The following is a 72,089-nucleotide window of genomic DNA, read 5'->3' as shown; positions in this document are numbered from 1 at the left end:
AAATGCAAAACAGGGAGAGTTTGGAAAAATCCGAAATGGTCTTGGATTTGGATAAGTAGTGTACAGCTAGTTACTGTATGCACTACAAAAACACAAGTCCTATCCTCACAGCTGTTCACCAAGGCTAAAATTGGGTTTCTGCTTGACAGAGGTATGCACCCTGTCCAAGCAAGAACCACAATCCTAGTCACTGTAAGTTACAGCACACCCTAAATTAACCTGTGCTCACGCTCTGGTAGCTTGGCACACACCAGTCAGGTTTAACTTAAGAGGCAACGCATAAAGTATTTGTGCAAACAGTAATACAGTAAAAACACCACAAAAAGGCTCTTGACCAGTTTAGTAAAATAGAGAATACTTTTATAAATAAAAGCAGACCAAAACAACAAAAAATCAAACAAGTCAAAATATGAATTTACAAAGAATAAACTGTAAAACTGTACTTAGAAGCAATAGTCACTTAAATGAGATATCTGGTCGATCTGGACCTGGCACAGTCAAAAGTCCAGACAGATCGCATTGGAGCAGGGGCCTGCTTAAGCCAGCTGAACAACAGTACCTACATCCGGGCTTGCATCAAAGTTGAAGAGGATGCGAAGTGCAGACAGAGTGATGCGTCAGTGTCGGGCCATGCAGTAGGCGAGATGCATTAAGGTTCTTTACACAATGGCGATGATGCATTAGTTCCGAGTGTGATGGACTGGTTCAGAAGGCGATGAGCAGCTACTGCTCCTATAGCAGGCAATGCGTCGATTCTGAAGGCGATGCGCTGGTTCCAGGTGTGATATGCCAGCTCTGTTCCATGCTTCGACGAGGATGCACCAGTTCTGACTCACCCCAGTGCGAAGTTGAGTTAGTCCCGATGAGGATGCATGGGTTGGCTTGAGAAAGCACCTTAAGCCACAATTCCAAGGGTACAGGACTGGGGTGGGACTACTTGGCAGAGCAGACTCACAGCTTGCAGAATCCAGATGCAGATACCGGTAGCTGGAAATCTTTTGTATCCTTGAGACTTAAATCAGGAGAAAATCCAGCAAGCCCTTGGATTCAAGTTCAAGTGATACAGGTCCAGTCCTTCTCACCCAGGCAGGATAACAGCAGGCAGCAGGGCAGCCCAGCAAGCCAAGAGCACTGCAAAGAAGCAGTTCAGCAGAGAGGGAGTCCTTCCAGCAGTATAGCAGTTCTGCTTCCTGGCAGAGTGGTTACAGGTCCAGACGTTTACTACAGTCAGGATGTCAGTGGTCCAGTACTTATACCCAGTGGTGCCTTTGAAGTGGGGGAGGCTTCAAAAAAAAGCTTTGAAGTGCACAGAGGTCCTCCCTTCCTGCACTGGCTCCAGACTCACTACAGGGTATCCTGCCCTTTGTGTGTGGACAGGACACATCCTATTCAGGTGTAAGTGTGAGGCTGTGCCCAGCTCTTCCCTCCCATTCCCCAGGAAAACCCATCAAGACGCATCTAAGCTCCCTTTATGTGTGGCAGTGTAGAGGGAATACGCAAAGCCCAGCTGTCACCAAACCAGGCTAAACATAGACAGGCAGCAGGCACCAACTGGATAAAGTTAAGTGAATGCCAATTTTCTAAAAGTGGCATTTTCCAAACTGCAATTTAAAATCCGACTTCAGCATAAACTGCAATTCTAAATTGTGAGTCCAGAGACACCAGACATGGGAATTACACTAAAAATATGTAATTAGGTAATCCCAATGTTATCCTATGGGAGAGATAGGTCTTGCAGTAGTAAAAAACAAATTTGGGAATTTTTCACTACCAAGACATGTAAACCTAAAAGTGCATGTCCTGCCTTTTAACTATATTGCACCCATCCCTGTGGGTTACACAGGGCCTACCTTAGAGGAGTCTTATAAATATACGGAGGGAAGGTTTATGCCTAGCAAGCGGTTTATCTTGCCAGGTGGAAGTGGCAGTGTGGACTGTGCATACAGGCACTGCAATGGAAGGTGTCACCATGGGATTCATAGTGTGTGAGGGGTATTTTAAAAAACACTTAGTGCCTTCCAATGACATCTCATGGAGCACTTTCTTTCACTAAAAAACTACAAATTAAAAATAAGTTTCACTGCTACAGGGTAGAATCATATTGTTTATGAAAAGCTTGACAGGAGGAAGATTCTACCTAAATTCCTCTTAACTCCCTCTCTTTGTTATTGTACCTTGTCACATGACCAGCCCACATTTTCCCGAAATCTCACAAGATTAAACCTGGTCAAATGTACAAGGCAAACAGAGAGGTCAGAGACCAATCAAAGACCAGGCGGGTCCCATATTTGTGTTAGGAGGTGTGTTTTTGGGTGCAAACAGTGTTTTTGGCCAATTAAGGTTCCAGTGAGCTACTGCTGTTTCCTGGACACCAATAGAGGGGGGGCAATACTGGGTTTGGGTCCTTCTTAGGAGTGAGTGGAAGGGGATTGGTCAGGAAGAACAGATGGGTAGATTGAAGGTGAACATCTCTTGGAGGCTGCGACTAAACCGTCTACTCTGTTACATGAGCGAAGCATTAGTTGGATCTTTGTTGGTGGAGAAACCTCTCCTTCATACAGAGTATGACAATGAACTTTGACTCAATTAGGTGACCTGTGTACTCGTACACCTAACATCTGAATGAATTATTGGGAAAAGAAAAAGAAAACAGGACTAAGCATGGGACATAAGTGCCTTAATTGTATTGATTTGCATCTAACGGTTAATCTGTATCTGTTCTAACAGTTTAATTTAGTCACTGTCTCTTCAGCGATTTTGCAGGATGGCAAGCCAATAAAATAGGGAGAGGGATTCCTCTTAATCTTGCTCTCACTACTTCTAAGCTCCCTCTCACACAGCTCCATTACAATGCTAATCCTGTTCAAAACTACCAGGTTTAGAGGACGTCACCTGGGAGCACACATCTGCATTCTTTGATGCACTTTACTTGATGATATCAGTGTTTCAGTCTCAGGGAGGTCTCTAGATCCCTAGTTCCAGTTGTCATGGTTGCATTGTCTGCAATAGCAGGTAGATTAATCAATGCCAGTGATTCCAAGCTAGGGTCCTGATGCTGTGCCCTCTGCTTACTGGACACACTGCAGTATGTTGTGAGTGATATTTCATCCATGATCTACTTGTCTCACCCTGAGTCTACGGTTAAGTAACATCCTATTTGTCTTGTTGGCATGTGCTCTGTGTGTGCTACCGTATTGGTGGTGTAATTCTTGAGTCCATTCCCATGTCACTTCTGCCAATTCAAAGAAATAGGGTTCAGTTTGGCCAGAAAGAACAAACATTTACAAACCCGCAAAGGATTTCCTTTGCTTATCCATATTTCTGGTATAGTATGGGAACATCAAAATACACTGCAAGTCATTTTCTCCATGTTCTTTCAAGATAGCATTCTGTCTTTATAGTTTAAAACCCTGGCTATCAGTGGGTAAAGTGGTCCTTCAGAAGGCAGTTTCTGCATGGGGGATGGTGCATGAGTTCTACAATGAAAAACTGATAGAGATTGTCTCCTGGTATGAGGTTTTGTATCCACTGTTCCAGGAAGTCCTAAGGATGGAGCACTTCTATCCATTCTGAAAATCCTGTTACGAGTCAGGTGTTCCACCTAGCTCTACCCTCTGCATTTTCCATCTGTAGGTTCCTTTGAGTTTGATGATGATGGTCTGCAGTTCTTTTACAGAGCCTCCCAGCTCCAAAATAATCATGTGCACCTGCGTCACTCTGTCCATTGCAGCTGGTTCACATTCAATTCAATTTTTGTTTCACATACTTTTATTCCTGATTGAATAATCATTAGACTATTTCAATACTGCAGATGCAAAGTTGATTTTTCTTGGAGTATCAGGAGTAGAAGTTGTCCTCAATGGTCCAGTTGATGAAGAAACTCAAGATCGTATTTATCAAGCATTCACTGTTTAGTGGTGTGCACCACTTCACCTTCTGCCATAAATGGGTAAGTTTCATCAGTCTTCTGTGTGTTTTGCACTACTGCCAATTTTATGTAACTGTGTGTCAAACCCCGGTGTAAGAAATGGGGTTACTGGTTGAGGGGGGTGAAACCCTTCTCAAGCAGAAACCACAATTCATCTCGGGGTGAAGGCACACTCAATCCCCAAATTAATCCGTGCTCATCCCTTGGGTAGCTTAGCACAGAGCTGTAAGACGTAACTCAGAGTCAATGTGTAGAGTATTTGTGCAACACTTCATACAGTAGTACAATGAAAGCACATCACAAAGGATCCCACACTGTTTAAAAAAATAAAGTATTACTTAATAAATAAAACAAGACCAAAATAACAAAAAACAATCAGTAGCACCAAAGATATTGAATTCGAAAGATTTTAATAAAAATATCACAAAAAGGCATAAAGTGCAAACTGTGTATATCTGGTCGCACCAGACCGGGACAAAGTCACAAGTTCAGGCTGACCACGATGGGGCATGGGCCAGATACAGAAACTGAGTTAAGCCCAATGAACAGAGTACCTTAAATTCTGTTTGTGGAACATTGCAAGGATCCGCATCGAAGCTGTAACACATAACTAAAGCAATGCATCTTTTCCGGGATGCAGTGAGGCTGTGGTGCAAGGTCGTGCGTCATCATTGAGGATCCAATTTTCCAGGGCTTGAGATACGAAGTCCGGAGTCAAGGATGCACCATGCAGTCAGGGCTCTGCGTCAGTTCTAAGGAGCCATGAGGCAGCAATGTGACATCTGGTGGTGTTGAGGCTGCCGTCTACAATGGATGCTGGGGCCTGTGCTGAGGATACATCGCGCAGCAGTGGTTATAATTTAGTGGCGGGCTGCTATGTGATGTGGGTCTTTGCTGTGGTTCCGATCCACAAAGTAATGGCGTTGTGTCAGTTTTGTTCAGAGTTGCACCGTGCAGCAGATGAGATGCATCGGTTGTGCTGGACTTACAGAGGCTGGCAGAGCACCTTTGGTCCACTTCCAAGGGCCCAAGACTGGAATGGTACCACTTTTCAAGGTAGACTCACAGATGGCAGAGTCCAGGTGCAGGTGCAAGATTGTTGGAAGCCAGTTGTGTCCCCGAGGCTTCAGATCAGAGGGTCAGCCTACTAACCCCTGGAGTCATTCTGGTGGTTCTGAGTTAAAGAGATGCAGATAAAATCCTTCTCACCCAGCCAGGCAAAAGGGAAGCAGGGAGCAAAGCAGCACAACAAGGCAGTAGACCAGCAGGACAGCAGTTCAGCAGTTCAGCAGAGTGACAGTCCTTTAGCAGCACAACAGTCCTTCTTCCTTGCAGAATATCCACAGATCCAGAAGTGGACTGAAGAGTTGGTGTCTGAAGTCCAGTATTTATACCCAGCTGTGTCTCTGGAGTGAGGGGGGAATGTCTAGAGGTTTCCCATGAAAGTCCTCAGGCATCCTGCCTTCCTTGTTCTGGCTCCAGACTAATTATAGGGGTTATCCAGCCCTTTGAGTGGATGCAGGACACAGGTATTCAGAATGAAGTGGGTCTGTGCCCAGCTCCTGCCTCCCATTCTGCCAGTGATGGCCCATACACGCAAACCAAAGCTCTTGCTGTGTGTGACTGTCTAGGGGAAATTCACAAAGCCCACTGTTAACTACACCCAATAATGTGACCCAGGGACAGGCTACTGGCACCAAATGGCTAAGGCAGGAAAATGCCAACTTTCTAAAAGTTGCATTTTCAAAATGGTGATTTAAAGTCTGAATTCACCATTAGTGAGGATTTTTCCTTAAAATTCTAGAAACACCAAACATGAACTGTTTGAATGTTTCAATTTGGAAATTAGAGGTTATTAAATGTAATAAAGTAACTCCAACATAGTCTATGGGAGAAGTAGTGAAAAGCGAATTTAGGAGTTTTTCACTACCAGAACATGTAAAAATGGCATGTCCTACTTCTTAAATACACTGCACCTTGCCCTCTGGGCTTTCTAGGGCCTACCCTAGGAGTGAATTATATGCATTACAACTGAGGTTTTGGGCCTGGAAAAAGATTTATTTTGCCTGGTTAAAATGGCAGTTTGAAACTGCTCACACAGGCTGCAATGGCAGGCCTGAGACATGTTTAGAGGACTACTTAAGTGAGTGACATAATTAGTGCTGCAAGCCCATTGGTAGCATTTAATTTACAGACCCTGGGCACTACAGACTTATAGGCAAATTAAATATGCCAATGTTACCATGTTTTAAGGAGTAAGCACATGTGCTTTAGCCCTGTGTGCAGGGTCCTAAGGCTAGACTAAACGAGATCAGCAAAAATGGAGGAGTAAAGCAAAAGGTTTTGGGGAAGATCACCCTAAGCCTAACAGGTCTAATACCTGGTTGATGGCAGCACGGCCAAATCCAGGATCGCATGCAGTCTTGAGAGGGCTCCCCACAATTATCTTTAACTCAAAGTGATTTTTTCTTGTGTTCTCAGTCTCCAACGTGCCTGTCAGAGGCAACGTTCCAATCCAGTGCTAACCAGCTCAGTCAGCGGGTGGGGGGCTATCAGTTCAAATGACTACCCATTCAATCAAATGGCAAGAAACTTCTGTCACCATTCTACAGTATCTCATTGTTGTGTCATTATCACAACTGTCAATGGTGTCTATTTTCTATTGCCCTTTAGCCTCTGCCATTGTAGATTCTGCCTGGTTGCTAGACAGCATCTCAAAACAGTCTAAGTGCGCTCTGTGTCTGCACCATGGTTTGAAACTTTCACTTAGAACTCCTTACAAGGCAGGCACTGGCATGCTCTCCTCCCACGGCCAATTCGCTGTTGAGTCTCGCTGTAACGGAAAATGAGCACACTGGATTCAGCTGTAGTGTTCCGAAAACTATCATCCGTACTAATCATAGATGGGGCTGCTGGAGCAGGAATCCGTTCACAAATTTAGAATTCTCATGGTTTACCATCAAACAGGCTAATTCCTGTTTTGTGGATTTTTCTGCTTCTGTTCAGTAAGATCTTTGCCTTTGTTTTAGAGGAGAAGGAAGCAATTCATCTATAAATTATCATCACAATCAATCAGTATTCTAATTTTAGACAATAGAGACAGTTGATGTAAGTTCAAGGGGTTTTATTTATCAAATGTTTAGTAGATCATCTTTATTGCAATTCACAAGTTAATTTGTATTAATCTCAATAGTCAATGAATTACAGAAATATAAAATCAATACTGGTTCCTCAAACAATATATTAAACGCATTAAAAACACATTTCATGAAGGAAAGAATCTCTATTCTTAGAATCAAGGAAAATGGAGCTAGTCAGAAGCCATAAAGAGTTCTAGTCCGATAGAGTGAAAGAAAAGCATAATACTTCATTATTCAAAATCAGCTCAAATAGATCAGAAATATCAAAGCAAAGAAGTTTCCATAAAGAGAGGTTCAAGAAACTCAGTGAGTTTCAAAGCAATGTGAGATAAATTCTAGGTCAGAAAGTGGGCAAAAGGAGCGGTAACCTGCTCTAGGAAGCCAAACTATTATAGAAATCACATTACGCGAAGCTTTTGCAATATGCTGATCGTCTCCTCTCACTTTAGCCAGTCAGTCAGAAATACAATGGTCCTAAAACAGCAATGCTATCTTTGCAACTATTTTATAAAAATGGATTTGCGTGGGGTGTGCCTTGCTTAGGCTTACTTTCCCACATATATTATACGGGCCACACGTACAAAAGGATTTAGCAGTTACAAACAGAGAATCGCATAATAGGGTTTGCGAGTCGATGTTAGGGAGGGGAATGTCAAGGTGTCCCTTGCTAATAGCAAGTTGCAGAGGGTTGTATGAATGTTCCCCGACCAGAATGCTGTCGCAAAATATTTGCAGTTTACTGCCTGCTTCAAATAGGTGGTAAGTCAGTAGAAAACAGGAAGGGGTTGTGTGATATTCTATATTTGTTCTGTGTTTACTATTTTTCTATCTGAACTGTCATTTCTTTGTACCATTGTATTTTGTTTATTTCTATGGTTGTACTCTGCTTCTGCAGTGCATTCCATTTAGAATGTATATAGTTGAGAGATCTAATGAGCGGCTGTTGATGCTGGATGTTTCCCATGTTTATGGCTGGAGTTTCTTCTTTGAAATACATGCGATCTTTTTATGGAACCACTTCTTCTGGACTTATTCTGATTTATGAATTTCACATTGGCGACGAGGATGGCGACTTTGTTCTGCGGTGTCAGTTTTTCAGAGGTTAATGACTTATTTGTTGAAGGATTTGGATGGTGTAAGATTCTTTCAGGATGATGTTTTGATTTTTAACAACGGCTTGTCGGATCATGTATGTTGAGTGAGAGAGAGACTGCGTATTTTTGAGCAGAAGGGTATTACGTTGAAGTTGAACACGTGCAAATTTGGTTTTAATCAGATAACATATTTAGGGTATGTAATTTCTAGTGAGGGAGTTAGTCCCAAACCTGAATTGGTTCAAGTGATTGCAGAGTTGTCTCAACCTACTAAAAAAGAGGACATACAAACCTTTCTAGGAATGTCGAGTTCTATGCACGTTTTATTCTGAATCTTGCGAGTCGGAATACAGTCATGCATTGTCTATTAAGAAAAGGAGTGCAATTTGTTTGGTCTGATGAATGTAGCAAGGAGTTTGAGGATCTTAAGGAAGCACTTGCCTCTATCCAAGCCTTAAGAAGTTTTGTACAAGGTATGCCATGTGTTTTGTACACGGATGCTAGCAACAAAGGGCTTGGAGCAGTCTTGAAACAAAAACAAGGATCTGTAAAATTAACTGTATTGTTTGCATCCAGGTCTTTGAGGGGAGCAGAGAAATGATATTCGACAATTGAGAGAGAAGCCCTAGCTATTTTTTGGGCTGTTTGAAAATTTAAGCAGTTTTTGTGGGGAGTCAAATTTACGGTGTGTTCTGATCATAAGCCTTTACAACAGGTTTTTATGAGAAAGGGGTTAGACTGTATTTCTTCTAGGATTTGCAAATGGTTAGTTGCTTTACAAGATATCCAATTCACAGTTAATTACCTGACTGGAGTGGAAAATAAAGTGGCAGATTGTTTATCAAGCATGAGTTTGGATTTTTCAATTTTTTTGGTGGTTGTGTGACTGAGGAAGAGTGGAGTCAAGAGGTTGAAAGAGATGAGGTTCAGAAAGAAATTATCAAGAATCTATTGTCAGATGATGTACTTTGGAAGAAATCTGAGCGTTTTGCAGGCTTTGTCAAAGTGTTTGATGAATTGTCGGTTTGCACTGGAGTTCTCAGTAGGGGTGAAAGGTTAGTTCCTCCTTTGGGAGTCAGGGAACAGTTGATTTGTTTAGTGCATGAGGGACACCAGGGCATCTGTAAGACGAAGGAGCATCTCAGATCCATGTATAGCTGTGCTCTCACCCAGTGTGAGGGCAGAATCCCTCATGGGGGCTTCAATACTGAAACCCCTGTGCACCACATACATTTGCAAGTGCAAATGCTTGTAGGCAATTCTGCATCAAGTGCATTGGGCTCCAAGTAGCCCCAACCTCTAGCAACTTTTCCTGCAAAGATCTTCAACCATATCACACCGTGTGCTCTGTGGCCTGTTGTTTTGCAAAGCTGCAGGAGGTCCTCCTGCGACTATATTGTCTTCGACCTCTGGGTCCTGTGGAGGGTCAACTAATTCTTATTTGGGCTCCCCTGATTTCTCCGGGCTTGCCCTGACTCCTCTGCCTGTAGTGAGTCTCCTGGACCTTGCTTGTCCTCTTTCTGCATCTTCTTCACTTCCTGCATGGGTTGCTTTTGCCAAGGCTTGTTGGTGCTCAGGCTGGACACCGACCCCTCAACAATTAACATCCTTCATGGGACGGCTTGTATTCAGCTACTGGTTGTCCTCAGCTTCGCCTGGTCTCCACAGCTGCAGAGTCAAGGTCATAGACATCTATCCTGAAGCACCCGACATCGTTGGGCATTCACCTACCGTGCCCCTGGTCACTCTCAAGTGACCCAGACTCTGTCCCTTCTGCTTTCAGGTACTCTGCATCAAGAATCCACAATTGTGTTCCCACGGACCCTTTCTCCTCCTCCAGCATTGACACTTTCCTGAAGTCCTCCATTGGGTTTGATGGCAGTTTCTGACGCCATTCACACCTATGCACCTGGCTTCCCTGGGATAGGTAACTTGGCTACCATGGTATCCACGAGTGGGGTGTCTTCCACAGGGTTTTCTCAGGGTCAATTGGGAAGGGTCCCTAATCTTGGAAAATCCAACCGTGACTTACACGTAGAGTTGTGCGGAGCCCTCGGTCTTGTTCTCACACTGCATGCGTCCTCCGTGGGGTCCCTGTCTACTTACCGTGGGTGGTTCCTTGGGTCCCCAGTGATTCTACAACCTCTCAACATTGTCCTGATTCGAGTGGTATTTCTTATACCATTTTCTTAGTATATGGTTTGGTCCCCCTCGGGGCCCACTGTGTATTAGTGCTATTTACTGTGATTTCTTTGCTACAGTGTTGTGTGCTTTGTGTACATATATGTCTGTGTGGTAGATACTGGAACGTACTAGAGAGTATTATACAATAAATACATATTTTTATAAATACCTTGTGTGCTTCTTATTCATTTAATCCACACCATAAGATTGCATTCTGGTAAAAAACAAGCTGCTTTACGCTCCTTCAAGTCTAAGCCTGGAGGCTGCTCTCCACAGCTACCATTTGGATGGCTTTCTAAGGTTGTCTGTGACCTCTTAAATCACCATAGGGTTGTCTGGACAGGTGCAAGGTGGCCACTTACATTAGTGGACATCATATACCAGGCCAGCTTCTCACACCACCTTACCCCTGATATCCATTACAGTAGTTGGTTCCCTGAATTGAGATATTCGTTTTTGTAACAGCAGCGGATCTTTGACTCTAACAACATCCCCTACAGCAAAATGTATACTGTCTCTTCCTTTACAGTATTTTTGTATATTTGTTTTTAATAAATTCATCACAAGTATTATTAGCCTTATGTGATTCATTTAAAACATTAATTTCAATATCTAATATTGCAGATTTTCAAAATAGATTCTAGTTGAAGCAACTTTCCTGCCCCTCATGAACTCAAAAAGGATTCTGCCTGTAATAGAATGTACAGTAATTCTGTAAGCCCACACTACGTCCCTGATGGCATTTTCACAATCAACCTTTGCTTTTATGGTACTTTGTACGCATTCCACAAGCACTCTATTGAACCTTTCAATGTTACTATTGCCTGAGGGTGATACAGCAGTGTACGTATATGTTTCACCTACATTTTGTTTAAAAACTCTACCATGGCAGCCAAAGTGAATTGGACTCCATTATCCATTAGAAACTCTTCAGGAATACCTTCTCTGCAAAGTACATCTTATAGAAGACGAATAACAGATTCTGTATTGGGTTCTGAAATACCTCTTACTTCAACCCACCTAGAAAGATGATCTATCAACACAACAAAATATTTCATGGTATTTGGCAAAACATGGAATGGACCTAAAAAATCCACTGCTACTCTTTGCCACGCCTTGTCAGGACTGGTCACAGGTTCTGGAATAGGTGGCACAGTTGTCAAATGTTTGTCACAGCAGGAGCATTGCACATACTCGCTTATTAACATTTCCACTTCTCTGTCCATACTGGGTCACCAAAAACATTTCTGAACCTGGGAGGAATCAACTTACCATCCCTCACCAACAAGCCATTTTCTAAAGAAAGTTCATTGGACACCTTACAAAATGGTTACAAATCCACATTTCTTTGGGCCAGCCTGACATCACCAACTTCACTACCTGCTTAAGTACTACATCAGCTTTTACAGCACCATGCCATTCTTCCATGTTTGGACAAATTACCTTATCTTCAATATTAGCAGTAATGAATTCCTCTATTTCCTCTTGTTCTATAGAGTCTAACTCAGTAAGCGGCATATTATCAAGACAGGCGATAAAATTATCGCCGTTTTAGCGGCAGAAAACTGCCGCTAAAATGGCGATAATGGGCTTGATAATATGCTCTATGGAATTCCAATTGAAGCTCAGGTTAGATGTCCTTCACATCTAACATGGGCTTCCATTGGAATACCATAGAGCATATTATCAAACCCATTATCGCCGTTTTAGCAGCAGTTTTCCGCCGCTAAAACGGCGATAATTTTATCGCCTGTCTTGATAATATGCCCCCAATTTCAATAGGCAATCTAGATAAAAAATCCGCTTTCACATTTTTACCCCCTGCAATATGGGCGAGCGAAAAATTAAATTCCAACACTTATGTAGATAATCTTGCTAATCTGGGCATAGCTCTTTTTATGTTGTTTCCAGAGAATATGTCAACCAGGAATTTGTGGTTCGTTCTAAGCCAAAATGTTCTTCCCCACAAATAGTGCCTAAATGTATCTACGCCCAAAAGCACAAGCTAACATTTCCTTCTCTATTACTGAATACCTCATTTCCACTTCCTTTATCCTTCTTGATGCAGATCCGATAGTAACTTCTTTCTGGCCAAGCATTTGTGACAAGACTGCTCCCATTCCATATGAACTTGCATCAGCTGTAATATATGTGTCTCTACCTTCAACATATGGTTGAAGTGCAGGAGCTGGGACTATACACTGTTTAATCAATTGAAAATTCTCGCCATGTTAAAGTCCAAATGAAATCAATCAATCAATCAATACATTTGTAGAGTGCACTACTCACCCGTGAGGGTCTCAAGGCGCTAGGGGGGAGAGGGAGGAGTGCTGCTACTGCTTGAACAGCCAGGTCTTGAGAAGTCATCTGAAGGTCAGCAGGTTCTGGGTCTGGCGCAGGTGGATGGGGTGTGTATTCCCTGTCTTGGCGGCGAGGTGGGAGAATGATCTGCCGCTGGTGGTCGTTCGGTGGATGCGAGGAACGGTGGCAAGGGCGAGGTCAGCGAAGCAAAGCTGGCGGTTCGGGGTGTAGAAGGTGAGTCGTTTGTTGAGGTATGCTGGTCCGGCAGTGTGGAGTGCTTTGTGAGCTTGGGTACGGAGCTTGAAGGTGATCCTCTTGTTGATGGGTAGCCAGTGCAGGTCTCTCAAGTGGGCAGTGATGTGGCTGTGGCGGGGGGTGTCGAGGATGAGGCATGCAGAGGTGTTCTGTATGCGTTGAAGTCTTTTCTGGAGTTTGGCTGTGGTTCCCGCGTAGAGGGCCTGGGTGACTGTCCTTCTGGTTCTGGTGGGGATCAATCTGTGGATCTTGCGAAGCATGCAGAGGGTGTTGAAGGAGGAGGAGGGGATGGAGTTGACTTGCTGGGTCATTGATAGTGATGATTCCAGGTTGTGTGCGTGGTTGGTGGGTGTCGGTGCAACTCCCAGCGTGGCCGGCCACCAGGAGTCATCCCTGGCGGATGGGGTGGAGCCGAGGATGCAGACCTCCGTCTTGTCTGAGTTCAGTTTCAGGCAACTGTTCTTCATCCATTCGGTGACGGCCTTCATTCCTCGTGGAGGTTGGTTTTGGTGGTGGCGGGGTCCTTGGTGAGGGAGAGGATCAGCTGGGTGTAATCGGCGCATAAGACAATGTTGAGGTGGTGTGATCGGACGATGCGGTGCCATGTAGACGTTAAAAAGTGTTGGGCTGAAGAATGATCCTTGGGGTACGCCGCAGGTGATATTGGTGGCTTCGGATCGGAATGGGGGAGGCGGACCCTCTGGGTTCTGCCAGTGAGGAAGAAGGTGATCCAGTCCAGGGCTTTGTCGTGGAGGCGTGTGCGTGGGGTGTAGTGGCAGACAGTGTTGGAGGCGGCCGAGAGGTCCAGGAGGATGAGGGCCACGGTTTGCCTCTGTCCAACAGGGTCCTGATGTCGCTGGTGGCGGTGATGAGGGCGGTTTCGGTGCTGAAGTTGCTGCGGTATCCGGATTGGGTACGAGTCCAGGGTGTTGTTCTCCTCGAGGAAGTGGGTCAGTAGCCTGTTTACGATCTTCTCAATGACTTTCTCCGGGAATGGGAGCAGGGAGATGGGCCGGAAGTGCTTGCGGTCCTTTGGGTGTGCCTCGCGTTTCCTGAGTAGGGCGTTGATCTCGGCGTGTTTCAAGCTCTCCGGGAAGGTGGCGGTCCCGAAGGAGATGTTGAGGATCTTACGGAGCTGGGGTGTGATGATGGAGCTTGCTTTGTTGAAGATGTGGTGGGGGCAAGGGTCGGATGGCGAGCAGGAACGGATGGTGTTCTGGATTTTGATGGTGTCTTCGTCATTGATGTGGTTCCAGGAGAGCAGGAGGCCGGTGTGGCTGGTCGGCGGTGAGTTTGGGATGCCGGTGACTTTCGGGGGGTCTGGGTGCTGAAGCTGTCGTGGATGTCTGTGATCTTGCGGTGAAAGAAGTTGGCTAGGGAGTCGCAGAGGACTTGCAACGGCAGGATGTGGTTAGAGCTGGAGCTGGGGTTGGCTAGTTCCTTCATGATGTTGAAGAGCTCTTTGTGTTATGCGCATTGCTGTTGATGCGTTCCTTGAAGGAGGTCCTTTTGGCGGTTTGAATGAGTTGGTGGTGCATACGTCTGGCGTTCTTGAGGGCAGCGTGGTTGTCCAGTGTCTGTTTGCGGCGCCACTTCTTCTGAAGTCTTCGGCAGGTCTGCTTGGATGCCTGGAGGTCGGTGGTGAACCAGCTGGCCCTTCTGTCGGTGCGTCTGTTTGAGGGTTTCTTGATCGGGGCAAGAGTGTTGGCGCAGTCATCGATCCATTGCCTGAGGTTGCGGGTGGCTGTGTCGGTGGGGTCGGTTGGTGGGTCTTGGGTGAGGGTGGTGATTAGCTGGTTTTCGGTGACCTTGTTCCAGCTGCGGTGGGGGATTTGTTGAGGGTGGTTGTGCGTGGTGTGTTTCCCGAAGGAGAAGTGGATGCAGCGGTGATTGGTCCAGTGGAGTTTGGTGGTGTGGCTGAAGGTGGCGTGGTTGCTGGCGGAGAAGATGGGGCCGAGCGTGTGTCCGGCAGAGTGGGTGGGTGTCGTGACAAGCTATTTGAGTCCGAGTTTAGCGAGGTTGTCAAGCAGGGTGGTTGAGTTGCTGTTGTTGGCATTCTGGAGGTGGAAGTTCAGGTCTCCAAGGTCTGTGGAGGCCAGGGCATGCGAGCTGACGATGTCTGTGATGGAGTCGCTGAACTGTGGCCTGGGACTGGGGGGTCTGTAGACGAGGGTTCCTCTTATGGTGGTGTTGGGATCGATGTGGATCTGGAAGTGCAGGTGTTCGGCGGTGCTGAGGGTGTCTTCGGTGCTGGTCGAGATTCTGAGGGTATTCCTGTGGACGATGGCGATTCCTCCTCCTGATCTGTTGGTGCGGTCCATGCGGGTGATCTTGTAGCCGTCCAGGATGGCTATGGCAATGTCGGGTGCCGATGAGGAGTTAATACAAGTCTCCGTCAAGAAGGCGACGTCCGGGGAGGATGAGTCGAGTAGGTCCCAGTGTTCGACGGCGTGCTTGTGTACGGAGCGGGTGTTGAGTAGTATGCATCTGAGATGGTTGCGACCTGCCCTGGTGGGTGGGGCAGGAAGAGCAGGTGTTCTGTGGCTGGTGAATCTGCAGCTCTGTCAGGAGAAGGGTCCGTGAGTGAGCTTTGGGGTGGCCTGGAAGCAGGTGGATGATAGGCCGGTGTTAAGTTTGTGGAGGATGCTGGCGTTGTAGTGGCGTCAGGCATCGGGGCTCACGCGGTGGCCAGAGGGTCTGGCGCTGGGCGCGGTCCAGGCTCGGACGGATGCAGAGGGGCTTGCCTTAGATGCCAGCGGTTGCCATTAAGAAGGGGAGGTGGGAGGGAGAAGCAGCTGGTAGGCGGGTGCGAGGAGCGAATTGGCGTGCGAGGGGGCGGGGATGCAGGGGGTGCAGCGGCAGGAAGGGGAAATGGCAGAATTCCAAAAACAAGAGAGTCACAGAAAGGAGCAATAAGCTATAAGGAGAGATACAGTAAATACAGAAATAGGCAATAAGGAGAAATACAGTGAAGGTGAAATACAGTGAAAGTAAGAAAGTGAGAAAAGTGAAAAGTCAAGAACAGCTGACAGGCAGATGGGGAGAAAACAGAGGCAGAGGACTGGCACGAGCTTTGCAGCAGCAGCGAGGGCGGGAAACACAGGTGGAGCTGTGCGGCGTAGGAAGCGACCTGCCTGGAACAGGGTCAAGGGGGATCTGTCTCCTTTTTCAAAAGACTCCTGGAGAATTCTGTTAGATCCACAAAGTTTCAGTTAAATGTTGTATAGAATTCTCACAACCCAATGAATGAATGCATTGTTTCTTTCGTCATTGGGACAAAGAGTATTTAAAATTCCATCTACAATGCTGGGTTTAGGTTTCACTCCATCTTTTGAGAGGATATGCCCTAACTATTCAATTTCATTTACTCCAAATATGCAGTTATCTTCTCTAGGAATTATTCCATTCTCTTGTAATGACATTAAAACCTTTTCTACCACCTCTGCATCAGTGTGCGCAAGAATGTCATCTTGAAAGGCAACTACTATCTTTCAAAATCATACTTATTTTTGAAATACAGATGCCGCTGAGGCCAGTCCAAATGGCATGCGACAAAGTTGGAAAGTACCATCAGGTGTTACAAATGCTGTTAAATGACATGACTGTTCATCTAAAACCCCCTGATGGATACGCTGCTCGCAAATCCAACTTTGAAAACCATTTGGACTGACATACTGTTGTGATCTGGTCATCTATGTGTGGTAGGGGATAATTCCTGACCCATATAGCATTATTTAGTTTTCTTTTTCGCAATAAATATAGGTGACAGCCATAGTGTAGCATCAACTCTCTCAATGATCTCTTTCTCTTTCATAGATCTTAACATCTGAGACAATTCGCTCCTAATGCTATGTGGTACATTGTGAAGTTTGTGCTTCACCGGAATTGTTCCCTCCTTTACTTTAATACTGTGAGAACATTTCTGTACACAACCCATGTGTTTTAAAAAATGCCACTGTACTTGATCTAAGACAGAGTTTACAATAGACACAGGATTCTTTTGTCCAGGTTTAATTATCATTCCAAATTCTGGTGATGCCACCATCCCAAAACGTTTATGCCTTTGTGTGCCACATAGATCTTGCCATGAATAGTTTTGTTTTCAAATGAAACATCAATCCAAGAACAGCCCTCCAGATTTATCCTACTGCCTTCAAGTGCTGTACATCTGGAGGCGGCAGTTTCATTTGCATCCAAAATACTTTATACTTATCAATCACTATATTTGTTCTCCTTGCACCTGAATCAATAAGAAGGGATATGAGACAGTTAGCAATTCTTATCAAAACCAAAGGATCTCCATATTTTTTCTCATGATGCACACTGTTCATATCCACCCAAGCTACAGATAATTCCAATTCTTCTACTTTCTTCTGAACTTCTTCAGGTTCCTCATCTTCCCCATGGTCACGTCTACCATCCCTACATACTTTTTCAAAATGTCTAACTTTTTTACACCTACAGCATTCTTGATTAACTGAAGGACAGTTTTTTAACAGTGGACACGTAAAGAAGATCCACATCTAAAACAAGACAATTTGAATTGATCACATCCAACATTCATATTCTTTTCGCCTTTTTTAAAACTATCTGTTAAACTTTTACCTCTACCAACATTTCTAGTGTCCGTAACCGGACTATCGCTTTATTTTGAATACTGCTATTCACAACCAATATGTGTGGATTTTCTGTTTCTAGCTGTTTAGCAACTAAATGTGAGCTTTCTATGCTTTTGGCTAAATCAATAGCTACATCCAATAATGGATTTTTGCACGATAATAATTTATGCTGTAATTTCTTCGAAAAACATCTACAAACTATTTGATCATAAATTAACTGAGAAGTAAAACTTTCAAACTCCCAGGAACTAACTAGCATTTTTAAGGTTGTCACATATGAGTCAATTGATTCATTGGGACCTTGAGCACTTGTATAAAATGTGTGTCTATGAACTACAAGATTAACTTTTCCCTCAAAATACACACTCAGTTGTTTACATGCAAGTTGAAATTCATCAATATCTTCACTATAGTCACTTGTATATTCCGGTAAGTGGTTAAACGAATTCTGACCTTCAATTCCCAGATCATAATGCAGAAGACTTAGTTTTCCATCCGCTTTAAATTTCAATCCATCTGTGGCCCCCAAATATGCATTGAACAATCTATACCATGATCTCCTTTTCACAAGAGGTTCACCTGGTTCCTGTAAAAATGGACTTTGAGGAGTATCGTTTTGCATTATGCCAGAAGAAGTGAAAATAGATAACGAAAACACACATCTAATAAACTATTGCTGAATGACTATAAATGCACAAGAGCTGTGCAATAGCGCACTTAGCTAAATAAAGAAAAATAACATTGATTTCTCCCTAAGATTTTTTTTGCTTCCTTTTCATTTTTAAGATGGCTATGATATGCTCCAAATACTGTGTGTAAGGTATATGCTATGTAGTGTTCGTATCACTCATATAACACATTGTGGAAAACAGTTAAAACTGAAATTTAAAGTGTGCATGTCACTGATTTAACATACTGTAAACAGTCATCAGAATTATTAATATGGCCTCCAAAAACAGCTCTCGTTGGATTAATTTGTAATTGAAGTGTGCATGTCACTGATTTAACATGCTGTAGACTGCATTCAATGCAAAATCTTGCTGACTTGCACGCTGTGAACACCATCTGTAGCTTATTTGTACCAACTTAAGATGGCCGCCATTCACCGTGTACGTAAATATCTCCAGGCGATGGATCTTGTTTCTCCATAGAAGGAGATAGTCTGTTACGTTCATGAAACTGCTCCGACTTCATGCAGCTGAGAATACGTTTTGTATGAAGGTAAAGAATAGGCCTGCATGACTCCTCTCAACATTGCTCAACACTTGTAAATAAATAAAGGTTGGTACCATGCGATTACTCTCGACCATTATCAGGTCTGCACAAAACTTTCCAGATATTAATAATGGTGCGAATTTACTATTGTATGTAGCATGTACCTAATGTGACAAGTAAAAGAATCTTGATGGAAATCATGTCATCATACAAATAATGCTTAGGGCATCTTTTTTGACTAGACAGGTTATCATTACCTGTTTCAAAATGCCTATCAAACTAATACTAGTAAACGCACCAGGCTGGTGGTGGTGGGAAATAAGGACCAACACTTTAAAACAATGTTCCATTTCTCTGTGCAGATATTCATGATCCTTCAAGGGAACTTGACGCCATTTGCAAGGAAAGATGCTTCTACTATTTTGGACTCTTACTGGTTACATCTGAGGCTTTGGTGAATGGTGTATATGCAGAAATATTGATTGCATGGGTACTCTTAAATCCCTAAAGAGGATGAAAGCTTATATATCACCCCTTGCTCTGGAATTCTTATCTCTCCCTTTAATTCTTCAAGCACTGTATTAGAGGGTGCAGTATTGATGTGCATTCAATAAGCCTTTGGGGTCCTGCAGCACAGGTGCAGAGGCAAACACATGCCCTCAGTCACATAAGCATTCACACCCAAGCAAATTATCGAATGCTCATTTCCCATTATATTCCTGCAGCAAGTGCATTCAGGAAGTGTGCATTACAAAGCTGCCTTCCAAGCATTTGCAGCCCCTTCTTCAGTAATATGGAAGTACAGTGGGAAAACAAACAGACAATGTGTGTCCAGGCTCCTACCATGATGTAGCCCATAGCGCCTTACATATGTAATTTCGACTATGTCCTTATAGATGTGATTTTTGTCTGAGAAAATTACGCTTTTACAAAGTCATGAAGAACCTTTTAGGTCTGGCTAACTTCCCTTATGTTTGGGGGCACTAGCTTCGACCCGTGGGAAACGGCCTCCGTAGAAATCACACTCTGCATGACATTTCATTTCAATAAATCTTTATTTACCCATTGGCAAATGATCATAAAAGCACATAAAAAGCCATCATTAACTAACCAACAAAGAGAGCACAAAAGATAATTGCATAATCTGTTCAAAACATATTCAATGGTATTTTAGTAAAAAAATTAAAAAGTCACTAAAAACCAAAGAAAAATAATATTTATGAAGATAAAAGATGCAGAGAGCAATAGATTTAGCTTTGGGACAGTATTAGATACTAGTTCAGTACAACGCAATAAATTTTACTAATGATATCAGCCAGCTATGGAGCATATTATCAAGACAGGCGATAAAATTATCGCCACTTTAGCGGCAGAAAACTGCCGCTAAAACGTTGATAATGGGCTTGATAATATGCTCTATGGAATTCCAATTGAAGCTCAGGTTAGATGTCCTTCACATCTAACATGGGCTTCAATTGGAATTCCATAGAGCATATTATCAAGCCCAATATTGCCGTTCTAGCGGCAGTTTTCTGCCGCTAAAGCGGCAATAATTTTATCGCATGTCTTGATAATATGCCCCTCAATTCAACAAATGTAATGGTTTCTATATCGAGCAGCATATTTCAGAAAAGCACATACACTCAGACATACTTCAAGTGAATTGAGCATTTGCAGAAAAAGTTCCGCTGGTCCGTGTCTCTTAAATTGCATTCTCCGGAGGAGTAGGACCAAAAAAGTAAGCATAAAAAACTGCTACTATTTGAATTTTTTATTTTTTTTTAAACAGAAAATGTAGCGGGGTCTGGGCTGGATTCATCACCGGGACAGTAACAAATACCACCTATATAAAACTATCCTAAAGGAAAACAAAGGGGCTTATTTATGAACCACTTGCAACACTTTTGTGCCGCAATTGGGTCCTTTTTGTGACGCAGTGGCAACGTAAATAATGCACCACGTTCCACCATATTTACAAAGTGACACATCTAGGCAGATGCGTCACTTTGTAAACCCCTGCACTACATTATACCTGCGTCAGGTGTTATGTGTGGAGGGTGGGCGTTCCCCCGCAAAAACACCTCGTAGAAGTGGTGCAGTGAAATCTATCAGATGCACTGCACCGCTACATCAAAACCTTATGCCTGCCTTATAGCAGATATAAGTGTGACAGAGTCCAATGTGTATAAGCCTCCCATGCATTACTGGTGTGCGTCATGCTTCGGACACAACTACAGCAATGTGCAAGGTTTGCGCTGACAGATACATCAGGATTCCTGATGCATCTGTCATTCCTTGCGAGACGAAGCGCCATACCGTAAATACCCTGCACCCATGGTGTCACAAGGAGGTTGGAGTGAAAAGTACCACTTTGCTGTGTTATCGAAGATATGCAACGCTTTTCATAATTGAGACCCAATGTTTCCATCGAATGGAGTTCAGTCTGAACCCGGTCAAAAGCATCCTTTCCCACAAATAAGGTACCAGGTCCAGATAGAGCCCCAGGCCTGTGGATTTTTTAATCATAAAATAATCACGAATAGAAGGTTTTAGTAGCTCCTCACTGTCTCTGTCAAACCCAGATGCAAACAACATGACTAGAGGACTGTGCTGCTCAAACATATGCATTGCACATAAGCAACCATGACTTTAACCAAGTAGAAGAAAATAACACATAACTAATTGGGAAACTGTCATAAGTGGCGCATTGGTCCTGTACACAGATCATCCTCCCACAGTATAGTGTCACACTATGAAGTGGTGGGGAGGGTCACACACTGGCAAGGCATGGGGTGGAAGACATGAGATTGAAGTGGTGTGTACATCAGTATTGGACAAGTGAGGATTGTACAGTCCTCAAACACATAGAGGAGGCATCAGAAGCTCCTATAAGGGATGGTATGACTCCTCATACCACATACTATTCTCGACCTAAAAATGTGTCAAGTGACAGCAATGCATGAGAACACACAAATGATGTCAGTGTGGCTGAGCAGATCAGCACAGTGAGCACAAACGTAAACAAGACCCATGGCTGATCCACAGAACACAACACAGACTTTGAAGTGACACACTCTGCATACTCAAAACTGACAGCAATAACAGGTAGGTGTCCCCCAGGAGTGCAAGGACACACCGACACACTGCACAGTGCTCAATCTACAACTCCTACATGTGCCCACAATCTCAAGCACATGTCTGACAATGTAACATCACAGGCACACATTACCTGGATCATGCATGTGTGTAGTTGGCATGTGCAAGGGCACATACACATCAACACTACTGACAATGACAGGCCAATCACACTGTATGACTACTCAAGTGCACATATTAAAATGTACTAATGTGACTATGAAGACAGGCGTACACTAGATGACTACACATCAACACTGCTAGGCACACATCAAGAAAGAGCCCACATATATGACGGACCCTGACCACCCCGCAAGTAATCCTGTGGATAGCATTCACCTCTGTTCTGGTATTGCATCCTAACATGACATGTGTACAATTTAGCAAACCTGAGGACAGAATGATTACAATAAGAGTCGATCATCACAAATAACCATCATTGCACCCTCAAGCCTCAGACTGAAGAAGAACAAATGTCCCTGTTACCTCTGGAAACCTCTGAAAAAGTAAAACAAGTAATTGCCAATGTGAAAGTGGCATACAGAGCATGTGTCACATGAACCGATACCCATATATAAAACCTTTTATTTCGCAAGGGCATTGACAAAGCAGACAACATGAGTAAAAGGTCTTTATTACATGATACCCAGATAGGCATCAAAAGTACAAAACAACAAGGCCCTTGGCCAGAACAAATTCCTAGTATGCACATGTGTGCATGAAACTGCACAGGAAATGGGCATCAAAAGTACAAAACAGCAAGGCCATTGGCCAGTCCATATTTCTAGTCCACACATGTGTGCATGAGAAACTGCACAGGACATGGGCATCAAAAGTAACAAACAACAAGCCATTGGCCAGTCCTTATTTCTAGTCTGCACATGTGTGCATGAGAAACTGCACAGGAAATGGGCATCAAAAGTACAAAACAGCAAGGCCATTGGCCAGTCCATATTTCTAGTCCGCGCATGTGTGCATGAGAAACTTCACAGGACATGGGTATCAAAAGTAACAAACAACAAGGCCACTGGCCAGTCCATATTTCTAGTCCGCCCATGTGTACATGAGAAACTGCACAGGAAATGGGTAACACCGTCCACTGCCATGGGAATCACCACAGCTCAGGGGATACATATGGACAGTCCAGGCACCACTTTGGGAGAAATGGTGTGGGGAGGGGCATTTGGCTTCAACTTTGGCCTGAAGTTGAACTGGGAGGTGGCTGATCGTCGGGGCCAGTTGGAGGACTGGACCTGGGAGAGAGAGCACTGGCTGAGGTAGAGGCATCAGTGGCTATGGGAGCCTGAGGGCTGCTTGGACCGGGTGGAGTGGTGGCACGGGGAGGTGGAGACATGCTGCATGGAGGTACATTGGCTGAGGGTGAATGTTGAGGGCTGGGTCTCAACTGCTTGGGGATTCGATAGCCCACAAGTATCTTGGCCGGAGTGGGAAGTGAGGTGGGCACAACAGCCTAACTCTCCACCAAAGGTGTATCAGGTGCAGGTGGCTCTCCCTGCTGGCATTTGCTGGATCTGGTGATACGTACGCTTGGGGTGGCCTTGCCTCTTCCCCTGCATCCCCTATTGTCGAGGTAAACCCCCCACTTTTCTCTCTTGTCCCAGCTTCACAGGGGTGTGAGTGGGAGTTGACATTGTGGGTGAATCTGCCTTTGAAATGTGTTTGGGCCTAGTCGTTGCAGGCACCAGGTTCACTGCAGACAGGGCAAGTGTTTGTTTGTCTTTGGGAGCAGGTGTGGGGATGCGAGTACCCTTGGATGGGGATGATTTTGATGGATGTGATGTTGATGCCTACTTCTTGGTCTGATGTCCATGAGTGTCACGTGATGGGCTTTTGGTTTTGAGCTCCTGTGTGCCTGTTTAGTGTTGTGGGGATGGTGTCTGTGGTCTGGTCTGCTTCGAGTGCTGCTGTTGTGTCCTGCGTGTGGAAGACTTGGTGCCCGAGGGCTCTGGCATGTGGGCACCCTCGTCAGGTGGTTCCACTGGCAGGGTGGTTGCTGAAGGGACAGGAGCTGGACTGGGAGCCTGTGACTGCTGAATGGCTGCCGTCACTGTGGAGGACAAAGACTGAACAGTTTGGTGTAGGCCACCCATGTCAGAATGAATACCCTCTATGAAGGGAACTACCTGTGCCAACTTCTTGTCATGATCCTAGAAGGCATTCAGGAGAGCAGTCTGACCCATAAACAGCTGGCACAAAGGGACTACTGCCTCCACACTGAGGGCAGCAGGGAGACAGGGGCAGTGGTTCCTTGGGGGAAGGCAACTCTACCCTTCCTAGGGCTGCGGGCATGGACAGCACTTGGGGGAGCAACTGAGAGGGTGGGCACTGGATGATGTGTGGTGGAAGAAGAGGCAGATTTGGAACTTCCTGTGCCCGCCAACATCGAGGAGTCACAGCTGGAGTCTGAAGATGTGGAGGTTGGTGTTTCCGGGCTGGAATCATCCAGGGCACTCCTGTCCCCCTCCGAGGCACTGGTCACATCAGTGTCAGTGAGTTCATGTGTCATGTGTAGCAGTCGTGCCAGAAGCTTCTCCACTGGTGTCCGTCCCCATCCCTCCCTGCTCTCTGTAGATGTTGCAAGAGTCAGAGACATAGGTTCAGGATAGTGCCATACTCAAAAACATCTTATGCAAGCAAAGCACCAAACCTGTAAATGATACCCCAATGTTGGCCTCCTCCATGTACAGGCAGCATGTGCTACATTTATGCAATCATCAGATGATGCATGGAAACATGCATAGTTAATAGTAATGCCCCATGTGGCGTTGACACAGCCAAATAGCTGGCCCTGTGCCTCCTTGTAACCTAACATACTATTCTCTGTAAGCATACCTACGTACCTGTAGGTGAGATAGATATACATCTAAACATGTTGTCTCTGTCACATATAGAGTCACTTTAAGGGAACACCACAAATGCAAACTGCCAAGTGTCCTTTTGCAATGGCTACACGCTCCTGATATCCACAGTGTTGTGCTTTGAAGCACAACTACAGTTGCACATTGTTGTCATCAATGTAGTTGTCACAAATTTTATGTTGTGCACAGCACACATCTATAAATGCACCATAACATGATGCTCACTGCTGTTCATTGCCAGGTGATGTCCATGACACTCATATTGCAGCATATGTCACAAGGCCACATCTCATCTGTCAATGACAAGGGTCATGGTTTTAAACACATGAGAAACCACATGTTGTACAAATGCAGAACAGCTGCACTCAACACTGAGGTAACTTAGAAGCCATTGCATCACACTAGAGACATCACAGGGCTTCCCACTGACTCATGGTTGGGATTCATGCAGTCACTCACACCCAAAGTCACACTTAGCTGAATACTCACCCTCAACTTGCTGCTGATGGGCCCTCAAGCGTCCATCTAGCTCTGGCTTTGTCACTGCCAAGTTGCGGGCCATTTGTGGTATCATGCTCCTGCGTGCCAACCTGTAACTCCAAGGAGCACCCAAAGCGTCACTTTTGCCACGTTTTTGCTCAGCCGGCAGATGTCATCCCACCTCTTGTGACAGTGTGTTTGCCATCGGTTGGAGACACCCAGAGCCTGCACCTTGCATGCAATGGCCCTCCATATCACCTTACGCTGGTGGACCTTCAGCTGCAGGCATGGGAGACAAGAAGAGGAAGATTCAATGACACTGTGTTATGTACCACTGAGTGTCAGTACAGGAGCATGAACAAACAAAACACACTAATACATAAATGTTGAGCAGAGGCCATACAGCATGACACGTAGTACACTTGCATCAAAGAATCTCATAGAAATGTATACATTCAGAGTGCCAGCACAGAAACCAATGTGTAAAAGGCCCTCATCTGTGATGCAGTATGTAAGTGAGCAGTACATACAATATATTTAAAATTATGTGTCGGGGTAGACCCACTTTGTCCAACACTACACAGCCCTCAATGTCCTTGGCCAGTGAATGGCTACATGTGTCATGGTGGTCACATTTAGGGCCATTATCTAACATTCTAACACTCTTCTCACAAGTTGTTGTCCTGTCTTGTGCAATCCTCAGGCCTAAGTTAGCTGATTGAGAAATAGGGTGGTGGAGAAGATGTATGTTTCACCCAGTCCATTTAGTGATGTGTCCTTGTAAAATTGGGCAGTTTCTGTGCAGGCCAGTGGGACTCGCACTGAGGTTAAACGTGGGCCATCAGAGAAATCACATGCATGTACAATATGAGAGGGCAAACTGTGCGTACACATGCAAGACTGAACACATAATGAAATCAATAGAAGGATGACATCTCCAAATTACATTAATCTGATGTGTCATAGGTGAATTACCACCAAGAGTGTTACAGTCAGGCATTTTGCTCTTGTGCATAATGCACACATCACCATAAGGGCAATTTGAAAACTGCACACACATTCTTCAGTACTCTCTGGACAAAATACATTTGTAATGTCACAAATGAGCATGTGAAGCCTTAATGGAACATGACATTACATAGCACAGGCAATGCTTGTTCAGACTTTGAGTGTCTCAAACCAGCAGTGTAACTGTATGGCTGCAAAACCACTGCATGTCACTCCCATCCTGCAATGCAGCCATGGATCTGTGGAAATAAGGCTACACACCCCATTGACATGAAGTCAGCATGCTAGGCAGTGTATCACACATTTACATTACCCAGTCTTAGACCAATATTTGTTTCTTTTTGCTGAAGAAGGGCTGTAGAAATGTCTATGTTGCCATCCTCCCCAAATACTCAAGTGCAATTATTACTAGGCCATGTATGGAGCATGGTATATGAAAAATAAGGATGCATGCACATTGACTTGCACTCACAGGCACATACTACTGCAGAGCGCCATCATGTGAGCATTCTGAGCACTCTGAAACTTTTACTCTGAAACACTTACCAGTACATCTGGCGAACCATACAGCCTCCCATACTGTGCAAGGACCTCGTTCACCAGGACCTCCAGCTCCTCTGTGGTGAAGGGACGGGCCCTGATGTTCTCAGTTCTTGCCATCACTGGGTTCAGAATACAGGAACAGCAGCAGTTGGTGGTGAAGAATGGCAGGCAGCAGTGTCTGAATGCAAGTGAAATGTGTGGCTCTCTCACAGACATGTATATGCCCCTGGGGTTTTTTTCAGTGGTACTCAGCTGCTGCAATTAGTCTTACTGGTTAGCATTTTTCAATTGTAACCAATAACCGGGACTGCGAAGACGGTGCATGCCTACCATGAGTTTCAGAATTGTTATTCACTACCGTGATCGCGGTTCCCATTGGCTGCAATGGCATGGGCATTGGCTGTGTCACACCGTGGGTGCCAAGCGGTCACTACCGCAATCCTGCATCTTTCAATTGTAACCAATGACCGGGCCCGCGGTAGCGGAGCATGCCTACCGTGGGTTTCAAAACTGTTATTCACTACCGCGATCGCGGTTCCCATTGCTGGAATGGTATGGGCATTGATGGTGGCCCATCACGGGGGCCAGGCGGTCGGTACCGCAATCCTGCATCTTTCAATTGTAACCAATGACCGGGCCCGCGGTAGCGGAGCACACCTACCATGGGTTTCAAAATTGTTATACACTACCGAGATCGCGGTTCCCATTGGCTGCAATGGCATAGGCATTGGCACACCGTGGAGTCCAGGCGGTTGCTACCGCAATCCTGCATCTTTCAATTGTGGCCAATGGCCGTGATCGTGGTGGCTGAGCACGAATACCGCACCTAGCCAATTTTCCTCATTAAACACTAAACCTTCACAATGTATCACAGCACCTGTTTGCAAAATTGAATGCTAGTGTGACATTCAACTCACTGATGCCTACAAATGCCAAGTAAGTGCACATGATTACATGCTTTGGCATGTACTTACTCACATTTCACGTATGATATTTTTGCGTGCATGTACACAGATTTGGTGTGTAATAGAGTCTCATATTTGTCCAAATGTCAATGTGCGAGATGGCTAATCAACACACACTAATGATGGTCTGACCATATAATGTGCCTATTTCACTGTTTACATTGCTGTGTTCATTTTGATAGTTGATCAGCTTACACACACTGTGCTCATTGTGTAGAAAAGTTGTGCTCTGTGCAAATTAAGCAAGAAGGTGTTTCAGGTACAGCAGCTACGTAGAAGTCAGCAGTGTTCCTGTTTTCAACATGTGCTGTGTCAACTACTCCCAGGACACAAGATGTAGGAGTGTACCATTTACCAATGACATAGTCAGAATCTGTTTTGGAGGTAGTCAGTATGTACAAACCGACCACATTTACGACTACATGAGATCAAGGTGTCTCCGCATGGGACTTGTGCATTAAGCTGTTGTTACAGTCCAGTCATTGTTGGCGCTGCGTCAGTTAAGATGTAGAATGTTTGACACATCTCATAGGGGAATTCAATTGACATGTGTCCCCTTTCATATTATGTAGGAGACGACCAAATGTGCATCGTACGTTCCCAGTGCTGACAAATATGGAGGATGAGGACATCATAAGGAAATTCCATCTGGATTGCCTTACCCTTCAAGACCTGTGTGGTCAGTTGGAGCTCCACCTGAGGCCTCACAGAACCTATCTGGCCCTGCATTTCTTTGCAACTGGTTTGTTTCAGTACACGGTGGCCAACGCCAGTGGGATGTCTCAAGCTATGTTCAGCATGGTGCTACATGATGTCCTGTCTGCAATGATGACATACAAGGACTGCTACATCCACTTCCCAAGGAGACATGAATAGGTCGTTGTGAAGGGTGTTTTCTAATATCTTGGACACATATTTAATGTTGTTGGAGCCATTGACTGCACGCATGTTGGCCTAATTCCACCACAGGCACGTGAACACATCTACCGGAACAGGAAACATTTCCATTCCATTAATGTGCAAGTGCTATGACAAGCGGATCTGATTATCTCCCATCTCTGTGCCAATTTCCCTGGTTCTGCACATCACTCCTACATACTGTGTAGCAGCATCATCCCACAATTGATGGCAAATCTGCATCCAGAGTGTGCATGTCTTGTTGGTGAGTACGCAGAGTCAAGTATTGTGCTGTATGTGTGACATGCTGTTCTCAGCTACTGCTTATATTAGTAAATTGCTCCCTGTATCTCACACCTATGTGACTCTGGGTATCTCAACCGGCCTTTTTTGCTGAGCCTCCTGAGGAATCCAAGGACCCCGGGTGAAGTTCGCTACAATGATGCACACGGGAGGGCACATCGTGTGGTGGAGTGTACTTATGGGCTTCTGAAGTCTAGATTCCAGTGTCAGGACAAGAGCAGAGGTGCACTACTCTACTCTCTCCAAAAGGTGTGTCAGATCATAGTTGCATGCTGCATGCTCCATGCTCCAAAACCTGGCCTTGCGCAAAGAGATCCCCCTGCTCCTGGATGATGATGAGCAGCAGATGCCCCCACTGCAAACCCACACATGCCCAGTGACGACGATAGTGGAGAAGAGGAAGGTGTTGACCTGCGTCAACAGCTCATCGAAAACTACTTCCCTTGAGTGTAAGTGACATTGTATAACAGCGACATCTGTTGTCTTTGATGGTAGTGGCAAGGCATAGATGATCTTTTTGACTGCTGCCTATTGTTGGCTCTGTGCTAATGCCTGATGTGTGTGGCACAGGGTATTTTTATCCAGGTACCTCATGTCTATGTTGATGTTGTTGCTCATTGTTATTCGTGCTGGTTTGTGTACATTGACTAGTGGTGTGTTCTAGCTGTAATGGCATCACCTGACAAGTAAATCACATTCTCTTGTGTCTTTCTAGGGCCCTTCACCCTCTCAATGCCTCGTCACAATCAGAGCTTGTGGTACATTAGAATCTGAGTTGACTTTGTACATACTGTGATAAACATGGAGCTGACACAAAGACATAGGTGTGTAAAGAGTGTTTATTTCCAATACGTATTTGTGATAGAGAAGTGATTATTTACAAATTGTGCTAAGTGAATTTATGAGTTGTCATTGATGATAAATGATTCAAATAGAGTAGTCACCAGATTGATGTAGTCACTCAGTCCAAGGTGGGTAAGGATAGTTAACAAAGTCATTGTCAAGGGGAACACAGGTGCCATCATGGCTGGCTCAGCGACTAGCGTTTGGATGGTGCATTGCCACGTGATCCTCCCATGGTGTTTCTCGGATGTCCCATTGTGCGTTTGGCAGGGGGGCCTCTGCTTCAGGCTCAACTGTATCTGAGGAGTCATTTTGTTGCAGCTCACCCCTCTCTGTGGCCACAGCTGAGGTGGTGGGAGTCTCAGCATGTGGGCCACTGGAGGGGGTTGAGCTATCATTTGGGCCGCATGTCTGTCCCTCAGAACACCCGCAAGCTGGCTCATGAGGTCCACAAGTTGGCCCATACGTGTGGCCATGGACCTCAGCAGTAGGTGGAGCTCATGAACTTCTTCCACAACCTGTCCCACCTGTCCCTGGGCCTGCTCATATGCCCCAAGGACTCTGGTGATGGAGGCCAGGGCTTTGGTACAAGTGTCCTCCTGTATTTGCCCCCCAGTTAACCTCCCACCTGCCCTGCTGACCCGGACCTGTGGCGTTGGAACACGACGCACACCCGAAAACTCTCCCTGGCCTCCTCTGATTGTGTGGTGGTGTTGGTAACCACTGTGGCAGGCAGAGTGTTGCAGGTAGGAGTGGTGATTGAGGCCACACAGGTTGTTGTAGCAGGGGTCAGCGCTGTTGTTGATGCTGTGGTGGTGGCAGTGGTGGTGGGGACAATGAGGGCCTGAGATGTGGTGCGCCCAGGCAGTCCGGATGGGCCAGGTTGTTGCTCCTCATCTGAGAAACGTAGGGAGTCTGCATCCGAGCGTTCATGTTCCAGGGGGGAGACTGGCTCTGCAGGTGGGTGTTGTCTGCTGCAGTTGCTTGTGGAAGTCCTGTCGAACAGAGGTCAAATGGTCATTGAAGTGCACTCCACAAGCTTGATGTTACATGTGATACACCACACATTTTACATTGCAATCACTTGGTATGGCTGCAAGATACTGAGCATCATGACATGATATTGAGGTACATACAGTCCTTGTCCATGGTGTGACATGTAAATAGAAACCATGTGCCATGTACAGATTGTGTGATTACAAGGACATGTCGTCATCTAACTACTTGTGGCACATCAACTTTATGTGATGCGTCTTTTTAGTTTGCTCTGCATGGAATCACTTTCAGCTAAGCAAGAACTAGCCATTGTAATGTTATACATATCATTTTCATGTTATGTACTTTACTTTCTTTGTCCGATTGACCATGCATGTTTTGTGTTCATAGGGGCCTCATGCTCTGACGCCATGGCACTTACACATTGCATTCTGTGCTGTGCATGATTGGGCCGTGAATTTCTTCCACATGTAACTTTGTGAGTCAAAGTTTAAATTCTGTGACAGTTACGTACGCTTAGCTGTCTGCACACTGGATGTGGCTTTTGGATCTATGTCAAGTTGGATGACATGTGAGGGCTGGTGTGGTCATATGGCTCCATGTATTTTGAGAAGTATGGCAGGGTGCATGCCCTGTCTACCTACCTGTTTGGTGACACAGTGGAGGGAAACAGCTGCCACATGGTTATGAGTGGGAGGAATGCTGCATCCTACTCAGCTTTGGGACAAGGGTGTCTGGTGCGAGTTATGGTTCTGGCTTCCCACCCACAAACACCCCTCCCTGTTAAGATGGCTACCTACCTGTAAGTCTGAGGAGAGCAATGCAATGGCTGCCACATGGTTGTAGGTGGGGGAGTGTTCCATCCTGCTGAGTTGTGGGATAAGGTGGCCTGGTGGGAGTTGTAGAGTTGGCTTCCCACCCACAAACACCCTTCCCTGTTAAGATGGCTACCTACCTGTAAGTTTGAGAAGGGCAATGCAATGGCTGCCACATGGTCCTGGCTGTGGGGAGTGCTCCATCCTGTTCAGCTGTGGGATAAGGGGGCCTGGTGGGGGTTGGAGTGCTGGCTTCCACCCACAAAAACCCCTCCCTGTTAAGATGGCTACCTACCTGTAAGTTTATGGAGAGCAATGCAATGGCTGCCACGTGGTTGTGTGTGGGTAGGGGGAGTGCTCCATCTTGCTCAGCTGTGGGACAAGGGGGACTGGTAGGATATGGAGTGCTGGCTTCCCACCCACAAACATCCCTCCCTGTTAAGATGGCTACCTACCTGTACGTTTGAGGAGATCAATGCAATGGCTGCCACATGCTTCTGGTTGCGGGAATACTCCGTCCTGCTCAGCTGTGGGACAAGGGGGCCTGGAGGGAGTTGTAGTGCTGGCTTCCCACCCACAACCACCCCTCCCTATTGAGAAGGCTACCTTCCTGTAAGTTTGAGGAGAGAAATGCAATGGCTGCCACATGGTTCTGGCTGTGGGGAGTGCTCCATCCTGCTCAGCTGTGGGACAAAGGGGCCTAGTGGGAGTTGGAGTGCTGGCTGCCTGCCCACATGCCCCCATGGAAATATTGCTAGCTACATTTGAAGTGATTCAGAGGAAGGAAATGTTAGATCTGTGAGACATGTGTTGGAAAGGGGGTATTGTACGTAAGTGCATTTGAGTTTAGGCAGTGTAACTGTCTAGTTATGCAAGACAGTAAATAGCAGCGTAATGGGAGCCATTTGTTGGTACTTATCAGCCTCCACTCCACCGGGTATTCCTGTGAGACTCTCTGGATGCAGAGTGGCAAGCACCTTCTTCTCCCATTCGGTGAATGTTAGTGGTGGAATGAGAGGGCCACTGCCAGTCCTCTGAGCCAGCTCATGGTTCTTGTTGGCATGCTCTTTCACCCTGCACTTGTGGTCATGCCACCTCCTCTTGATGTCCTTCAGGGTGCGCAGGGTGGTCCCTACTGCATTGACTGTGTTGACTTTCCTTGCCCACATTTGATTTTTTGTGGCTACTGGTGTCTGTTGGACCATGCTTCCAAACAAATGTGGTTCTACTCTGATTATCTCATCTACCATCACTAACAACTCATTGTCAGTGAATGTGGGCATCTCCTTCTGTGACATGATGTGTGATGTGCAAATGGGTGAAAGGGGCAGGTGTGAAGGTGGTGATGTGTGTGGTGTGTGTGTGGTTGGGATGGTGGGATGTGTGCTGATTTGCCTTTCCTTTGTGCTGTGGGGTTGGGTCCTTCAGTTGTGGAGTTGTGCAAAGATTCTGGGCATGGAAGGGGCTAGTTTTGTACTCAGCTATGTGGGTGGGTCAAAATGGAGTATTCATGTCAGGTGTGTTGCGTGGGCTGACCTGGGATTTGTATTTTTTACTTGCCATGGGGATGTGTCATTGAGGTGTGATAGGTGTTTTTGAGGTATCCTGCCACATCTTGTAGCCTTGTTGTGTGGTTGCTTTGGACTGCCATTACTCTTCCGGCGCGACCGCGGCAGTCGGAATGCAACAGTCCTTCCGCCGGCTCTCCCATTCATCATTTGTTGCGATCGCGGTGGTCGGAAACAACTGATCGCACCACCATCATATTGTAATTTCACTTGCGGTCATTCCGCTGGTCGAACAGCGTGTTTTGGCTTTCCGCAGCACATCCGAATGCCGTGGAAGGATTTTCAGCTTTTCTGGACGTTCCTGGCAGAGTTTTGTGGAATCTGTCCGCCGTGCTGGGATTTTTCTGACGGTGCATCCTAATCTGACCACCAGTTTTGCAGCGGTACATGCGGATGGTTAATTTCCGCTACCACGGTGGTCGGACTGCTTTTCCAACCGCTATCCTAATCGACCCCTGTATCTAAGGTCGGGAAGGGCATGTGAGATTACAAAGTTATTTTCTTGTGAAAACTGGTTATTTCTCGTGAAAACTATGGCACGTATTTGAAGGGTTCACAGTTCTTCAGTGTGCAAACTTTTGCTTGAAGATGTTGACGTATGTGAGTATTTTGTCCAGAAGCGGAATTTGGGTTGTCACTTGTGGGAAAAAGATAAGCAAATTATACCTCTGTAAACAACATGCTCCTGATTTACCAACTTTGATTTCCTTCGTAAAACAATATTGGCTCTGGCATATTATGCATATATTTAGCATGCTGTGGCAATTTTCAGACTATGGAGTCAATCCTGCCCACAGTTTGAGCTTCTTTGGCATTAGGAAGGTAATTTCTGGCATGATTATGGCTGTTGCATATTGTGTGCACCTTTGTGAGGTTGTGCCACTGCTTGGCATTGAGGAGGTCATTTCTGTCACATTATGGGCAGTCTTGGAATATTGCGTGCCCATCCTTGGCATAAATGTGGACATTTCATATTTAATGATTGCCATTTCTTGTATTTTCTGGCACCATTGTAAATATCCCACTGGGATGAAAACAGTCTGAAAATGATACAGACATCCTTGACATAGAGAAGGCATATTTGACATTATCGTGGCAATACCTGCCATAATGAATGATATCCAGGATTACCAAACACTATTCTGTGCTAAAAGTAGGCCTATTATATTTCTCATCTGTTCCATTGGGGCCAGCAATCTGATTTTCATTTAAAAGGCAGCTTTAGTGAGTATTGACAATTTACTTTTCTTTATTTGGACAATCAAGTCTGTTGAAATGCAGACAAATAAAATAAAATGCAAATCAAGCACATGATTCTCATCACAAACTGCTAAAGACAGATAAAAGTTTGCTTGCAATTTCCATTAAGATGCAGATATGCATAAAAGTGACCTAATGATCATGCAGTTACTTAACAGGTCGAAAATGTTGTCCCGGAATTGCTAAAGCCAGGTTCATTGGTCAGTTAATGCTAATTATGTCTATTGACACCTACATTAATACATAAGGTAACACTGTTGTTAACATTGCTGCATTAATTTACAAAGTGCTATGCTCTTTTGCAGAATAAAGTGCCAGGTCCAGTGCAAATCAAAGAATACAAACAAACTTTCAAAAGCCAGTTTACTTTTCTAGCTAAAAGATTATTAAAATGTTAAATATTACATAAAAATAGCCGAAAACAAAATATGTACAAATGCCCTGCTCTCCAGTGTCATTAGCAATTAAAAGTACGTGAGATTTCAAATTGCGATATGCTCCAAACTGTCTTTGTACATGGAAGAGGTACGGAATTGACAGATAAGTTAAAGGAGGTCTGTGAAAACAGATGCCAATGATTGTAAAAATGTGGTGCACTGCCTACATGCAGGCTCAAAAGACAGTAATCACTCACTAGGAAACAACTGACCGCTGTGACCACAGATACTCAGCTAAACTCATCGCTGTAGGCTGGGTTCTTGCAGGAGAAGTTGATGACATTTCGGGGCATATTTACTATGAAGTGGAAGAGCACGGCGTTAGCCACTTCTGAAATGCAGGACTGCACCATATTTACAACAATAAGATGCATTTTCCCCTGCTCTGGTGCTAAATTTAGCAGCCTAGCGCCAATGCAGGCACCCTTGCAGATTAGTGCATGGGTGTCTGCATTGAGGGAAAGATTGTTTATGTGCAGGAAGGTCTCCCTTCCTGCACATAAACAATCTTTAAATGGTGTTTTGTATCTTCTATGTGTGCTGCTTAATGCAGCACACATAGAAGTTGTAAAACGTCATTTTTTAAAATTGATTTTTTATGGGCAGGAAGGGTTATCTTCCTGCATATGAACAATCAAAGGCCTTTTGCTGTTTCTATGTGTTCTGCACAACGCAGCGCACATAGAAACGGCAACAACGAGGAGAAATTGAACATTTCACCTAGTTGAGCCTGTTTAAGACTAGGTTTTCCCTGGTCTTATTCTCGGCACGGACTCATAATTACCCTGCCCTTGTGAATTTGAGGCAGTGTCAAAATCAATGGATGTTGTGGTGGAACGGCCACTGCATAAGTATAGCGTGAAAGGGGATCTTATTCAGAAGGCGGCGTTAAACCATGTTAAGTGGCTTAACGCTGCCTTGTGAATAAGGCGAAGCCCCTATCGCCACTTCCAAGACCTGAAAAGCTTGATGCTCATAGCTTTCTATGACAAGGTGGGCAGGCTTTCCTCTCTTTAGGATATTTTGGTCCATCCTAAAGGAAGCTGTATGTACCTCTTTATTTAGTGTTGCTTTGAACTGAAAATGGGGCAGATGTTGGTTCCAGAAGTCAGTAACACCTTCTATTTCTAGACCCTATGTAAGGGCATTTGACCATCGATTATGGCCCTGTGGGTTGCAACGCATTTCTATGTTGGCAACTTACTGAGTGCATATATTTCAGAAAGTTAGCTTTTGCCACAACTTGTTGGTCACTTAGCTTGAATTCCTGCCTAATCTGGTCCGAAACTGGTTTGACTAAATGGAATTAGAATTCTAGACTCAGCCCAGGTGTCAATATCTTCCACCAGAAGAGAGGCGAAGTATTTGGCCTCTACATCAGAGATCGCGATGAGGCGGTAGCTGTTGGGGGCTGCCCCTGTACTGTTCTTGTAATTTGGGTAGAAAACAGAACCGTGCCAGGATGACAGAATAGAGTTCGCAACTGTACATATCCCGAAAAGCTTTTCCAGAGTGTTAGACCAGAACTTGACATCCTGTTTATAAATTGATGCTGGGATGTCGTTAGGGCAGGGAGCCCTATCTGCTCTGTTTTTTTTAATCTGTCTGCTGATCCTGGTGGCTGGAAGATTAAACCAAAGAAATGTGGCCCTGCTAATACTAAGTGGTAGTTTAGATGTTGAGTCTCTGTAAAGAGAACTAATGGAGGTGAGCTAGTCTTCTGGGGCAAGATTACCACCATTTACACTCTCAGAGTCGATGTGCAGATGATTAATAACATTCCAGAACTCTTTTGGATTTTTGCTACTGCAAGATACAGTTGAGTTTGTATCAATTCCTCATGCTTTTGTTTGGCCTGCCAACTCCGTTTTTGGGATGTGAATAGTCCTGCTTTCTTTTTAAGCAGTCTTTTCTGGGCCATGAGTTCTTTTGTAAATCAGGAGTGCTTGATGGTAACCCTGGTGGTTCCGGATAAGGACCCAGACTGTGCACTGCTTCCCAAAGTATACAAAAGCTGCAAAATCTGCAAAGATTTCATAGTCACAGATTGTATAAAGCCAGGGCCGGAGTGTCCACAACGGGCACCAGGTGTTTCCCCTGTAGGCCATTCCGGGGGGGCGGGTTTGGGCCCCTGGGGGCCGTTTTTGTTGCCGGGGGTCGGCAGTATCGGCCCCGGTATCAAAATTGTCCGAAACTGGCCCTCGCAAACTGCTCAGCTGCACTCCCCCTCACACCAAGGGGGGGGGGGCGGCTGAGCAGTTTGCCAGGGCCGGTTTCTGTTCCCAGTCCGGCCCTGTATAAAACAGAGCGCTGCACTGATCGAGTATCACTGATTTCCAGTGGGCATACTTTGTGGCTACTTCCATGTACCTTTTAACCCATTAAACAACCGTTTTTGGGCTTCATTTGATCAAATGGACTCTGAGTGTGGGCGTGCTCTAATGGAATTCTTTATAAACAGCCTCTGGGGCACGAGGTCTCTTTCACTGAGTGAGACAATAGAAAAGGAAATTAGAGCACTAAAGAGCAGAATCAAAATAAATGTATAGTTTAGAACAGCCAATCTTTTCTCTGAAGTATGTGTAGGATGCAGCGGTTGATGATCGAAATGTGACCATTCAAGGCTCGCATAGACATGTCTTTCAGATCAGCTAAGAGGGGGCTGCCTTTGATGCCTGGTAACTTGTGACGGAATCAACCACTGCGAGTCTGCTATTTTTCCTGTAGTGTTACACAAAGGATTTTGTGATAGGGTTGAGTTAAAATCTCCAGTAAAGAGAATGTGTGCATTAGGGTGCTTAAACTTAATATCTGAGATAAGTTGTGCTAAGTCTTTCTCCTTTTGGCAATTTCCCAGATATTACTGGATGTATGTACTCATTTAGCAAAATAAACTGACTCATCAATCAGTTATGTTTCAATTTTTGATCTCAATGCAGAGGAAATCCTTATGTCCAGTGGGATAATCTGTAGCTTTAAAATCCCAATCGGTAGATAGACCGATAAATGGACAGTCCCCCCATTATATGGCCTTTAGAATGGAATTTAGTGGATGAAGAAAATAACTCATAATATCCTTCAAAAGGAGTTTTGCAATCACACCAGGATTCTTGGATGCATACAATGTCAGGGTCAAGTAGAAAAATCATAGCATTTTATCCTTGCAAAGTTTATCTAAACCTGCCACATTCCAGGAAACAAGGGAGATAATTGCAATTTTTAATGCTTGATCCTAATATTGAATGGTTACCGAAAGAGAGTCAATTAAATTGTGGTCTAACCAAGGTTGTACCAAGCCATCCCCAAGTCTCCTGGCGCTTTGCGATGGTGGGAATAGCGAGCTTGCACCATCTTCCTGCCAAGTTATGACAAGAGATGGTTAAGGACTGAGTTTTGAAAAGATCAGCTGATGAAAGGGGGCCTACTGCATTTTTTAAGAGAGACTGGGTCCTGTAAATATCACCTAAATCGTGTGGAACCTGATTGAAATTGGCATTGAGCTCCTTCTTTAAAAAGAAAGCTGACCAATGAACGTTTAGGGAAAAGGGATCACTTTTCTCCTGTCTTCTAGGATTCTCTGATTTACATGTATGGAGTTTGCTATGGATTGAGATGTCCACTTTACTATATTTGCTTCCTTAGGAGAACATATATTTAAAGATGTGAATTGTATAGAGCCAATGTTACTAGCATTCAAATGACAAAGATCAGGGTGGGAAGCAAGATGTTTAGATATATAAACATGATTCAATATGTCTCTGCTACCTTCAGATATGTATTTGGATCTCAGATTGGTAGCAAGGCTGAAGCGTCTTGAATTGAATTGCTATTTAGTCAATCAGCAACTGGTTGTTCTGAAGATCCTGGTTTTCTAAGAGATTGTGCATAAATTGTTTCTGCACTCGATTGGTGCACTGTCATGAATGCAGTTGACATTTGATTCAGATGTTGAGGTAGTGTGGTTTTAATCCGGGTGGCAGTCTTGAAGCTGATGGTAATCCTCGTGCATGGATATTTGCTTCTGTTACTTTACTCAAAGATGATCTCATGGTTTCTTCCTGAGAATACATGCCTGTTAAAACCAGCTGAGGGTGGAGGAGTTCTTTTGGTTTTGCAGGACCTGTGGATACATAGGCTGGGTCGCTAATAGAAGAAACGCTTGGACATTGTGGTGGTTTGCTGGATTCTATGGATATTTGTTCTATACTATGTTCAGTGTCCATTACTGCTGGAGCGACTTTTTTTTTTAAATATCAGAATTCATTTTTCTACCGTACTGCCCTGTCTTGCAGCTCTTAAGATCTTGTCCTGTTTTTTATTTTGCTTTCTTAGTTGCTTCCTTTTGGGTCTCGATGATTGATTGGGAGGAATGTCATTGGTTAAAGCTGCATTTACAAACTTTTGTGAGTACATTTTAATATTACTGAATTTCAAACACACCACTTCGTAGGGCTTCATTCAATCTATTTCATACTTTTTATATGAACACTAGGTTTTGTTCAATTCTGTGGCCTCTAGAATCCTTGTTTTGTGGGACGCTTTCATAGAGCTGAATTAGAAGGGCACATCTTGCTGCTTTATTGAATTCAGTAAGTTGTGGATGGGGCAAATTAAGGGGCATATTTACAAGGAGGCGATAGAAAATTATCGCTGCTTTTGCGGCCGTTTTCGGCCGAAAAGCAGCAATAATTTTGTCGCCTAATTAGCAAGGTCACGCTAACGCGTGAAACCTTGCATTAGCGCTCAAAATCTTAACGCCCAGCTTTGCATCTCTAATGAGATGCAAAGTGGGTGTTCCTGACATGACAGGAGAAATGCCGCTAAGCGAGATTTCTCCTATCATCAAGCCCCACGCTATGAAGCATAGCGGCAAGAAAAGTAGCGATAACCCCTGTTATCGCTACTTTCCTTATGCCGGCTTCAGGACTGACTTAGCCAGGATACCCTATGGAAGGTGGATATCATGGGTAAGTTTGTGAGGCCCTATCAACAAGCTAACGCCACATTTTGTGAGATTATCGCTGGGTTTCCAGCGATAATTTCACGTTAGGCAGTTAGCGCTAGGATTTTTATCGCTTTTGAGATAAGCGTTGCTAATAGCACGCTATCTCAGTGATGAAAATCCACGTTAGCCGGCGATAATTATCCTAGCGCTAAGTGCGCTTAGCGATAATTATCACCGGTTGTTGCTGATATGCCCCCAAGTAAGTTGTGGATGGGGCAAATTAAGTGAGCTTTTTACAAAAGACGGTTGTTCCATTTCTCATCAGTGCCCTGTGGACGATTAGCTGCTTATTTATGTTAAGGATTCTTTTTAGTGAACCTCCAGAGATCTGTTAGACGCACACCACTTCTTCAAGCTGTTTTGGCATTTTTGTATCTTCTTTGAGTGATAAAAACAGTGAGATATTTAAAGGGTCTCTGGGGGAGTAGAAAGTCGTGATTCGTGTTATTTGAAATCTGTGCCGTCAGGGTTATGAACTATTTGCGTTTGTGAACACAGAAACCGCTACTGAAGAAACATCAACATAACTGCATTAGTCGCACACCTCTTCTAGTCGTGTTCATTTCTTGGTACCTGTTGCACTGACAAAGGAGCCAAACTTTTCAAAAGTCTTACAAGGAGGGCCAGGGACAAACACAAGTCTGCAGCTTCCTTAGCTCAAATATGAATGTGCTGCACTTTACACATAATCCATCATCTGCCGCAGAGTAATGTTGTAAGAGTACACACTTCAAAAGTCATTCAAATCAGTGGGAGCGGAGGGCGATGCCATGCTTGGCACTCTGGAAAAGTTGACTGCTCATCACTTAGAGAAATGAAAAATGTAAAGAAAGGATAAGTTCACTTTTGTATACACAGAGGCGTAGCTAGAGCTTGTGGCGCCCGGGGCTATCCCTCAGATTGCCGCCCCTGGGGAGGGGGGGTTGCTGGGTAAAAGGACGGCGAGCACTTGAAAGAGGACCGAGAGACACGTAGTATCGCCGCTAATAGTTACCTCGATCATGCAAGTTACATGCACATACATGACACGGTCCAAGGCTACACAGTTGAATACACCAGTGACTGGCAGTACAAAAGAGAACACACAGACTGCATGATCTATCTGGGGACTCAGCACAATGCAAACATGCACACACATGACACTGTTCAGGGATCCATCATCTACAGCTGACATTAAATGACCATTCATCATGGTTCCCCCATTACAGCAGTGCTCTTTGTGATCTGCATGGTTCATGTTCTTTGCAGCAGGCACATTAACCCTCTGTGCTACCTTTCCAGGAGTCAACCCTTCCACTAGACAAAACTCCGATCTCTCTCTAGGAAGAACATTAATCACCGAAGTTATCATGACATTTTTATTGTTTCTGAAAATTGCTGGAGGCCAGGAAGGAGGCAGCAAGTTTTTTTTAAACCATAATATACTTGCAAACACTACGCACCCACCCGAAATAGGTACCCAGTGCGGTCACACCGTTCGCATCACCCTAACCTGCTCAAGGTTCATGTGACCTCAGTGACAGAGTCACAGCGACTAGATCACTGTTGCTCTAGGGTGTGCTGCTGTGTAGGCCTGCCCGCAAGACTGGAGATGAACTTCAGTATGGATTGTGGTGGACAGGCCTTCAAGGTTAACCCACAATTGACACCACTAGGGTACACCTGCTTGTGCTAAGACATCAAGCCTTCTAAGGTCTAGTGGGGCCTTATAAGTTCTAGCATGGGAATGTACTCCCTCAGTAGAGTGGTCTGGTGGACTGGTCATGAAGGCTGAACCCGGTTCCCCAGATCCAAATTCGATAGCTCTGGCCATAGTGCCACATCCTCTCCCCCACTGAACACCATGCTTCCTAAAAAAGAGAAACTTGCACTGTCTTCAGCTATAACCTAATTGTGCCCGCTATAAACACTTGGATGTGGCTCAATTCAAATTATGCACTTGATAAGAGTAATATGCTGCCTAAAAAATGTAAAAGCAACCACTCTTAGTGAATGCAAGATTAAGTAAAGCATGTGAAATGTACGCAGAAACAACATGGTTACCTTAACGATCTCTCACTCACTATTCAGAAATCAGCGAGTGGTTTTACCTGAAAAGTTAAGGACATGACTAGAGGGCCCTGAAGGGAACCGTTTCAATGTCCATTGCTTATATCCTTACAAAACGTAAGCAGTATGGTTTAAAAAAACCACATCCATAAACACAGAGCCATGGTACACATTTTGTTTTCCAATCCACCCATCAACCAGGTATTGCAGTACCTCCAGGAATGGTACACTTTCCCACCTGGGAACAACAATGCTGTTCAAAGAAAGACGAGAAAACAAAAGTAGCTCTTCACTGGCAAACTCTGTAAAGTGATGGTGATGTATTTGGATGTAAATAAAACCAATCTGGCCACTTTGCAACCACTCTGTATTGCTTTATTTAGTTATGTATTTATTATTTTTCATATTTAAAACCTTCTATTTCTCTCCTTCCCCCTGCACTTTGGAATAGAAAAATGTCAGAAAAAGGGCATTTCTCGCAAGAGTGTTTTTCTTTTTTGTATACATTTCACAGGGAAGCAACTAAATGAAAGAAGGAAAGAGGTTGTGAACCGTTTCTTCAAGTCACGGTTTTCAGTAAGTGAGGAGGGAGACAGAAAGAGAGGGAATAATAGGAAGAGAGAGGGGGGGAGAGCTGCCAGCACAAAAAAGAAGAGGACATTGCCTGAGTCCTATTCCTTCTCGGCCCGTCCCCGAACGTCCACGAAAGCAAACCAAGCCTTATCTGAATGCCTTGTGCTCCCGCAAAATAGTGCCGCCTGCGGCGGACCGCCCCCACCGCCCCACCCTAGCTATGCCACTGGTCACTACGGCTAGCCTACTAGCAACGTGGTATACAAAATAAGTCAGACTCACAAAACGCCACTGCAAGTAGCTCAAATGCAGATTGAGGCAGAACCACAACGACACCAAAAAAAGCACCTACAGGTGAATCCTAAGATTGTATAATTAACAAAGTAGACCCACCAAATGTTCAGCTCTCAACCAATGCACTGACAACAGCACAAAGGATGCTAAGGAAATCTTCACCATCATGAAGTATTTTGACACTCCTGCTGCTAGCTCCTCTAGCATCATGTCATCACAGGACCTCTGCACCTAGCTCTCCCTTTTTTCAGGCATAAGATCAGCAACATGTGCATCTTCCTGCCCCAGCAAGACCCATCCACCCTTGCAGCCCTCATACCCATCGGGACAAAACCCCCTGAAATGGACCATGACCTCTTGGCCCACCATCACCACACAGGAACTGCAACAACCATACCATCAATGCATCCTTGAGAACATTTGGACACCTGCCCTCACCACATCTTCACTAAAGGACTGAACCCCATCAGCTCAGCCCTAACCCCAGTACTGAACAGCACCATCCACGTAGCAACCTTACCAGATGCCTGGAAGTATGCCACGATACTCCCCTTCCTAAAAATCCCTCAGCGGATGCTCTACAACTATTGCCTGATATCCCCACTACTCTCCTCGGCCATAGTCCTGGAGAACATCATCAACAAGTGAACAACCACCCTCTTCAATGACAACCACCTCCTTGACCCCACTCAATGCAGATTTAGGCCCAACCACAGCACTGAGACCACCCTCATCACCACCACAGAATACATACGACTGATCATGGACAAAGGCGGCACTGCATTCCTCATCCATCTATTTGCAGCTTTCAACACTATAAACCACCCTATCCTCATTGAATGTCTCTTTAAAGCCAGCATACAAGGGCCTGCACTCTGCTGGATTTGCTCCTACCTCGCAGACTGCACCAAGTCAGTTAGCCTGGCTCCCCACACCTCGTCCACCACCAACCTCATCTGCGGAATACCCCAGGGATCATCTCTCAGCCCCACACCCTTCAGCACCTACAGGGTCCCACCCGCAAACACCATCCAAATTCACAGAATCAACATAATTTCATACACCAGCAACATCCAACTTATCCTCTCACTGAGCACCCAGACCAACATCTCCTCCTGCATGTCCAAAAACACCATGGGGTTGAAGATCAACTGTCTAAAACTCAACATAGATAAAACAGAAGTGGTACTCTTCAGCAGAGATACCTTACTGTGGAACTTCACCAAGTGGACAGCACATCTCAGATTCACACCCGGTCTGACACCCCAGCCAAGAACTGTTGAATAGTGGAGGACAAGCAACTCACAATGACCTGCCAAGTCAATGCAGTTTCTGCCTCTTGCTTCTACACCCTTAAAATCTTCAAGGAAAACTTCAAATGCCTCCTGGTCAACACATGCAGAACAGTCAACCTGGCCTTCATCACCTGAAAACTGGATTACAGAAATGGCGGCATCAACGCCCAACTGACCAGAAGACTTCATGCCATAAACACAGCAGCAAGACTCACACTCAGGGTCCCTTCCCTCACTCACATCACCCAACACTGACTCCCATCCGCAAACATTCATTCTTCAAATTTCTCTTACACACATACAAAGCCCTGCACACCCTTGGCACTACCTTCCTCACTGGACTCATCAACTTCCACACACCAACCAGACACAGCCAAACTCCTGCTTGCACTGATACCCTGAAAACTCAGAACAAGAGCCAGCAGTTGTGCCTTCTCCTACCTCACTCCGAAAGACTGAAATGACCTGACCCTACATATTAGAGCTTCATCCACTGTGAAGCCATGGCTCTTCACCTAGGCCCCAGCTCTGCCCTGCTCTTCTGTGCCTGAATACCCTCATTGTCATTCTCCCTGGTTAACTGCTCAACCTACAATCAACTAGTCCCTGTCTCCCTCCCTCTGGAAGACCTGTGTTATCTATAAAGCTCCTAATTCTACCAGCATTCATGCACAAAATGATTGGTCCTGCAAAACATTTGTATTTCTTTTTACTGAAAGAACCAGATTAAAAAACCATACTCTCAGATATGATGTTTCCTTAAGCCACTGTCCTCCTTCCTGATCCCTTTCTCAAGTCAATTCTTGGCTCTCTCCCAGCGCCCACACATTAATCAAACTACTGGCAGCTTAGTATATTTATGAATCTTTATTTTATCGCTCATTATTCTGGCTGAGGACAAAAAAAATATCTAGAGCGCAAGAAAGCTGGAGCAGTGTCAGGCCCATGTTTCACAGGTGCAGTTTTTCCCTGTTAGGTAAGGACGCTATGCAATTTAACTGAGAAAGTGGCCCATTTACCTTGAATTGCAGCAGCAAGATGATGTGGAAACTACATCAGCGCAGTAATATTGGATTTGTCGTCTGAGCCAACAGAAACATGCATTGCCTGTAACTCCACTCGAGAGGCAGCGTGAGATACAGCCCCCGTGCTGAGAGGCAAGCCTTGTTTTCAGTGAGTAGAGGCAGGCAGGCTCAGATGTGTTTTGTTTGCGAATAGAAAAGAAAGCTCTTGATGCCGCCCCAGGCCAGAATGAGCGCGAGAGCGCGTAGCGTGAAGCGCGTGACGCATCACTGCTACGTCGTTTTCATCGCGAGGGCAGGGCTGGCCAAATTAAATTCATGTTTTTTTTATGTTGCCCAGGGCCGTCATTGGTAGCGCTCGCGCTACAAGAGTGATTGACGGCCCTGGAGGCAGGCTGGTCAGTGCTAAGTGTGCTAAGTGCGCTCAGCGCACACTTTCAAACTGGGCCGCGGCCGCGGCAGCCGTTATAATTTACAGTGTACCCAAATAAATTATAAAGGCAGCCGCGGCCGCAACGGGCGATCAGTGCCGCGCGGGCACCCCCAAAATTGTGCCGCCTGGGGCGGACCGCCCCCCTCGCCCCCCCCTAGCTACGCCAGTGTGTATACATTTCCAGATGGTCGACTGTTGGAAAGTATTTAATTTATAGTACGAAGCTTAACCATCAAGGGCCATATTATCAAGGACAGAGTTAAAATGATCGCCGCATTAGCGGCAGAAAACTGCCATTAAAGCGGCGATAATGGGCTTGATAATACGCAGCAGAGAATTCCAATAGAAGCCCATGTTCCAGTGTCAACATGGGCTTCTATGGGAATTCTCTACGGCATATTTATCAAGCCCATTATCGCCGCTTTAGTGGCAGTTTCCTGCCGCTAATGCAGCGATAATTTTAACGCTGTGCTTGATAATATGCCCCCAAGTACTTAAATGCAATTAATGTCATGGAAAGAAAATCTTTTCTCATTTTTGTCATCATGTGATTCGAAATATGGGGCATATTATCAAGCACGGCGTTAACATTATCTCCGCTTTAGCGGCAGAAAACTGCCGCTAAAGCGGCGATATTGGGCTTGATAATATGCCGCAGAGAATTCCAATAGAAGCCCATGTTGACACCAGAACATGGGCTTCTACGGGAATTCTCAAGGGCATATCATCACACCCATTATCGCCGCTTTAGCAGTAGTTTTCTGTCGCTAAAGCAGCGATAATTTTAACGCCGTTACTTGATAATATGCCCCCAAATGTTTAAACGTTATGCTCCAAATACCAGAAACACATGAAAAGCATTGGCTAGTTGAAATTGTATACGTTACGTGTGCACATGAGTAAATTGATTTTCAATAATAGGAATGAACGAAATAAAAAGAAAACCCAACATAAAGACGCGGCAGATATCTGTTTGAACAAAACACAACAAACTGTAAAACTTGTCGAAAATCATTTTTAATATTGGCTAAAAGCAAAGGTATCTTTCACAGTTATGACCCCGAGAGAATGTAGAACAGAAACTGGACAGATCAAATGTATACCATCCAATCCTTCATAATTAGGTCAGAATTAACTTCCATTCTTCCAATACATTTAGATGTGTCCCTTTAAGTGTGTCTTATGGAAGACAACAGTGCTAAAATTATACAAGCAATGACAGTGACATGATTCCTAGTTTATTGTCGTTACTCTCTGCATATTGTCAGCTGCCTTGGTATACAATGATTCTTTAGTCTTAGCATGACGGTTGCCCTGACACAATGTGAGAATCCATGGCAGTCTGTGGACATCCTCCGCATAATGGTTGTTATGCCTGTCATCTGATGGTTCTTCTTGGGCTATTGAGCCCTTCCTGAATATTGCTGCCATCCATGGCCAGATGGTTGCTCTGTCATATTGTGATTATCTGTAGAATATTGTGGCACTACTTGGCATTATGGTGCCTATTATATTTTGGACTGCTTTCACCTAATAGTGACTGTCCATAGCTTAATGCCAGTCCACTATTGTGTATTGTAGCGTACTGTAATGCACATATGTAGCACTTACTCCCCCTGGTGAGGCATGGAGGTGACCTGCAGTGGGTTGCACAGTACTTTGGAATGCAATGTTAGAGGGTAATACAATGGTTAGTATTTATTCCTGGGAATTATTGGTTTTCTGGATTAATCTTGTGCACTCAGGAGATCCATTCATTTCCTACAGTTTCTTTGTGGTAGACTAAATGTACTAGGAGCCAGATTTGCTCATTAATGTGAATTAGTGTGAATTCATTCAAATGCATTCAAATAGAAATGGGTTTGAGTAGAGGAGGTCAGATTGTGCTTGCTTGCAAGGAATGGTTATACAGAAGGAACATGCAGGGTTTTTGACGAGAAGTATGGCCATTTTGCTGGAGGATAAAAGTGAGTTAGCAGACAGGCATGCAGAAACGTAGGCTTCACTCAGAAACAATAAGGCATTCAGAGAAATAAGGGTAAGGAGAGGGTGATTTGGTCTAAAGGTAACAGAGATAACGATCAACAGATGTAATTCAAAACAATTCTTCATACAAGGTACAGGAAAGGAGTGGGAGAAGGCTTTTTTAGGATAGGATAGAACCTGAGGACAAACAAAACTGTAGAAAGAAGGATTGATGGTTGTCACCTGTGGGCAAATGCTGTATGGTGTTGCATCTTTGGTTGTTCTATTTGATGGCACTGCCTGTATCTGTCTGTGGGCAGAGAGGCCAGAATTTATGATGGCTCATGTTATTGTGAAGTAGATCATATAGATACTCGGATGAATCATGGCGGTAAATACCATATCTTAACCATTCTTCTTAACTCTAGGCGATTCTCAGTTGCTCTGAACTTTGTAGGCAGCAAGCTCCATAGTTTGATGGCTTGAACAGAGAAAGAAATGCTACCAATGGGTTCTACTCATAAGCAAGAATCATTTAACATGTTGTGAGCCTGGAACATACAATCCTAGGGCCCGATTCACAGAACTAACTTAAGACAAAATCCTAAACTTACTACTTTTGGTATTCACAGAAGGCATTTAGTAGTAGTAAAGTTAGGATTTTGTCTTAAGTCTGTCTTAAGTCTGTCCTACTACTTTTGGTATTCACAGAAGGCATTTAGTAATTGTAAAGTTAGGATTTTGTCTTAAGTTTGACTTAAGACAGCCTTAAGACAGACTTAAGGCAGGCTTAAGACAGTCTTAAAACAGTCTTAAGACAAACTTAAGACAAACTTAGGACAGACTTAAGACAGACGTAAGACAGACTTAAGACAAACTTAGGACAGAGTTAAGACAGACTTAAGATTTCAATTTTATTTAAATATGATTTTGGAACTCCTTGGAGATCCACATATTACAAAATAACAGCCAAAATATAATAAAATGAGTCCACATATAATCGACTTTTTCTAGCAAAAAATGTACAGATTATCATACCGTTCATCTAATACAATTCTAAAAAACATTTGAAAAAGTTAAAAATTCTGTTACAGGAAATTTCGTTTGGGGGACTGAAGATAGCATCTATCAGAGATCTTGCGGATAAAATACCAAACTGAATATATGCAGGCTTTACCCACAGACGACGGTGGGCCATTAATGCTGGACAGACTAGCAGGACATGTATAGAGTCTTGGACTGAGATATTGCAAAGGTTACATATATTAGATATACCATGCCATTTGGCCAACAGCTTATTCAGTGGAAGGAGATCCTGCCTAAGAAGCAGCCAAAAACGGCGCAAACCGTGGGGTATATTCCAGGAGGCGTAAGGTTGTATTTGTTTAAACAAATAGGAATCAACAGCTTGAGTGGCCCCCTTCTTTTGTACAATCAAGTTACGATCCCTTTCGTAGCTTAGCTTCCATGTGGCTTGTTTTAATGTAAATTTTAATTGTTGCATAGAAAGGTCTAAAAGAGTGGCTTCCTCTAAGTCCAAGAGTGTAATGGCCTTCCTATAATTCTTTATAAGAATCGAATGCTCTTTTAGTGGGCCCATCAACTCTTTTGTGATTAGGGATCTTAGTGTGGCTGGCTTTCCTTTGACCAAACAGATAACCCAGCGAATGACTCCTGCCAGACCCTGTGCCCAGCTACTTCTTAGACCGAATTCTAAACGAAGGGCTGCTGCACTGCAACTATTATTAACTGAAGTTAAGCTTCTCAAGAGGGAACCCTCGATAATGTCCAAAAAACCCCATTCGACTAGGTCGATGAGTTCTATGCCGTAAAGCAAAGTTGGGGGGACTTTTGCCCGGAAAGCCTCCAGCAAATAACCAAAGTGTCTTTTACCGGTTGATTTGTATAATGCTCTTAACCCATTTCCCTGCGACTTTGCCTTGCGGGAACTATTTTCTATATGGGATTTGTTGCTCAAGTTGCTATTTACAACCTTACCCAAAAATACGTATGATTTTACTCTTTCTAATTTTTGGGCTCCCAGCTAATGTGTTCCAACTTCAGTTTTTTTCGCCCCTCCATACACATTACCTTGCTTTTGGAAATGTTTATTTTCAGGAAATGGTTTTCGGAGAATGCGTATAATGAATGCAGACGGTTGTTAAGGCCTTTTGGAGTAAGGTCTAGGATTAATATATCGTCCGCATACATTAAACAAGAGATATATCTGTCTCCCAGACGTGGGGCAATTCCTTCGCATGCAGATATGATAAGGGGGAGATCACTAACGTAAAGGGAAAACAAAAGAGGAGCTAAAAGACAGCCCTGTTTAAGGCCATTTGCCGATGGAATAAGCTGGGATAAGCCCCTTTCACCCCCCAATAGCACTCTGCACCACGTGTTATCGTGCAAATCTTGTACCAAGCATAAGAGTCTATGAGGCATTCCCAGGGCATGTAGCTTTCTCCACAGTACTTGTCGGTCGACCTTATCAAAGGCCGTGGAGAAATCTATGAATGCCGCATAGACTCTCCCCTTTCTGGCTCCAATATATTTATCGGTTATTACCTGGAGGGCTGTTAAGTTGTCCATGGTACTGTGGTTTTTCCTGAAACCTGTCTGCTCGAGAGGAAGAATATTTAAATGCTCCACCCAATCATTTATTCGTTTGAGCAGACATCTTGTAAAAACTTTGCCGATTGCATCCAACAGTGCAATCTGGCGGTAATTCTGAGGGGATAAACGATCTCCCTTTTTAAACAATGGTACCAGGATACTTCCCTTCCAAGAGGGTAAAACCTTACCTCTAGATAAACAAATATTGAAAATTGGACAGAGTAGCATACTCCATTTAGCCCTGTTCTGTTTTAGTACATTAATGGGCAATTCATCTGGGCCCATAGCCCCGGAGTGCCTCATTTCTCCAATAGCTAAGTCTATGTCCTTTTCTGTAAATGGCTCTAAAGACAAGCTCATTTCGTTTGGCCGTACTTGCGAGGTCACCGTATTATTGCTTGCATAAAGATTAGAGACAAAATCCCTCCATATTTGTTCCTCAATAGGGATGGGTGAAGGGCTTGTTCTCAGTCCGCACCCCTCACCTATAAGGGACCAAAATTGCCTCATTTCCCCGTTAATAGCAGCTTCTCTTATTTTTACCCAGATAGCATCCTCTTTTTCTTTGCGTAATGTGGTTAATAGCCTTCTCCGTTTCCTTTTTAATATTGTTATTTTTTGTGCTATAACAACAGATCTATTTAAATATTGGGCCCTTACTAATTTATTAATTTCTATGTTAAGCAGTCTCAGAGGGCTAGTAAATATTCCAAAGGACTTTTTCCTATTGAGCTTTTTTGCCCCTGTTATCACTGACTTCAAGAACAGAGAGAAATTTTCAATTTCAGAGCCATACCAGGAAGGAAGCTCAGATATTGCTACATCGAGCATTTCTTCCAAATTTCGACACGCCCTTGCGTTCCAGTAGCACCTTCCTGATTTGGAACCGAAATTTGTTTGATCACTATTCAGAGACCACTGATCACATTTAGATGGCTTTACATTCATCGAGATGGAGAGGATTCTGTGATCACTTAACGGTGTATCAATAATATCGAGATCCTTCAATAACTCAAATGATTGGGACCCCATTATTACGTAATCAAGAATCGATTCCCCTTGGTAGGATTTGTGCGTGAACTTAGCCGGGGAATCCGAGGGGAGTCTCCCATTTGCAATAATCCCATCCATTTCTGCCAACTCATTTAGTAAAAGTTTGCCACGTTTATTTGTTTTTATATTTTCAGGAAACGCTGCCCGAGGAATATGGAGAGTTTCTTCTCTAAGTTTATCACAGAATAAGTTTATGCTTGAGTTGGAGATCTTGCAATTCAGGTCCCCGACTAAAATTATAGCCGCCGTTGGATCTTTCTCCCTGATACTCTGGCTATGCAAGAAAACCTTTTTTAAGATTGCATTAAAACCAGCTTCCGGTGGTATATAGACATTTATCAGAACCAGACGATTGCCAGTTTTAGGATTGCCAGACTCAAATAAGGTTACTACTTGGAAGAGTTTACTCGGATCCATATAGTGCACATAGTACCAATTTATTCGGTTCGATAAGAGGCAAGCTATCCCCCCACTGGCATGTCCTTTTTTATTCGGGGTGGCGCTACCTTCCAATACATAATAATCTTTCCCTATTTGAATTTTATCGGTACACCATGTCTCCTGGAGGCATATTATATTTGCCTCCAGGGACAAAAGGAATGCCGTTTTCTCCGGACTGTTTTTTAAACCGGCTGCATTCCAGGATATTATAAATAATTCTTTGCTAAAGATGCGAATTAGATAGTTGTTTATTTAGGGATCTTTCTGCAAGAACTCTGGGAAGCCAATTCCATTGAACATTTTCCTCTCCGATATCAGATTGATAAGAGGGCAAGGTAGGGTTAGCATAGGATACTAAACGAGAATCCTTAGACTTGCATATTTTTAACTCTGTAAGCTCACCCACCTTATTTATACTACCTGTTGCTGCTTGCAACAGAGAAAAGGGGGGCTTCTGGCGAGTTTGGGATTTAAGGATATTGTTTTGTCTAGTATGCCCCAACACCGGGATTACATCTATTCCTCTGCTCTGCAGATCTTCTGAGCGTTGCAGAATTAGATTGGCTACTAACTTGGAGTGGAACTTCACCCTAGTTATCATCCCCACTTCTGATTTTAATAATTGTACCCTATCTAGATCGGCTGATTGTATTAGTTTCAAGTTAGCAGATTCTTGAAAATATTTAAGCAAGAAGGATCTGTTCAGAATGCATTCAGCATCAAAAAGGGGAGAAAATTCTACCCATACGGTATCTATGCTTTTCTCCTTAGACTCTATTAACGGGACACCTCTTGCAACTACTCCCAAGAAAGATGTTGCTAGGGGGTTAAGTATTGGAGCTACTTGGCCGGAGGGGTTTTGCTCCTGTCCTGAAAATGTTGGATTTTTTGACCCAATTATATCCCTATTGATGGTAACTTGTTGGAAGAGGATATTTGTGTCAATTGTTGATGATGGGGAGGGGGGGGAAGTAGATAATAATGCTGGAGTAGCCAAGGGCGGAGGCACAATATTTTCTTTAATGATCCTATTTTCAGGGTTATTATCCTTTTCAGCTACCACCTGAGTTTGATATACCTCATTGTGTAAGGGGGAATTAAGATGTTTTCTAAAGAGGATTTTCCTCCGCCTATTTTTTTCTATCCGTCTCAATAGTTTCCTCTTATTATTTCCGTTCTTTTTTATTATCACTGACTTCCCTTTATTACCATTCCCTACCGGAGTGGCGTCCACCTCTCTATCTCCTTCTCCCTGTTGCTTCTTAAAAATAGGAAAAAGGTCATTCCCAGTTTTTGGAGGGAGTTCCCCACAAAATGTAATTTCTGAATCATTAACTAAAGAACAATTTAGGGTGGGGGATGGCTGGGTAGCACTTGTTTTTACATCCTCATATACTCTATTTGGAACATTTATTAACTACAGATAATTGATCTTTTATTCCTACCTCATCTGATACTACAGAGGAGGAGGACTGCTTCTTTTGGACTGCATCCTTCTCTTTTTGAGTGCCCAATAAAACTTTCAAAATCTGGGTCACTGTATCAAGTACACAGTCGGATCCCCCCACAAATTTTTCCAATAATTGTAAAATGGACGACAATAAGTGTTCTAATATATGGAGGGAATCACAAATGGGTTTGTCTGTCCCCTGACATTGTAGTGCATTTATCCCAATCAGATTTAAATTGGGGCTTATGGAAAAATTTGAGTGTGAGGACTTGGAAGGGGTACTACTGTAAAGATGCAAGCCAGCATGGGTCGATGTTACCGGGGTTTTTAAGTCCATCTCGGCTTTGACCAGGTCAGTCTCTATGTACCTTTGACATAGGTCTTTGTCAAGGACCATTGGAGACAGACCATTGTTGAAAGAATCTTTTGTTGGCGATATATTTACTGTATGATGGGCCTCTTCGTGTGAAGTTTTCTCTATATGCAAGTTATCTTGTTCTATGTCTTTCTTTGTTTTTATGACTACTTCTGGTACCAGTTCAATAATATTTTTCATTGTAGAGAATAGGGGAGGAGAAAAACCACACTCAGAGGACAAAGGTGCTACTTTTGTTACTACTGAACTATTATCCACAATTACCTTTTTATTTTCAGGCATCTCTCTCGAAGTATTGGGTAATATGTCTGAATGGATAGCTCCAGAGTCCTTAATATCCTCCGACATATTGTCCGCCACTATAGCTTTATTCTTACCCCTTTCCCAAAGATTAAAAAGCTGGCAAGTGCTTTTCAAATTAGTGGCTTGGCTGAGCTTATTTCGGAGGGGATTCGATCTGGTTTTTGAGCCTGATCTTCCTACCAGTATTCTCCCAGACCTTAATTTCTTTGTCATCATCACAAACAAACAATGAGAAACGATAAAAAGTGTAGGGGAAATTACTATTTAGTGCATCTAGGCTGAAATACTTGGCAGTTTTCTCTAAGGTATAAATTTAATGAACTAATCCTAGGCCTGATAATCTATGTCTACAGAACCTCTCAGATTGTTGTAAACATTCTAAAACATTTCTCAGATGGGGCGAGGAGGTCACAAGACAGGTGGGGGTACTCTGGCCGAACAGTATGCGGATAGACAGATGTTAGGGGACTGGCCTAGCCTAGCCTTCTCGTGCCTCTGAGGGCCTCAGAGGGCCTGCCCTTGTCCCGGGCGCTTCCCGCGCGCTCCCGCGCAGTGGAGCAGTGACCCGTTTGATATAGATTGGGTGTAGAGGGGGGCGTGGCCTACAGGGAGAGCGTCACCAGGTGGATTGGGTGAAGGAAACAGCAGGGACTCTTGGAAGTTGGAGTCCTGCAGTATTCTCGCTCGCAGCCCTGTCTACCAAAAGCCCTCAGTGCGATGTGTCCAGGATTCAGCAAACCACAGCACCGTGAAGCGGGACCCGGGAAGCGGGTCCGGCGAAAGGTAGCGCCTTACAAAGCGCTAGCTGTGAGCCTCAAGACGCTTCCTCAGTCCTCCAGCGTCAGGATCAAACTCCAGCACAACAAGTAGCAGTGGAAAGGTAACCGCCGAGGTTCAAAGTCCAGAATCTTTTCACTGATTGCAAGGGGGCGTGGCCTACAGGGAGAGCGTCACCAGGTGGATTGGGTGGAGGAAACAGCAGGGACTCTTGGAAGTTGGAGTCCTGCAGTATTCTCGCTCGCAGCCCTGTCTACCAAAAGCCCTCAGTGCAATGTGTCCAGGATTCAGCAAACCACAGCACCGTGAAGCGGGACTCGGGAAGCGGGTCCGGCGAAAGGTAGCGCCTTACAAAGCGCTAGCTGTGAGCCTCAAGACGCTTCCTCAGTCCTCCAGCGTCAGGATCAAACTCCAGCACAGCAAGTAGCAGTGGAAAGGTAACCGCCGAGGTTCAAAGTCCAGAATCTTTTCACTGATTGCAAGGGGGCGTGGCCTACAGGGAGAGCGTCACCAGGTGGATTGGGTGAAGGAAACAGCAGGGACTCTTGGAAGTTGGAGTCCTGCAGTATTCTCGCTCGCAGCCCTGTCTACCAAAAGCCCTCAGTGCGATGTGTCCAGGATTCAGCAAACCACAGCACCGTGAAGCGGGACCCGGGAAGCGGGTCCGGCGAAAGGTAGCGCCTTACAAAGCGCTAGCTGTGCGCCTCAAGACGCTTCCTCAGTCCTCCAGCGTCAGGATCAAACTCCAGCACAACAAGTAGCAGTGGAAAGGTAACCGCCGAGGTTCAAAGTCCAGAATCTTTTCACTGATTGCAAGGGGGCGTGGCCTACAGGGAGAGCGTCACCAGGTGGATTGGGTGAAGGAAACAGCAGGGACTCTTGGAAGTTGGAGTCCTGCAGTATTCTCGCTCGCAGCCCTGTCTACCAAAAGCCCTCAGTGCGATGTGTCCAGGGTTCAGCAAACCACAGCACCGTGAAGCGGGACCCGGGAAGCGGGTCCGGCGAAAGGTAGCGCCTTACAAAGCGCTAGCTGTGAGCCTCAAGACGCTTCCTCAGTCCTCCAGCGTCAGGATCAAACTCCAGCACAACAAGTAGCAGTGGAAAGGTCAGACTTAAGACAGACTTAAGATAGACTTATGGCAAAATCCTAACTTTACTACTACTAAATGCCTTCTGTGAATACCAAAATAGTAAGTTTAGGATTTTGTCTTAAGTTAGTTCTGTGATCCGGGCCCCTAGTTTGGTAGTATTTGGTAATTTTTGATTGGAGGAATTTTGTCCTTTGTCATTTACAGCTCTGTTATTAATGCATACTAACCTAAAAAAGCATTTTCTTGTAATTGAGAGCCTGTGTAGGGCCTTCTGGACTGGAAAGATGTGGGTTTGTATATTTACACATAAACGGAGCTCTGCAGCTGAATTCTGGACTCTTTGCAGCCTTCTCATGGTTGAGATTGGAATGCCATGGTATAGTCTGTTAGTATAGTCTAGTTAAGAGAAGATAAGTGATGTTGCATCTTGTGTCTTTTGAAGAACTCTCAGATGTGTAAAGATGTGTTTGAGTGTTTTCACTGTGTTGTTGCAGCCTGGCCACTTGATCATTCATGGAAAGTGTATACTTGATGACTGATTGCTCATTTCATGATTCTTTAGCTATTTCTGAAGGAGGGCCCTGTTCATCCAGCCAGAAAGATATAGATCATTACTTTTACATTCACCACTGGTAAGTGTTTCTATTTTGGAGGCATTTACATTGTTGTGATTGTACGTCATCCATTGATCTATGACGATGATCAAGTTATTGAGTTTTTATTTTCCTATGTCCATATGGTTTTCCAATTTGAAAATTGTCTGTGTGTCATCAGCATAGTTGATGAGATATAATATTGGGTTCATGTATACGAATAAAAGTGAGGTGATAAGTCCTTGTGGAACCCTTGTTTGTATGCAGAAAGGATTTGAAAAAAACTAGATATTTGAATCAGGTAGCACCTGTTGTTTAGGCAAGAAAAATTCCAAGTAATTCCAAGTAAAATGTCTTTAGCCAAATAATGAAATATCATGGCATCTGTATGAAAGGTCTAGGAGTAGCAATGCAGCTACTCCATTTTTTTTGACTGTGTTCTTTCGGTCACCCCAAATTATGATGAGGGCTGACTAAGCCCCTCTTCCTAATTGGAATTTTGTTTGCCAGTCTGAGGGCATTTTTTTTTCTATAAACATATGAAAATGCTACGTTCTACATAGATTTAACAAGGAAAGGTCCATTGGAGATTGTCTTTAGCTGTTATGGTCATGTTGATCCAGTTTGTTCAATACCCCTGTGTGAGAAATAATGTTATTGGTTGACTAAGGTGTGAACCCTGGTCAAGCAGAAACCACAATCCTTGTCAGGGTAAGGCACAAGCAAACCCAAATTAACATGTGCTCAAACCCCTGGTAGTATGGCAGAGGATACTCAAGCTTAACATATAGGCAATGTGTAAAGTATTTGTGCAAAACACAACAAATGTGTGTGAATACATAACACAAAAGATCCCACACCAAGTTAGAAAAATAGAACTTTCTTTAAGAAATAAAATAAGATCAAAACGCCAAAAATCCAATTAGTAGTAGGCCTGGGCAGTAAATTCTGTTCCCCTCGCGGAATTTGCAGAATTTGGGTAATTTCGCGTTCCGGGGAATTGCCAAAAATTCCGCTATCTGCGGCTTCACAGAATCTTTTGCTTGTTCGCGCTGTCAAAATGCGTATTAGCAAGATATTTCCCCCCGAGCAAGCAAACAGTGTTCGCGGACAGGAAAAAAGCATCGTGAACGGGCAGAACAAGCAATTCCGCATTATTTCTGCTTGCTCGCAGAGTATTTTTACCGTTTCGCTGAGCTTTGCATAGCGTGACTACGCAAATTCCGCCCACCCCTAATTAGTAGAAGCAGAGATTTAAAATTTTAAAGTTATTAGTAAAAATAGCACCAAAAAACACAAAGCACCAACAAGGACATCTAGTTGTGCTGGACTGGGATGAAGTCACATGTTTAGGCCGATTGCAATAGAGGAGCTAGAGGGACTCAGTTAGGCCTACTGAACAAAGTACCTTAAATCCTGCTTTACTGAACATTGTGTGGATCTGCGTCCAAGATGTGTTGCAGTGCCGAAGTGATGCATCACTTCTGAGATGCAGCAAGGCTGTGATATGTGGGCCGGCAGCGTAGATGAGCGATATGTGTCCCTGGAGTAATGATGCGGTGCACAGTTGGGGTGATGCTGTGGTTCCAAAACAAAAAGTTGTGATGCGATGCAGGTCTTTGAGACAGGCCAAATTCAAGTAGCAACAGTTTTGCCTCGATTCTGCTCGGGTTTGCGCTGTACACCACAGGAGATGAGTAGGGTCCACTGGATCCACGGAGGGTGGCAGAGCACTTAGAACCCACTTCCAAGGGCCAGTAATGGGGTGGCATCACTTGGCAGGGTAGACTCACAGATGGCAGAGTCCAGGTGCAGGAGGATGGTTCTTGGAAGCCTGAGGCTTCAGATCAGGAAGCCAGCCACAGCCCTCGGAGTCACTCTGGGTTCTGGGTAAAGTGATGCCGGTCCAGTCCTTCTCACCCAGGTAAGAGGGCAGTAGGCCATCTCAGCAAAGCAGACGTCCACCAGAGTAGCTGTCCAGCAGAGTGGCATTCCTTTCAGCAGCACCACAGCCCTTCTTCCTGGAAGAGTATCCACAGATCCAGAAGTGTGCTGAAGTGGTTGAGTCTGAGGTACTTCTTTTACACAAAGTTGTGCCTTTGAAGTGGGTAGAAACTTATAGAGACAAGCCTTTGGAGTCCACAAATGCCCTGCCATGCCACACCTGACTCCGGACTAACTACAGGGGGTAGGCAGACTTTTATGTGGGGGCTGGACACAGCCTATTCATTGTAATTGAGGCTGGGTCCATCTTCTCCCTTCTATCCTGTTGTCAGGACAGCCCACTCAGTCACACCTAAGCTCCCATTGTGTGTGGCTGTCTAGGCGTAATACACAAATTCACTCTGCCAATTACACTCAGTCATGTGATCAGTAAGGCATGAAAATGACAACTTTCTAAAAGTGGCATTTTGAGAATTGTAATTTAAAATCCAAGTTTACTATAAGTTAGAATTTTAAATTAGGATTCCAGAGACACTGGAATTCCCATTTGGAAATGATGCTTATAAAATGAAATTAAGTAATCCTAAAGTTATACAATGTGAGATATAGGCCCTGCAGTAGTGAAACACGAGTTTAAGAGTTTATCACTACCAGGACATGGAAAACTTAAATGTGCATGTCCTACTTTTTAAGTATATTGCACCCTGCCCTCTGGGTTGTCCAGGACTTACCCTAGGGGTAACTTATGTGTATTAAAATTGAGGTTTTGGGCCTGGAAGGAGGTTCAACTTGCCAGGTCAACATTGCAGTTTAAAACTGCTCATACAGGCTCCGCAAGGGCATGCCTTAGACATGTTTAAAGGGTTACTTTTGTTGAGTGGCACAATCAGTGCTGCAGGCCCACTACAAGCTTTTAATTTAAGGGCCCTGGGTCAGGTAGTGCATATTACTACGGTTTATAAGCAAAATAAATATGCCAATTGTGGATTAGCTAATGTTATGACATTTTAGGGACAGAGCTCAAGCACTTTAGCACTGGTTAGCAGCGGTAAAGTGCACAGAATCATGAGGCCTGCAAAAATGAAGTCATCAAAAGCAGGAGATCTGAAGGTAAAAAGACAAGGGAACAAAGCCAAGGATACCAAGTATAACACTGGCTTAGTTGGCGCACCAGGAAAGGCTTGGCTCTGTAACCTTTGTTTTTTAAATAATTAATTTACAATATAAGCCACAAAATACCCTACCACAATCTCTAATCATCTACAAAAACTCCACTAAACTAAGTCAGGCTTGCTCGCTTTGCTCTCTCTGAAACTCATAACATGCATTTATCGCCCACCACTTTCATGGTTCGCCATTATCCACAGACTAGGTATTAATCCCTCCTAATTAAAGATGCCAAAGTGGCTATTAGAGTAGCATCATTTTGACTCCATCCTATATATATATATATCACGTAGTGACCAAGGCGGTACGCCGTCAAAACGCGTTTAGGCTATTGTTTGGATTAAAATTTCTTTGCCATCATTTCACGGAGTCAGTGCCTGTCTGTTCGCCGCTGTCAGGATTGGATTACAATATATATATATATATATATATATATATATATATATATATATATATATATATTATGTCCACGATCGCTCCTTCTGAACTGCTTGACCCGGGAGAGGTGGCGCAAATGTCGGCGGAGCACGCCGACTCGTAATGTCCCCACAACAAACCAATAGTGCGCTCTCAGTAACCAAAGGAGGCAAAGTCCGGGATAGTGCAAAGAAGAGGTGTTTATTCCTCACAACGCGTTTCAACTCGTTGCAGAGTCTTGTTCACGTAAGGAAACAATCATGGGTGAGTGATGGATAAAGTTTTTCCGGGGTAAACAGTAACAAAGGACAATCTCGTGAAATACACTGATCAGGTGGTCAACACGGCAGACATATTGTAGTGGCACCAAAGTAAAGGAATGTAATGCTGTTGTGTATGAGTACATATAATGTATATACATGAATAAAGTAAAATACAGGTAAATACCATCCTAGTACGCATTAGACTGTAGGTGCAACAATATGTCAGAACATAATGAATATACGGGCTAGTCCCGAAAGAAAATGTCGTTGAATAGTGTCTTCAACTGTTGCCCAGTGGCGGCCGATTATGAGTAGCCCTAAGGCAATGTGCTCCAAGTTACCCCAAAATCAAGCAAAATTAAGCATGCAGAGGGCTAGGGTGTGCCAATTAGTTATATAATGTAATGGACATCTGCTATATCGAAGTGCCCTATGGAGTGAGTCTCGATCTCGGGGATTCTGTGTGAATATCAAATGTCAATGTATAAGCTCAAGTGAGCAGAAACAACAATACCCCAGACTGAAATTGGCACACATCGACACAGGAAGCAGAGACATGACAGGTACTGGCAAGTGCCAAGCGACGTATAATAAAGAATCCGTTGGAAAATAGTCTCAGTCAGTTAAAATCACATGTGACCATACCACAGCCGGAGTGAGCTTCATATATATATATATATATATATATATGAGAAGAAAGGGTTGCCGTAGCTTGAGCCGCACTCCCAGGAGACCATTAAGAATCAAGGGAACTGAAGTTGTGCCCTTTGCGCCAACGTCCTGACGCGTTTCAAGCATGCGCTCTTCATCAGAGGACTCCTGCAAAGAACCACCAACATCAAAGGTTCCAGTAACTTCCCTTTTACGCGTCAGGACGTTGGCGCAAAGGGCACAACTTCAGTTCCCTTGATTCTTAATGGTCTCCTGGGAGTGCGGCTCAAGCTACGGCAACCCTTTCTTCTCATACATAGCGGCCCGCCAGGTCGCGAGCCGACACCGCCACTTCAGCGGATCCGTGCTGTTAAAAGGTATGCAGCATCAAACGGAGCAGGAGGCGATCATGAATACTGAGGGAACTATCTTTTTGTGCTCCAGATTTCTGTTGTCATAACTGCAGTCCATCGGCAGCCCACTGGGGTAATACATTGAAAGACTGAAGGACTACCAGTCCCATGATGCTTGGTAATTTACTCACCTGAGTGTGATTGAAGCTATTAATAAAAGGGAAGTTACTGGAACCTTTGATGTTGGTGGTTCTTTGCAGGAGTCCTCTGATGAAGAGCGCATGCTTGAAACGCGTCAGGATGTTGGCGCAAAGGGCACAACTTCAGTTCCCTTGATTCTTAATGGTCTCCTGGGAGTGCGGCTCAAGCTACGGCAACCCTTTCTTCTCATACATAGCGGCCCGCCAGGTCGCGAGCCGACACCGCCGCTTCAGCGGATCCGTGCTGTTAAAAGGTATGCAGCATCAAACGGAGCAGGAGGCGATCATGAATACTGAGGGAACTATCTTTTTGTGCTCCAGATTTCTGTTGTCATAACTGCAGTCCATCGGCAGCCCACTGGGGTAATACATTGAAAGACTGAAGGACTACCAGTCCCATGATGCTTGGTAATTTACTCACCTGAGTGTGATTGAACCCATTAATAAAAGGGAAGTTACTGGAACCTTTGATGTTGGTGGTTCTTTGCAGGAGTCCTCTGATGAAGAGCGCATGCTTGAAATGCGTCAGGACGTTGGCGCAAAGGGCACAACTTCAGTTCCCTTGATTATTAATGGTCTCCTGGGAGTGCGGCTCCAGCTACGGCAACCCTTTCTTCTCATACATAGCGGCCCGCCAGGTCGCGAGCCGACACCGCCGCTTCAGCGGATCCGTGCTGTTAAAAGGTATGCAGCATCAAACGGAGCAGGAGGCGATCATGAATACTGAGGGAACTATCTTTTTGTGCTCCAGATTTCTGTTGTCATAACTGCAGTCCATCGGCAGCCCACTGGGGTAATACATTGAAAGACTGAAGGACTACCAGTCCCATGATGCTTGGTAATTTACTCACCAGAGTGTGATTGAAGCCATTAATAAAAGGGAAGTTACTGGAACCTTTGATGTTGGTGGTTCTTTGCAGGAGTCCTCTGATGAAGAGCGCATGCTTGAAACGCGTCAGGACGTTGGCGCAAAGGGCACAACTTCAGTTCCCTTGATTCTTAATGGTCTCCTGGGAGTGCAGCTCAAGCTACGGCAACCCTTTCTTCTCATACATAGCGGCCCGCCAGGTCGCGAGCCGACACCACCGCTTCAGCGGATCCGTGCTGTTAAAAGGTATGCAGCATCAAACGGAGCAGGAGGCGATCATGAATACTGAGGGAACTATCTTTTTGTGCTCCAGATTTCTGTTGTCATAACTGCAGTCCATCGGCAGCCCACTGGGGTAATACATTGAAAGACTGAAGGACTACCAGTCCCATGATGCTTGGTAATTTACTCACCTGAGTGTGATTGAAGCCATTAATAAAAGGGAAGTTACTGGAACCTTTGATGTTGGTGGTTCTTTGCAGGATTCCTCTGATGAAGAGCGCATGCTTGAAACGCGTCAGGACGTTGGCGCAAAGGGCACAACTTCAGTTCCCTTGATTCTTAATCGTCTCCTGGGAGTGCGGCTCAAGCTACGGCAACCCTTTCTTCTCATACATAGCGGCCCGCCAGGTCGCGAGCCGACACCGCCGCTTCAGCGGATCCGTGCTGTTAAAAGGTATGCAGCATCAAACGGAGCAGGAGGCGATCATGACTACTGAGGGAACTATCTTTTTGTGCTCCAGATTTCTGTTGTCATAACTGCAGTCCATCGGCAGCCCACTGGGGTAATACATTGAAAGACTGAAGGACTACCAGTCCCATGATGCTTGGTAATTTACTCACCTGAGTGTGATTGAAGCCATTAATAAAAGGGAAGTTACTGGAACCTTTGATGTTGGTGGTTCTTTGCAGGAGTCCTCTGATGAAGAGCGCATGCTTGAAACGCGTCAGGACGTTGGCGCAAAGGGCACAACTTCAGTTCCCTTGATTCTTAATGGTCTCCTGGGAGTGCGGCTCAAGCTACGGCAACCCTTTCTTCTCATACATAGTGGCCCGCCAGGTCGCGAGCCGACACCGCCGCTTCAGCGGATCCGTGCTGTTAAAAGGTATGCAGCATCAAACAGAGCAGGAGGCGATCATGAATACTGAGGGAACTATCTTTTTGTGCTCCAGATTTCTGACTTCAACAAGGCCGACGCTGTCACCCACCAGTGCAACGAACCCCAGCCAAGCGGCCACCAACCTCACGAAATTGATCAGCGACTGCGCAGACGACCTCGCCCCCCTGTGGACCCCGCCTAGCAGACCCTGCAGCAAGAAAGCCCCATGGTTCACCGACGAACTCAAGAGCTCCAAGAAGGACTGCCGAGCCCTCGAGAGAACCTGGCGCAGAGACCCAACACCGGACAGCATGACTGCCCTCAAGCTCGCCACCCGAAAACACCACCAACTCATCCACGCAACCAAGAAAACTGCATTCAAGGAACGACTGGACAAAAACGCACACAACAGCAAGGAACTCTTCGACATCGTCAAAGAGCTCTCCAACCCCAACGCCGGAAACAACGACATCACCCCTTCGCAAGACCTCTGCAACTCCCTCGCCTCCTACTTCCACAACAAGATCGCGGACATACACAACAGCTTCAGCACTCAACCGACGCACGCCACGACCGAACCACCGCCCCCCACCACCACCCTCCGCGCCTGGACCCCGATCAGCGCCGAAGATACCGTCCGCACGATGAACTCCATCCACTCCGGATCTCCGACCGACCCCTGCCCTCACCACGTCTTCAACAAGGCCGACGCTGTCATCGCACCCCACCTGCGGGACATCACCAACACCTCCTTCGACACCGCGACCTTCCCGGAGAGCCGGAAGCACGCCGAACTCAGCGCTCTACTAAAGAAGCCATCAGCGGACCCCACCGACATCAAGAACTAACGCCCCATCTCGCTGCTCCCGTTCCCTGCAAAAGTCATCGAGAAGACCGTCAACAAGCAGCTGGCCGCCTTCCTCGAGACAAACGGATCCCTCGACCTCTCGCAGTCTGGCTTCCGAGCCAACCACAGCACCGAGACCGCCCTGATCGCAGCCACCGATGACATCCGAGCACTGCTTGACAACGGAGAAACAGCGGCCCTCATCCTCCTAGACCTCTCCGCGGCCTTCAACACTGTCTGCCACCGTACACTAGTGCAGCGACTCAGCAACGTCGGAATCCAGGAGAAGGCACTGGAATGGATCATCTCCTTCCTCGCCGGAAGGACACAGAGAGTCCGCCTCCCCCCGTTCAGATCTGAAGCCACCGAAGTCATCTGCGGCGTTCCTCAAGGGTCCTCGCTCAGTCCAACCCTCTTCAACGTCTACATGAGCCCCCTCGCAGACATCGCACGCCAGCACAACCTCAACATCATCTCCTACGCCGACGATACCCAGCTGATCCTCTCCCTCACCAACGACCCCGCCACCGCCAGAGCCAACCTTCACGAAGGGATGAAAGAGGTAGCCGAATGGATGAAGAACAGTCGCCTGAAACTGAACTCGGACAAGACGGAAGTCCTCATCCTGGGATCCTCACCCTTCGCCTAGGACGACTCCTGGTGGCCCCCCGCCCTAGGCAGCGCACCCCAACCAACAGACCACGCACGCAACCTGGGCTTCATCCTGGACTCCTCCCTCTCCATGACCAGACAAGTCAACGCCGTCTCCTCGTCGTGCTTCAACATCCTGCGCATGCTACATAAGATCTTCCGGTGGATCCCCACCGAGACCAGGAAGACGGTCACCCAGGCCCTCGTCACCAGCCGTCTGAACTACGGCAACTCCCTTTACGCCGGAACCACCGCCAAACTCCAGAAGAGACTCCAGCGGATCCAGAACGCCTCAGCACGACTCATTCTGGACATCCCCCGTCACAGCCACATCTCCGGACACCTGAGAGACCTGCACTGGCTCCCGGTCAACAAGAGAATCACCTTCCGTCTCCTCACCCACGCACACAAAGCCCTACACAACCAAGGTCCAGGATACCTCAACAGCCGCCTCAACTTCTACGCTCCCAAACGCCAGCTTCGATCGACCGGCCACGCCCTCGCCACCGTCCCCCGCATCCGAAGAGCCACCACAGGGGGACGGTCCTTCTCCTACCTCGACGCCAAGACATGGAACTCCCTCCCGACCCACCTCCGCCTGACCCAGGACCACCTCGCCTTCAGGAAACAACTCAAGACCTGGCTGTTCGAGCAGTAGCAGACCCCCCTCCCCTAGCGCCTTGAGACCCTCTGGGTGAGTAGTGCGCTATATAAATGCATTGATTGATTGATTGTTGTCATAACTGCAGTCCATCGGCAGCCCACTGGGGTAATACATTGAAAGACTGAAGGACTACCAGTCCCATGATGCTTGGTAATTTACTCACCTGAGTGTGATTGAAGCCATTAATAAAAGGGAAGTTACTGGAACCTTTGATGTTGGTGGTTCTTTGCAGGAGTCCTCTGATGAAGAGCGCATGCTTGAAACGCGTCAGGTCGTTGGCGCAAAGGGCACAACTTCAGTTCCCTTGATTCTTAATGGTCTCCTGGGAGTGCGGCTCAAGCTACGGCAACCCTTTCTTCTCATACATAGCGGCCCGCCAGGTCGCGAGCCGACACCGCCGCTTCAGCGGATCCGTGCTGTTAAAAGGTATGCAGCATCAAACGGAGCAGGAGGCGATCATGAATACTGAGGGAACTATCTTTTTGTGCTCCAGATTTCTGTTGTCATAACTGCAGTCCATCGGCAGCCCACTGGGGTAATACATTGAAAGACTGAAGGACTACCAGTCCCATGATGCTTGGTAATTTACTCACCTGAGTGTGATTGAAGCCATTAATAAAAGGGAAGTTACTGGAACCTTTGATGTTGGTGGTTCTTTGCAGGAGTCCTCTGATGAAGAGCGCATGCTTGAAACGCATCAGGACGTTGGCGCAAAGGGCACAACTTCAGTTCCCTTGATTCTTAATGGTCTCCTGGGAGTGCGGCTCAAGCTACGGCAACCCTTTCTTCTCATACATAGCGGCCCGCAAGGTCGCGAGCCGACACCGCCGCTTCAGCGGATCCGTGCTGTTAAAAGGTATGCAGCATCAAACGGAGCAGGAGGCGATCATGAATACTGAGGGAACTATCTTTTTGTGCTCCAGATTTCTGTTGTCATAACTGCAGTCCATCGGCAGCCCACTGGGGTAATACATTGAAAGATGGAAGGACTACCAGTCCCATGATGCTTGGTAATTTACTCACCTGAGTGTGATTGAAGCCATTAATAAAAGGGAAGTTACTGGAACCTTTGATGTTGGTGGTTCTTTGCAGGAGTCCTCTGATGAAGAGCGCATGCTTGAAACGCGTCAGGACGTTGGCGCAAAGGGCACAACTTCAGTTCCCTTGATTCTTAATGGTCTCCTGGGAGTGCGGCTCCAGCTACGGCAACCCTTTCTTCTCATACATAGCGGCCCGCCAGGTCGCGAGCCGACACCGCCGCTTCAGCGGATCCATGCTGTTAAAAGGTATGCAGCATCAAACGGAGCAGGAGGCGATCATGAATACTGAGGGAACTATCTTTTTGTGCTCCAGATTTCTGTTGTCATAACTGCAGTCCATCGGCAGCCCACTGGGGTAATACATTGAAAGACTGAAGGACTACCAGTCCCATGATGCTTGGTAATTTACTCACCTGAGTGTGATTGAAGCCATTAATAAAAGGGAAGTTACTGGAACCTTTGATGTTGGTGGTTCTTTGCAGGAGTCCTCTGATGAAGAGCGCATGCTTGAAACGCGTCAGGTCGTTGGCGCAAAGGGCACAACTTCAGTTCCCTTGATTCTTAATGGTCTCCTGGGAGTGCGGCTCAAGCTACGGCAACCCTTTCTTCTCATACATAGCGGCCCGCCAGGTCGCGAGCCGACACCGCCGCTTCAGCGGATCCGTGCTGTTAAAAGGTATGCAGCATCAAACGGAGCAGGAGGCGATCATGAATACTGAGGGAACTATCTTTTTGTGCTCCAGATTTCTGTTGTCATAACTGCAGTCCATCGGCAGCCCACTGGGGTAATACATTGAAAGACTGAAGGACTACCAGTCCCATGATGCTTGGTAATTTACTCACCTGAGTGTGATTGAAGCCATTAATAAAAGGGAAGTTACTGGAACCTTTGATGTTGGTGGTTCTTTGCAGGAGTCCTCTGATGAAGAGCGCATGCTTGAAACGCATCAGGACGTTGGCGCAAAGGGCACAACTTCAGTTCCCTTGATTCTTAATGGTCTCCTGGGAGTGCGGCTCAAGCTACGGCAACCCTTTCTTCTCATACATAGCGGCCCGCAAGGTCGCGAGCCGACACCGCCGCTTCAGCGGATCCGTGCTGTTAAAAGGTATGCAGCATCAAACGGAGCAGGAGGCGATCATGAATACTGAGGGAACTATCTTTTTGTGCTCCAGATTTCTGTTGTCATAACTGCAGTCCATCGGCAGCCCACTGGGGTAATACATTGAAAGATGGAAGGACTACCAGTCCCATGATGCTTGGTAATTTACTCACCTGAGTGTGATTGAAGCCATTAATAAAAGGGAAGTTACTGGAACCTTTGATGTTGGTGGTTCTTTGCAGGAGTCCTCTGATGAAGAGCGCATGCTTGAAACGCGTCAGGACGTTGGCGCAAAGGGCACAACTTCAGTTCCCTTGATTCTTAATGGTCTCCTGGGAGTGCGGCTCCAGCTACGGCAACCCTTTCTTCTCATACATAGCGGCCCGCCAGGTCGCGAGCCGACACCGCCGCTTCAGCGGATCCATGCTGTTAAAAGGTATGCAGCATCAAACGGAGCAGGAGGCGATCATGAATACTGAGGGAACTATCTTTTTGTGCTCCAGATTTCTGTTGTCATAACTGCAGTCCATCGGCAGCCCACTGGGGTAATACATTGAAAGACTGAAGGACTACCAGTCCCATGATGCTTGGTAATTTACTCACCTGAGTGTGATTGAAGCCATTAATAAAAGGGAAGTTACTGGAACCTTTGATGTTGGTGGTTCTTTGCAGGAGTCCTCTGATGAAGAGCGCATGCTTGAAACGCGTCAGGACGTTGGCGCAAAGGGCACAACTTCAGTTCCCTTGATTCTTAATGGTCTCCTGGGAGTGCGGCTCAAGCTACGGCAACCCTTTCTTCTCATACATAGCGGCCCGCCAGGTCGTGAGCCGACACCACCGTTTCAGCGGATCCGTGCTGTTAAAAGGTATGCAGCATCAAACGGAGCAGGAGGCGATCATGAATACTGAGGGAACTATCTTTTTGTGCTCCAGATTTCTGTTGTCATAACTGCAGTCCATCGGCAGCCCACTGGGGTAATACATTGAAAGACTGAAGGACTACCAGTCCCATGATGCTTGGTAATTTACTCACCTGAGTGTGATTGAAGCCATTAATAAAAGGGAAGTTACTGGAACCTTTGATGTTGGTGGTTCTTTGCAGGAGTCCTCTGATGAAGAGCGCATGCTTGAAACGCGTCAGGACGTTGGCGCAAAGGGCACAACTTCAGTTCCCTTGATTCTTAATGGTCTACTTGGAGTGCGGCTCAAGCTGCGGCAACCCTTTCTTCTCATACATAGCGGCCCGCCAGGTCGCAGGCCGACACCGCCGCTTCAGCGGATCCGTGCTGTTAAAAGGTATGCAGCATCAAACGGAGCAGGAGGCGATCATGAATACTGAGGGAACTATCTTTTTGTGCTCCAGATTTCTGTTGTCATAACTGCAGTCCATCGGCAGCCCACTGGGGTAATACATTGAAAGACTGAAGGACTACCAGTCCCATGATGCTTGGTAATTTACTCACCTGAGTGTGATTGAAGCCATTAATAAAAGGGAAGTTACTGGAACCTTTGATGTTGGTGGTTCTTTGCAGGAGTCCTCTGATGAAGAGCGCATGCTTGAAACGCGTCAGGACGTTGGCGCAAAGGGCACAACTTCAGTTCCCTTGATTCTTAATGGTCTCCTGGGAGTGCGGCTCAAGCTAAGGCAACCCTTTCTTCTCATACATAGCGGCCCACCAGGTCGCGAGCCGACACCGCCGCTTCAGCGGATCCGTGCTGTTAAAAGGTATGCAGCATCAAACGGAGCAGGAGGCGATCATGAATACTGAGGGAACTATCTTTTTGTGCTCCAGATTTCTGTTGTCATAACTGCAGTCCATCGGCAGCCCACTGGGGTAATACATTGAAAGACTGAAGGACTACCAGTCCCATGATGCTTGGTAATTTACTCACCTGAGTGTGATTGAAGCCATTAATAAAAGGGAAGTTACTGGAACCTTTGATGTTGGTGGTTCTTTGCAGGAGTCCTCTGATGAAGAGCGCATGCTTGAAACGCGTCAGGACGTTGGCGCAAAGGGCACAACTTCAGTTCCCTTGATTCTTAATGGTCTCCTGGGAGTGCGGCTCAAGCTACGGCAACCCTTTCTTCTCATACATAGCGGCCCGCCAGGTCGCGAGCCGACACCGCCGCTTCAGCGGATCCGTGCTGTTAAAAGGTATGCAGCATTAAACGGAGCAGGAGGCGATCATGAATACTGAGGGAACTATCTTTTTGTGCTCCAGATTTCTGTTGTCATAACTGCAGTCCATCGGCAGCCCACTGGGGTAATACATTGAAAGACTGAAGGACTACCAGTCCCATGATGCTTGGTAATTTACTCACCTGAGTGTGATTGAAGCCATTAATAAAAGGGAAGTTACTGGAACCTTTGATGTTGGTGGTTCTTTGCAGGAGTCCTCTGATGAAGAGCGCATGCTTGAAACGCGTCAGGACGTTGGCGCAAAGGGCACAACTTCAGTTCCCTTGATTCTTAATGGTCTCCTGGGAGTGCGGCTCAAGCTACGGCAACCCTTTCTTCTCATACATAGTGGCCCGCCAGGTCACGAGCCGACACCGCCGCTTCAGCGGATCCGTGCTGTTAAAAGGTATGCAGCATCAAACGGAGCAGGAGGCGATCATGAATACTGAGGGAACTATCTTTTTGTGCTCCAAATTTCTGTTGTCATAACTGCAGTCCATCGGCAGCCCACTGGGGTAATACATTGAAAGACTGAAGGTCTACCAGTCCCATGATGCTTGGTAATTTACTCACCTGAGTGTGATTGAAGCCATTAATAAAAGGGAAGTTACTGGAACCTTTGATGTTGGTGGTTCTTTGCAGGAGTCCTCTGATGAAGAGCGCATGCTTGAAACGCGTCAGGACGTTGGCGCAAAGGGCACAACTTCAGTTCCCTTGATTCTTAATGGTCTCCTGGGAGTGCGGCTCAAGCTACGGCAACCCTTTCTTCTCATACATAGTGGCCCGCCAGGTCGCGAGCCGACACCGCCGCTTCAGCGGATCCGTGCTGTTAAAAGGTATGCAGCATCAAACGGAGCAGGAGGCGATCATGAATACTGAGGGAACTATCTTTTTGTGCTCCAGATTTCTGTTGTCATAACTGCAGTTCATCGGCAGCCCACTGGGGTAATACATTGAAAGACTGAAGGACTACCAGTCCCATGATGCTTGGTAATTTACTCACCTGAGTGTGATTGAAGCCATTAATAAAAGGGAAGTTACTGGAACCTTTGATGTTGGTGGTTCTTTGCAGGAGTCCTCTGATGAAGAGCGCATGCTTGAAACGCGTCAGGACGTTGGCGCAAAGGGCACAACTTCAGTTCCCTTGATTCTTAATGGTCTCCTGGGAGTGCGGCTCAAGCTACGGCAACCCTTTCTTCTCATACATAGCGGCCCGCCAGGTCGCGAGCCGACACCGCCGCTTCAGCGGATCCGTGCTGTTAAAAGGTGCGCAGCATCAAACGGAGCAGGAGGCGATCATGAATACTGAGGGAACTATCTTTTTGTGCTCCAGATTTCTGTTGTCATAACTGCAGTCCATCGGCAGCCCACTGGGGTAATACATTGAAAGACTGAAGGACTACCAGTCCCATGATGCTTGGTAATTTACTCACCTGAGTGTGATTGAAGCCATTAATAAAAGGGAAGTTACTGGAACCTTTGATGTTGGTGGTTCTTTGCAGGAGTCCTCTGATGAAGAGCGCATGCTTGAAACGCGTCAGGACGTTGGCACAAAGGGCACAACTTCAGTTCCCTTGATTCTTAATGGTCTCCTGGGAGTGCGGCTCAAGCTACGGCAACCCTTTCTTCTCATACATAGCGGCCCACCAGGTCGCGAGCCGACACCGCCGCTTCAGCGGATCCCTGCTGTTAAAAGGTATGCAGCATCAAACGGAGCAGGAGGCGATCATGAATACTGAGGGAACTATCTTTTTGTGCTCCAGATTTCTGTTGTCATAACTGCAGTCCATCGGCAGCCCACTGGGGTAATACATTGAAAGACTGAAGGACTACCAGTCCCATGATGCTTGGTAATTTACTCACCTGAGTGTGATTGAAGCCATTAATAAAAGGGAAGTTACTGGAACCTTTGATGTTGGTGGTTCTTTGCAGGAGTCCTCTGATGAAGAGCGCATGCTTGAAACGCGTCAGGACGTTGGCGCAAAGGGCACAACTTCAGTTCCCTTGATTCTTAATGGTCTCCTGGGAGTGCGGCTCAAGCTACGGCAACCCTTTCTTCTCATACATAGTGGCCCGCCAGGTCACGAGCCGACACCGCCGCTTCAGCGGATCCCTGCTGTTAAAAGGTATGCAGCATCAAACGGAGCAGGAGGCGATCATGAATACTGAGGGAACTATCTTTTTGTGCTCCAGATTTCTGTTGTCAGAACTGCAGTCCATCGGCAGCCCACTGGGGTAATACATTGAAAGACTGAAGGACTACCAGTCCCATGATGCTTGGTAATTTACTCACCCGAGTGTGATTGAAGCCATTAATAAAAGGGAAGTTACTGGACCTTTGATGTTGGTGGTTCTTTGCAGGAGTCCTCTGATGAAGAGCACATGCTTGAAACGCGTCAGGTCGTTGGCGCAAAGGGCACAACTTCAGTTCCCTTGATTCTTA

Source organism: Triturus cristatus, chromosome 8 (genome assembly GCF_964204655.1).
Source record: "Triturus cristatus chromosome 8, aTriCri1.1, whole genome shotgun sequence".
In the NCBI taxonomy this organism is placed as follows: Eukaryota; Metazoa; Chordata; class Amphibia; order Caudata; family Salamandridae; genus Triturus; species Triturus cristatus.
Note: the sequence above shows the minus strand (reverse complement) of the source record.